This window comes from Melospiza melodia, chromosome 2 (assembly GCF_035770615.1).
Source record: "Melospiza melodia melodia isolate bMelMel2 chromosome 2, bMelMel2.pri, whole genome shotgun sequence".
Classification (NCBI taxonomy): domain Eukaryota; kingdom Metazoa; phylum Chordata; class Aves; order Passeriformes; family Passerellidae; genus Melospiza; species Melospiza melodia.
In genome coordinates this window covers 122945378-122998571 of record NC_086195.1, presented here as the reverse complement: position 1 = coordinate 122998571, position 53194 = coordinate 122945378, and the positions used below count along the sequence as shown (strand labels likewise).

At 37.4% G+C, this 53194-nt stretch overlaps 1 long non-coding RNA gene across 1 annotated transcript; it reads left to right on the top strand.

The window, feature by feature from the left end:
• The first annotated feature begins 12206 nt into the window (after positions 1-12206).
• On the top strand, positions 12207-37485 carry LOC134415235 (uncharacterized). Its single transcript, XR_010026970.1, has 4 exons — positions 12207-12325; positions 33910-34037; positions 36178-36299; positions 37270-37485. It is a non-coding gene; the product is annotated as an uncharacterized LOC134415235 (long non-coding RNA).
• The last annotated feature ends 15709 nt before the right edge of the window (positions 37486-53194 follow it).

Below are 53194 nucleotides of genomic sequence, written 5' to 3'. Positions count from 1 at the left end.
TAATCAGGACAGAATGCCAATTACCTCATTACTTGTCATAGCACATTGTAACTGGAAATTGCTTCTTTCAGGTTCTGTTTGCTCAGGCAATTACAATAAACTCTCTGCTTGACATGTTGTTTGCACAGATGTAGTGCATTAATAAACATGAGGGCTAATCTGAATTATTGAACCAGCCGCAATAATTCCAACAAAGGATTTATAATAAGTCCAAGAAAGCTGAGGTATCACTGGAATTCCCTGTAAGCAACACTGACATACTTTATCACATGTAAAATCCTCAAATTTAATGTACAGTACTGGAATATGTCCCATAGGTATTTTATATTTTCTAGTACTCTAAGCCCTCAGCAACTTCTATTATGAAGGAGACTCAACACTGCTAAAGGAAATGGCAATATCACAGACTCACTGGAAAATTACTTTATTTGCCGTATGTTTTACACACCTTTCAGTCCCTTATTACTGCAATTTGTCTCCCCACCCCCTAATTTTACTAAAGAGAAATATGCTACAGAGGAAAGCATGAAAGAGGCTACATTAAATGTTCCATATTGTCAAACACAAGAGCTCTAATGCTCATGATATGAGTATTTATTTATTTGTTCCTTAAAAGTTTGACCAGTGAAATTGATCTCTATATTATCCTCTATACAGAACAGAAATTAGAGCACAATAGAGAAAACTACAGCTCAATAGGGAATGGTTGTTCCACCCAGACCAATGAAACTAATTTTTTATCTAAGATTTTTTTTTTTTCAATATATCATCCTCATCTTTCCCATGTAACTGAAACACTGTCTTTGCAATTCTGATCTGAGAAGGAGGGTATGGTCCTGGTTACCTAAGCCATACAGTGAAATCCAAACTTGATCTAATTATCACTTGCCTGTCCAATTCACTTGAATCAAATCTGATATAGAAACCATTGAGCAAATAAATTTCTCTGCTTCTATAGCCTGCTGCTGAGTGAGATCCCCACACTCACCATGCCACTCACAGAGTACACTTGCCAGCTTCTTCCCTTTCGTTCTAGAATTCTGAAGCTGCACAAAAGAGTGCACGAAGAGAGGGCAGAAGGGACCAAAGCAGGTAGTATCAATGGCATATAGTTCTGCCCTAAACAACAAGAAATCTGATACATTAAACTGAAAGAAGCAATTTCCAATTCCAATGTGTTTGTCATATGGTGGGCTGAGAGGACCTACTCATGATTTTCTGCTCCCCTTAGGATGTTAATAGACCCACATTGAATACTCCAGGACTGTTAATGTGGTGGAGGTTTACAAGCCTGAAAAGTTCCAAGTGATGCAGCTCAAACCTACCTATGGGTAGAAATGAAAAACATTCTTTTCAGTCTGTAGGAATTTTCAGATCTCATTCAGAACTGAGTGTTAATAAAAAAGCAGCCTTGTGGTTGATTAAATTCATTCATGTTATAAAGTGTACTTTAATGCAAGGCTGATAGAGGGATGTAGATTTATTTTTAGTATTCGTATAATTATTTCATATATATCCTCACTGCTGTCATGTCAAGTACTCTTTTCATGTAGAAGTGAAATTACATCTTCAAGGAACTTCCAAACCCAAATGTCTTCTCTTTAGGCCTTAAATTAGCATCCACATGTTACACAAGGATCCAAAACTTGGGATCAGAATTGACAAAGTAACATATAACAGAGTGGTGATACCTGTGAAAGGCATGAGGCTCAGGCCACAGTTTGATAATTCCAAGTTTGCATTTTCTGGCTTCAAATAAATAAAATAGCACCTAAATGATGGAAGGCAATGCTCTAACATACATTCAATTTCCACGTGGAATTCTAACCCAAATAGAACTGTTGGGCTGTCTTTGAACCCCTAAAGATCCTGCAGTGGCAAGCTGGCTACAAGCCCACAGCTGAACTGTATCAAAGCTGTACTGACAACTGAGAATATCTCACAGGGGCACCACAATGCAGCTCTGGTATTTGCTGCATTGTCTTCACGTTTGAGGCTGTGGTACTAAAATCAAACACTTTATCCAAGCTGTGGGACACAGGAGTGATTCTGAGCTCTCAAGTTCTTCGAATGTGTCTGTCTCCCTGTCACACTGGGACACAAGCATTGTTACCTGTCACTCTTCCTCCCCTCCCCACTTATCTACGCCCTGATGCCTGTGACATCCACAAGCTCAGTGAAACTTGACCATGCAACTGTGAATTTCATAAAGGTACCAGACAGGATCACTGAGTGAAGACACACCACCATGACCGGTACCCACAGAGCTACGTGGACACAGGCTGTAAAGAACAGCATAAGAAATGAAGGAGAAAAAACTCAACATAAAACTTGTGACCTTCCAAGCTTTCTGGTGTAAGACATTTCTCAACTTCTGTAATTCGTACCCTGAGTTTCCATTCCCCACAGACACTCAGCTGCACTATTTTTTTCTTGACTGAAATTTGAATGAATTGGCAAAAATACAGAATTTTAGGTGTCAGTCCATGTTCTTCACCTGTTAAAAATCTGGCATAAGACACTATTTTAATAGAGGCAAATAATACTGAACCAAACAATGTTCTGGCTTCAATAGGCAGAAGAACAGCAACCAAACCAGCTGGTAATTCTCAAGTATAAATTAATGTTTATGTAAAAACAAGTATATCCAAGACGCCATTCAACCCTTAGAAATGGTATTAAAAAAATGTAAAGTTTCTGTGGTTCTTTCATATGTTTGAGAGTTCTTCCAATCTCCACAAGGAAAACAGTCCAATTTATTTTAGTTCTAACATATTTCCTCTTGATTTCATCATCTGATGATTGAGACAGTGGACTAAGATTCAGGAGACAGTGGATAATTCTAGTCAATGCCACAAATATTTTTCACATCTTAAAAGACATTTACAGAGAGTTCAACAAACCATTTCAGGTGCTGTCCATACACTAAATGCGACAAAGTCTTCCATGAAATTACCTTCCTCTCCTTGCCACGGTCATTGAGAGATCTCAATACTCCTCAGTTCATCTTTCTAGTCTCCTGGATGTGCTCTTGACATAAAGGGAATTATCAGTACCCTGATTGCCCTGCAGCTGTTGTATGGGCAGAGGAAGATGGGGAGGAACCATCAGAAGTTGAGCAAGAAGTGGAGCTAGGGAGAAAGGGGGGCAGAACTAAGTGGATTGGTGGCACCTGGTTAAGAAGCACTTGGTGTTTTGCAGCTCCAGAAAGAATTCCTTTGACCTCCTGCTGGGAGTGAATAAATGCAATCATATCCTGGAACGAGTGTTCAAAGCACATCCTTGCCCACTGGACTCCCTAAGCACCGTCCTGATTTTGGTTTTTTCTTCCCCCAAACTTGTCTCATTGCACAGAGACCCAAAACATAGACAGACTTTGGATGCCAGCAGAGGGAATAGGCAATTGAAAGGATATGTCTGAAATATGGTTGCACTGCATCTTGTCAAATGCAAACTTTAGCCTAGGGGAACTAATCATCCCAGGATGAGTCCACAAAGTGAGACAAAGAGAAAGAAACTCCAGGGATTGATTCAAAGCCCATCTTTAGGTACGTAAATCACACTCTGGAAATGTCTGACTACAGCTACCTTTTGTAAATAGTCCTCTGGTACCTTTCTAAGTTTAATCCTTAATCTCTTTCCTTCATCTTTATAAAACAGATCTAATTGTATTTCTTTCCCTCAGAGGAATATTACAAAGATACCCTTATTCATGGCCAGAAGTCAAGTTTTCAAAGTAAGTATCCATATATCAGTAGATAAATATAATATATGGATTTATCCAAACACCATTTTTATTCTTGCTAATGTCTAAATGCATAGTGCTTCTAAGAAGTATTATCACTAAAAAAATCCAAAAAACAAATCATGGCCTCTCAGTATATGAAATCTCTAACTCCTCAGTAGATCAAACAGATAGACAGTGACTCCATGGAGAGAATATTTCTGTCTTATTAGTAATTATTTTATCCTTGAATAACTACTACAAGATTCTTACCATACAGAATTCTTTCTTTCTTTGAACAATAACAATTCTCTGAATTGAACAATAAAAATTATATGATTAAAAAGCAGAGGATAAGCTGTCTATCCACCCAAAAATCTTTTGGATAAGTATCCACTAATATGAAGCCAGGACTAAGAAACCAGGTTGAAATATGAGCTGGTGATATAAGCTTTATCCTATGTACACAGGAACAATCATAAATATCTCGCTGCCTCTAGTCTTTCAGGACTCTGAACACTTTGCACACATTTTCTTCAAGTACCATTAGTACCAATAGTACTAATATTCTCTTTGGTATCTTTATCGTTGATCTGGATGAGGGGATTGAGTGCACCCTGTGGTGGTTTGCTGATGACACCCTATTGGGTGGGAATGTTGATCTGCTGGAGGGTTGGAAGGCTCTGCAGAGGGATCTGGACAGTCTGGATAAATGTGACAAGGTCACATTTATGAGGTTCAACAAGGTGAAGTGCTGGGTCCCGTACTGGGGGCACAACAGCCCCCTGCATTGCTACAATTTGACAGAGTGGCTGGAAAACTGCCCAGTGGAAAAGGGCCTGGGGGTGCTGGTACGCAGAGGCTGAAAGTGTGATCAGGTCACCAAGAAGGCAATGGAAACCTTGTTGCATCAGCAATAGTGTGGCCAGCAGAATCAGGACAATGATTGTCCCCCTGTACTCAGCACTGGTGAGGCCACACCTCAAATCCTGTGCTCAGTTTTGGGCCCCTCACTACAAGAAAAACACTGAGGTGCTGAAGCATGTCCAGAGAAGGTCAATGGTGCTGGTGAAGGGTCTAGAGCATGAGGCACATGAGGAGAGGCTGAGGGAGATGGGATTGCTCAGTCTGAAGAAAGGGACACCTCATCACTCTCTACAAATATGTGAATGGACATGATAGCCAGGTGAGGGCTGGGCTCTTCTCCCACTTAACTGGGGAGAGGACATGAGGAATTGACTTCAAGTTGCAGCAGGAAAGATTTGGATTGAAAAATAGGAAATATTTCTTAACGGAAAAGGTTGTTAAGCACTGTAATAGGCTGCCCAGGGAAATGGCTGAGTCACCATCCCTAAAGGTATTTAACACAGGTAGATGTGGCACTTAGGAAAATGGTTTAGTAGTGAACTTGGCAATGCCAGGGTACCAGCTATATTTATTGATCTAAGAGATCTTTTCCAGTTTAAAATATTCTATGATTATATGAGTCTGTATTAGAAGATGCAGGCTTATGCATTGAGAGGATAGTCTGTGCCCTAGGGAGTTTTTAAGTATCAGAATAAAACTGAGAACTCTTTTCTCCTTCTTTAAAGAGAAAAACTGCAGTCCTTGTTGAAAGCATAGAACAGGGTACAGATATTACTGACAGAGCTGAACCAATAGCCAAGAAATCAAAAACTGCAGCATCTCTAGTGATGTTCCCTGATTATTATTCCATTTTGAAAAACAGCCACAGAAAGAGTAATCCAAGAATTAGAATTTTCTGTACATTCTTTGAAGTCAGTTGCCACTGTTTCACAGCAGTTCTTGTATGTCAAACAGGCTTGCATTATCTTACACTCAAGATGAAAAGCTCTGGTTTTAAAGCAATACACTGCACATATATCTGATATTCTGGACTATTCTAATTTTAACCATTTCAACAGACAAAAATTGCTCAGTTAAGTTGCAAAGGAAAAGAATCTTTTTTTGCCCCTTATTTTATTATTCTTAAAATGCTTAGATATAAGAAATTCCCTATTCTTTCTGGCTTTCTTCCCAACCACTACCTGCACTCATTGTAATTGCATAAAAAACCCAAAACACCAAACCAAACAAAAAAAAAAAAAAAAAAAGAAACAAAACAAAAACCCAACCCAAACCACCACCAACAAACCCTCCCCCCCAAAAAAAAACAAAACAAAAAAAAAACCCAACCCCCCCCCCCCAAAAAACCCTAAAAACCAAAAACACAAAAGTTAAAATCAAAAAAATTGATAAGTCTTGAAATCTAAGCCCTGTCACTTCAGTCAGTCAGTTAAGAGTATGGTCTATAATCTATAATCTCGGATATGATTTCGGATATATGTTTTGGTCATTGTACTGAGATTTACTTAACCATAAAATGGAAACATAACCAAAAAAAGTAAAATGGAGATCACTGAGGCATAGATCAGCTGATAAATTGCTATCTTCAGGTTAGCCTGAAGGTTAGGTAATCCAAGTTCTTTTTACCATTCTATTACATTTTTCTTTTTGTACCATTCTACTATAGGATAATCTTTATTATTTCGCAAATTTTGTTTATTCTTATGGATGGATGACCTTCTTAAATGGTAATGTAAGCAATTCACTTTCAGATCTCTTACTGTACTGCTCAGCTGCAACAGTCAAAAATTGGCAGTCTTTCACAAAGCTAGGCAAGGATAGAGCTGATTTTCTGTTCTGATTTCTTTCATTTTCTCAAAACTTATTTCAGTTTTATTCTGATCTTGTAATTTTCTTTCAGAAGTCTCTGGATGATTAGCATCTTTTTCTGCAGAACTGAGATGCTGAACACATTCAAATCCCCCACTGAACAGCAGCACATGCTGAGAAAGATTAAATAATGCAGCTAATTGCACAGCTAGGATACATACCTCTTAAGTGACTATCACAGCCTTTGGTCATTTAACAGTTAAAGTGTATAATCTGAACTCTTTTCTGTCCCTCTGGGCAATGTTTTCAGAAGTCAATCAATTTCCAGACCTGGGGAAATTTGCATCCCTATAGAGTTTCTTCAGACACTGAAGGCATTCACATAATATAAGCAAATACGCACAAAAATGACTATTGCACTTCCACTTATTACTGTTAGCAATATTAATCATGACTTTACAGCCTCTACATTCCATGTTCCATAAAATGAAATGTCGGTGGTATTATAAAAGGTCTAAGCCTATTTAAAAACATTAATACCATCAATAAATATCACTATTTGCTTATAAGGCTAGACACTGTAAGTGCTAAGTTCAACTCGTCACTTGATTATGATAAGCTTCTTCAGTTTCAGTTTGCAGTTGAGGAAAGAGAAGAACCTGCTTCTCAGTTTGTTTTCTCAGCCTAATCTTCAGTTAAATACTCCTTTCAATATTAAGCCTGATTAGCTTTATTGATGTTTAGAATATTTGGGCCCAAGTGATCCATTTGTCTGAAAGAAAGGTGTTTCTTTTTAGCATGAATGCAATAGCAGGCAAAGGCAGATGTTTTCAAGACTTTATTAAAAAAAAACCCAATCAGATCCTATGATGTTATTTCTAAATATATCAAATATATGTATTAATTTATTATTATTTGTAAAATAAAAAGTGGTTTGTATGATCATAATAAAAGAAGCAGGTTGGCTGCTGAAAACCAACAGCACAGAGTTACATCTGATTTTGAAATCAGGTGTTTCAAATCTTTTAGTGTCATGAGGCAATGTCATGTGTGTAGTTCTTGCAAGACTTCTGTTACCAAAAATCACAATACCTTGTAGCTGCTGGCCACATTCATTAAGGTTATGAAGTTGAATGACCTGGCTGTTAGCAGTTCCTTTACACATTTATAAACAAACAAATATGTAAATCAATATATTGATTTACAGTTAACTAATGAACTTGTCTGAAGGCTCAAGTGATCAAAGCACATTCCTTTATCTCAAGCAAATGCAGATAAGCAGCAGTGTTATACTGAACCATGTTTCTAGAATGTTACAGCAAGCAGAGAGCAACCATGATCTGATGGAAATTGTCCTCTTGGGTACTGCTGTATCCCATGCACCACATGCTCCTTTCCTTTGTGTAACAGAGAATATTGCACGTTTCATGTTAAAAAATAACCATAATATTAGTGAGAAAAAGTTCCATAAATGTTTTGGTGAATTTGGTTCCCTGTGACATGTTAGTCTACCTCTGATGCAATTTAGGCATTTGGATGACTGCCATAGAGTAATGGAAACAGCTGTGGATTCTGGAAGTTTCTCATGCATAGATGTCCACTAGCACTGTCAAAAACAGGCTGTGAACTAAGCATGTCCCACTTGACTGAAATGATTAACAGCAACAGAGGTTACAAGGAAACAACTTACAAGGAAATCACCATACTATCATAATTTAGCAGAATTCAACCATCTAATGTGATTATCTTCATCCAAAGTGGCCTTTTCAGGCTCAGAAAGAAAATGAAAAAAAAAATTAAAATATTTTAGGTGAGGCACATCCAGCTGTACATAGACACATCCCAAATCCCCTAAAACCATGCACTAAATTCATGTAAGTAATGTGAGTTATGTCTCTAGTTATGCTTGCAAACAGAGACTCGTCTGTTTGCTACTCACCAAGTCCCATGCTTGGATTTTAGGTAAGCTGTCACTCCTAAAAGACTCTTGACACAGGGAACACATAGGAGAAAGCAGTGGATATTGTTCACCTTGACTTTAGCAAGGCTTTTGATGCCATCCTCGCTGATAAACTAATGAAATACAGATTAGATAATCAGATGTATTTAAAAGTGACTGAACTGCAAAGCTCCAAGGGTTGTGATCACCTTCATAGTGTCCAGTTGAACATTGTCAGTAGCAAGGCACACAAGAGGTTGATAGTGAGACCAATACTGGGCAACCCCTTCATTACAGATCAGGATTAGGACAGAGTAGACCCTCAGCAAAGCTGCAGATGATATGGAGTTGGGAAGAGTGGTTCCTATACCACATTCCATGTTGCCATTCCGCAGGTTGGATAAATGAGCTGACAAGAACTTTATGAAGTACAGAAAAGACAAATTATAAATGCTGAATCTGACTCTATGGCCAGTACAAGCTTAGGACTGACTGACTGGAAAGAAATCTTATAAAATAATAAAGACCCATGGTGTCATGTAGGACATTAGGTGGAATATGAGCCCACGGTGTCCCTTGCAGCAAAGGTAATTGCTCTCCAGCTCCTTCCTGGGCTGCATACGGAAAGGCATTAAAGGGAAATGACCCTTCCCCTCTGCTCGGTACACTGAGATCAGGGTCCATCTCTGCACTCACAGGTACAACAGAGACACAGACATACTGAAGACAGGCCAGAAAAGTACCACAAAGAAAATTTAGGGAGAGCAGTATCTTTCATATGAGGGGAGGTTGAGAGAGTTGGGATTGTCCAGCCTGAAGAAAAGAAGGCTCAGGGAGATCTTATCCACGTGTATTGGTACCTGATGGGAAAGTAAAGACTACAGTCAGGTTTTTCTTGTCTGTGCTGAGTGACAATACAAGATGTGGCAAGCATAAACTGGAATATGGAAAATTCTACAAAAAAATGTTTTTAAATGTTAGGATAGTTGAACACTGAGATAGGTTGTCCAGAGAGTTTTTGAAGTCTGTAGCCTTGGTGATAATCAAAACCCAACTAGAGACAGCCCTGAACAACCTGCTCTAGTTAATGCTGGTCTGAGCAGGGAAGGTGGATCAGATCATTTCAAGAGCTCCTATTTAACCTCAACCATTTGTTATCTGTGATTCTGTAAACAGATTAAGATGGAAGAGCACCTCACTATTCCTAAATTTAAGTGAACCTGTACTAAACTGAATCACTTTCTTTCAGATGCAACACTTGCTTTACAAATACTGTTTGCTCATTATTTACATTTTATAGCTTGCATAACCTTGACCACATCTAGTTTTAACTGCTCTTTGCACTCCTGAGCTCTATTGATCTTTGAAATAATAATTGAGAGTGTTCATTCTCCAAAAGGTGAGTACATCCTCTAGCAAATTAGACTGGAGTCTCATATTCATAATCTTCAAACCTTCTGGCTGTATCTTTTTCTTATCACTCATTTTCCTTTTATATTATCCATTGTTGCAATTGCCTCATGGTCTCTCTATCTTTCCACAAATAAATTTCAGTAATAATTAATTGTAACTCTTTATTACATTTAGGTCTGTCTTTGTAAGATTTGTTTTTCCTCTTTTTTACCAAATAGACTGCTGAAAAATGATGGTTGTTGTGTCTGCTTGTATTTTTAATTCCCGCTGCTTTGCCTAGAGGTTTGTGCTAGCTTTTGTTAAATTATTAGGTTGGTTCCATTCTTGTGGACTTGAAAAAGTTACTTCAATTTAAACTCTTCCAGAAAGAAATATCCACTCAGGCAAGCATGTCATAAAAATAGATTTAGGAACAGTGCACTATTTTCAGTTCCTTTTGATATTTTGATTAGAATATTGTGATGCCTCACCTCCACAAAATAAAAGGAAAAAACACAATAACCCACCAATGGCAGCATGAACAACCAAACACTAAACAATTTAACAAGTTATTTGAGTGAAAGATTTACTCGCTACAGATAGAATTTTCATTATTGTAGTCTTAGTAAAGTCACTGAAGTAAAAACATTCAGAATGTTACTAACTCCTTTCTCTGCTGTATATTCTGCTTATTTATCTTCCCCAACCCAGGACTTGAACTCTTGACCATTAGACAACAGTAAAAATGTTTTTATTTTTCCTCAGTGGGCTTTGTTTCAGCCGTTTGGTTGGGCATCAGAGATATCAATATGTAACTTTCCATTAGCATTATGGTCTGTGACTCAAAATAATTTACAGTGTTCAAGGCTGGATGGAGCTTGTCCAAGGAATATCTTGATGCTGAGGATTGTCCTTACGTTCTATCTGTAAGGAAAGGTTTTTCTTGATATTCCTTAAAAAACAAAAAATGCTCCAGCCTACAGAAAACAGACTGTCTTCACTAAGAAAATTAATTTCCATAGGCAGAGAACATCCTACCTGCAGCTGAAGCCTTGTGCAAGTGTAAAATCTGGTCTCACTAATGATGGTGATAATGGACTGGATCAAGATCTAGACATATTAGGACTAAAATGTTGCAAGCAGAAGTTTCAGTTTTTACTTTCAAGAGCCACAAGAGAACAAACCAAAGAGAGCCATCTTTCTGTTGTCATCTACTGGATGCAAGTAAATATTTTATGAGGTTCTGAAGTACTTTTATGAAGTATTAATTTTCTTAATAAAAGGGAGCAAAGGAGAAATGACTATTAGTGTACATGTAACAGAACAACTGTTAGCAAAACCAGAACTCTGTTCACAAGTACAGAGAGAGAAAAGAGGGAGAGATAGATAGTTCTATGTGTTCATAAAGATTCTCACAATATGTTTTTGTGTAGCATACACATAGTCTCTTCTTCGGTCTCAGAAATGTTGGTTGTAACTTGAGTGTCCTCTGTAACTAATATTTGTGATTCAGCTCTTCATCTCTGAAATAGGGATACCACAAGTCACTTGGGGATAAGATAAGCTACTTTGTAAGGCATTCTGAGATCACTGTTGGGAAGTGCTACAGAAGAGCAATTCACTGCTCATTAATAAAGTCTTTCTAGCATAATTTTTTTAAGGGGTTCCCCTTTTTCTTGCCAATTTTTGTAGCATGAGCATGTATGTAATTATTAAATATACATAAATGGAGTGAATTTCAAGTGCCGGGAGTGGGCACACACTCTCCTTACTCAGAATTTCATAAAGGGTGTTAATATGCAGAGTTGGTGTGTGCACTTGGCAGCTGCACTGACATGATAGAGTGTCAGCTCCTTTGTTAATGATCCGCATAGGAAAGTATCCCACACAGGCCTTGACAATTGACATACCATTACAGTGTATTGCGCCAATAATCCATGCATTCAAGTGCTCCCCACTCTTCCAGGCAAGCCTGACACAATAGTGCTTAATAGCTCAGTGCAGCATGTGAACACGAGGCCTTGATATGAGACTGTGATGACTGAAAGAGAAGATATGGCCTAGTGTATAAATGATCCATGTTTTATTATAAGCACACTGATCCTCAAGGATCTCTGGATCTGATACAGTTTCAAGGAGAGCCTTCCTTCTAAAAAGAAAAATACACAGAATATTTGGAATTTAAAACAAAAGCTTTTCTTCTTGAAAAATTACAGCAGAAATGTAGGCTGACATCTCTAACATCTGTGCAGGGAACTGGAGCTGGAAAATGGTACAAAGTCCTGTTCCATCTTGATGACATTAAAATAGCACCTTCTTCCTCAGTGACAGCTCTCTGTGGATTGAATCACACATGCTGGCTGCTGTGCAAAAATAACCTGTGACTCTTTTAGCGCTCCACAGTCAACAAGCCAAATCTGTCTCTACACCACCATCACTGCTGTGACCACAGCAGAGGAGGCGCAACGGCATTAGCTATTATTGCTACCAAGAGCAGTTTAGCAACTCCACACAGCATGGAGCCCTGCCTGCCAGAGTGGTGGGTGAATATTCACTCAGGAAGTTCCTACTGAGCTCCCTGTTGCTCCAGCTAGGTATGTGGCATCTGAATTAGCTAATTTTTAAGCTAACTTTCATATGTTGACAGCACATTTCTGTGCTTGCAGTGTGGTCATACACTAAGCATCAGTGATGTGAGAAGGCTTTATTATCTGTGCCACCTCTAAATCAACAGGTCCCTACATTCTGGATGTTACTTTCCTAGCAACAAAAAAAACCCAAAAACTCAAAGGAGTGAATAAAAGAGCTCATATGCTGATACTGTCTTTGTTAGGGTGTCCACAGAGAAATATACAAACTAATACCTGGTGGTAGCTGTAGGTGAAACTAAAAGTTCCTCATTTGCTTTCTATCATTATAACAAGATGCCAGTTTACTGTTTTTGCTGGATTTTTTACATAATTGTCAGTCTAGTTTAACTACAGTGCTTTTTAAGCATCTATTAGAGGCACATGGCACCTTAAGAACTTTAGTGGGGCATCAGTCCTTGATTTTGTTTAGACTTTATGTGTATGTTCATGTATGTTTTGCAGTGATGTGATCCTTTAACACAAAAAACCCAGTATCTAAACATGGTTCACTGAACAAATATCAGAATTCATACCAAGTAAGAGCAAGCCTTTAGAACTTTGTGCAGTGTGCATCCTTTAGTGCACTACCTTTCTGTCATTCAGTCCAATTGGATTGCAGTCATTTTACTTGCTTACCTACTGGTTTCATAAAGTTGAAGCTTCCTGACAGGCTGGATTTTTGTGAAGCTTTTTAGTTACATTTTCAGAAGAAATATGTTGGATGATCATTCAGGCATACCCTCTGTGATCTGAATGTCTAGGAAGTGGAGAAAAGCCAATTTTAAAAAGCATTTTGTTTTTTCCCTTTCCTTGTTATATTTGTGATAGGTTGTTTGCCTCCATGCTCTCTGAAAAAGGACATTTCTGTGACCCAGACTATAGAGGAAGGGGGTCAGGAAGTTTCCTTCTCCATTAATCATTCAAAAATTTCCTTTGGTCCTTTATTTGTCAGTTACTGTCGGCAGCTTTCCTGCAATGGAAAGAAACGGTACTACAGGATCTACACCTTACCTTGGATGTTCAGCATGTATGTCTCTCTGCTCTTAAAAAGAAAGCTGAGAGAAACTGGTTTTGGTGTCATTTAAATATATGCAAAGTGGATGTTATATGGTACAACTCTGACTTTTTTAAGAAAATGGCAATACCTATTGTCTACTCAAACTGACATTGCAACATTCATTATTGCAACATTCATCATTGTTCAGCAGTCCTTATTGAACATTGATCATTGTTCAGCAGTCCTTGGAAACAAAGGCTATTTTTAGTTAGTGACGCTTGACATTACTTTTATATGCATCAGGGCCAGTCAGTATATTCTTCTGGTGTTTGTTGTAAAAAAACTGTGATCCTAATCACGACGGGCAGGATTTAACTCACCAGACTACAACCTCCTGAAAGTTGGATATCTACTCCAAGCCAATCTTCTAATCCCCACTTAGAGTCAGCAGAGAAGTAGGCACTTCCAAAGGATATTTGATACTATTTTAAAATATATATATAAGACAGAAATAACTGGAAATGCTGATCTTTTGTGTAGTTATATTTAGAGGAAAGGGATTCTCTGCATTTTATTATGATCCATACACATCATGCTAGAACCTCAAGGTCCCAGCTGGGACTGAGTTGTACTGAGCACTGCACAGACTTAAATAGATGTATGAGTCATGCCAATATGGATATCAATAGACTGGGAGGGAGGGGGGGCTCACACTGTCTAAATTTAGGCACATAACTGGAGCACTTAAGTGCTTTAGGTCACTGCCTAAGAGAAGATCAGACTCATTGGAGACACTTATCCCCTTCTGTTTATGGTGGAGGGAGTCTCTTGTTCTCTTGAAAACTCTATGTGTCCATGATTAAGCACTGTGAATGCACTTTTACCCCACCTATAGTAGCTACTAGGTAGGACAGGTCTTGAAGATTTTTTGCTGGATCAGGGTTACTAAATATCCCAAGTTCACATCCCAATACCATCCCAAGGAGGATCAGCAGGCCCACAGCCACTGTTTGAAGGAGAGAGCTCATTTAGAGCTCAGAAAATTGACATATAAAAGATGAAAAAATGGGTGAGAAATAAATACTCTCTGTCTTGGTTTGATTTTTCCCTCTTTACATATATTATTTCATGCAAATAATGACATTAATGCTACGCATAAGGTTGAGTTTATAATTGCAGAAAGTCAAAAATTTCAAATTTGATCTTCCTATCATAATACAATGGAATATTGAACACAAAGTGACAAAACTCCCTATGATTGCTGATCCTGCAATAAGGCATTATGAGCTAATTTTTTTTTCTATAAGAACCACTAAGCTGAGTATTCAATACTAGTAGACTTGCTTGTTATCTGTACAAAATTGTTTAGGGTGCTTCTGAGTTCTTCTTTTTCTTACAAGACCCTGCAGTTGGACCAGAATCCAACCAGTAAAATTTAAACAGAATTTTAAGGGGATCAGTGGGGTGAAGAAAGGAGGAGAAGAAATGGCCATTGTGAAAGTTCAGTGAAATGGAAGGGAACTGAAGATTTTTGGTGCATTTTTACTCATTTATTCTTCAATTAGGGTGAAAACATTAGTGACGTGATATTATTCTAAGCTTATTGAATTAAGCATTACCATGAACTGACACTTTTGGAATGCATAACTCCTTGGCATGGACCTTGAGAAATTAAAATATAATACAACACATATTGATGCCACAATGAGCTTTACCCAGCTTTGAGCACAACACATTTTGTTTATTTTTCATTTGAATTACATGGTGGCAGATTGGTAAGAATGGAGGATATATCAAAATTCAATTGCATTTAATATAATGGAGTTCCTGTACTTAAATGCATAATAGTAAAAGGTAACCACCACAGATAAATATATAGTAACCTGTTCAGCCTGTTTCTAGTTTTTCTATATTGTTCTGTAACAAAGCTTCTACCATCTATGGACTGCACTATTTTGCTGAAAGCTTTACAGTGTCATGATAGCTTCAAGGCACAGTATGAGTCAAAATAAAGTTCAGGGAAGTTATGTGATAGTGCTGTTCATGACTGTCCCCATAACTTCTCACTAGGTGTGCATGATATTAGGTATGACTATTTCTAAACAAGTAAGCCCTAGAAAATGGTGGGAGCTGTAATTATTTACAATTAGGCCTTAGCTGTGTTACAAGTTCTTGAGGTGATGTTAAGGTGAACTTCTCTAGATAAAAAAAAAAAAAAAAAAAAAAAAAAAAAAAAAAAAAAAAAAAAAACCAAAAAATTATGTGATAGCTGATAAGCAAGTATACTTTATTGTCATGAGTTACAGTTGAAGCCTACTTTTATACACAGAGCAGTATTCCAATTAATAGTCCTCCTCAGAAAGAGGTGTTGCCTTCATGAACTGTGGTCTGGATTCTACAGGAATAAAATAAAGAAATAAACAAAGCTCTCCCTGTTTTCTCTCTCTGGTCTTTCCAGAGTAATCCAGAAAGTATGAAAGATATGAATGATTCTAATTCCATGGGTATCTTTCACAATGAGCTTTCATACTCATATGGGCACTAAAGCTGAGTAGTTAGAATGCAGAACTGAAGCTTATACTGGTTCTATGCATCTGCATACAAGGATTTTGTTGTGTTCTGATCTCTAGAGATAGTCTTAAGAACCTGTTATTTTTCTGAAGCTGCTGCCATATGTTCAGTGGTATCATATAAAGCAAGCTGAAAATTATTAAAACTAATCTGGAATAGCAGATGACTATATGGAACACGCACACTGATTTTCATCACCCTGCTGGTTTTTGAAATGCTATCAGGCTAAAAGGCTCCTAGGTAGTCATTCAAAAAGGTAAGACATAACAGGATTTCAGTATTCAGTAAGAATATTCCAACAGCATACATGGGAATTACAGCTGAGATTTGCTTTGAAGCCATAGTACAAAATGCTTGTATTTGTACTTAAAATGTACTTATTTGCTTATATTATATTGTGGACTTTGACAGAGTCCATGCCAGAAGACAATTACCTGTAAAAGATGTATTTAATCCTCTAACATATAGGAAATGTCAGGTAAATACTGATAAAAGAGCAGCCCTTCCTCACCACTACTACACACCAATCTTAACTCATCCAATATAATTTGAAATGACAATGGTGTTTTTTACAGCATTAATCCTAGATTTCTCACCCTTGTACAGCAACCTGTATTGAGATATAATGCACTAAGGATGCTGCTTTGTATAAAACATAGCATTCACTTGTTCATTTTATTCTAAAAATGTCATCATTTTTCATGCTATTTACTTGATGTTTATTTACTAACTGCACAGTAATCAGTTGTAATAGCAAAATATGTAGGTACACCTGCACAAATATGCATACATGCACGTATCCCTTATAAATATTAAGTAAGACTACATATACATTATCTTTTTTCTTTAAAAAAACCCCAAACACCACAAAAAAACCCCACCAAACAATAGAATTAAATGGACCACATATCCAAAATAAATTGGCCTAACTGCAAATGTGCTAAGGATCATATAGCATTAACTTTGAGGAAAGTTAAGTGTAGTGTAACACAAGCTGTGGAATGAATCTGGGCTAGAACATAAAGACATCCAAATGGTGGCTCACTCAGAACACACTTTCCTTAGGCGTACGCGAGGTTGGTTCCTTGACAATTGTTTACTAGCAGCTTTTAAGACACAAACAGCTGTGAGTGACAACAGTCTGTCACAAAATTTGTCTAAGTTCATGGCAGAGAGCTGCAAACTCTGACACCTACTGAAAGAGGTATCGTATTTGCAAGCAGTCAAAAGTGATTGAAAACCAGATGAATCTGTTAGGATACCTCATGCCATTGAACACTGTTGCCTATGCCAAATATGCATTCGTAATCTACAATCTGTTATCTACTAGCACTGATGCTATAAGGTAGCATTGTTAAGTTTTTAATACATAGCCATCTACTCTGAAATAAAAACTCATATTTAATCAAAAAGAAATAAACATGATTCATAAGATTCAACCAACATATACCACAGATGGAATATTTAGACTGCTTTCTCCTCTGAGTTGCAACACTTTTATGTGATTTCTAACCGAATATAGAAAAAAATCAACAGGAGGATTATATATCAGGGGAATATGCTGGAAAATCTATTGCCTTTAATTGTACGGAATTATGCTTGGGATAACCACAGTTGTAATTACTTTACATGCATAGGCACTCTGATTGCATACCATGATGGGCAACAGATTTGGTGGTACTGTTTCTGTTATTTAATTATTAGAGTTGGCCTGGAAATGTTCCTCCTTGATTGTAGTTAGCTTAATCAAATATGACTTGAGCATCAGAGTTGGCACAAACCCTGCAGGAACCCACTGAAATGACAAGGAACTTAAAAGCTATTCTTTTATTCCTTTACATCTTAATTTGGCAATTTCTGGAAGGACCAAGGAACCAGGAGAAGTGCCAGGAAGAGGCGAGTTCTGTGAGCTCCTTTAATGGGAGTGTAAGTGATACAGCAGCGCCTGCTCGAGGGCTTCTCTTTGTGATGGAAGGCAGTGTCAGTGCAAGAAGCCATGCAGATCCCAAGGCTTGCTGCTGCTTTTGCAGTCAAGGACCTTTGCAATTAAGGCCGTGGATGCCCCCACTGTGGACCATGGAAACACTGTAGAGCAGGACCCATGCCACAGGGCTGCTCCTGGTCACTCTGTGGATACTGTGCCCCTGTCAAGCTTTCTTTGCAGGGTACTTTGCATGATATACTGTGGCAACTTTGTTCCCTCTGCTTGCCAAATCAGCAGTATTTTCTTTACAGTCTTATGTTCATTGTGCCAAACACAACGATTACTTCTGGATTTGGGTGTTTATGGCAAGATACAAAAATTACACATAGATTTAACTAAAAATTAAAACATTTTCTTTTTCAATGTTTAATACCAGGAAACCAAACAAAAACCTTTATTATTACCTCTCTCTTTTTTTCCCCTTCATTTTTTAGTTCATTGTCAAAAGCAATTTAGTATTTTCCCACTCTTACCTATCCATTAATACTACCTTGTGCAGTATTGCAATCAAGATCATTGTTATGGTCATGGACCCACTCTGGCAGATGCAAAGGATGTTATTAAATAGAGAAAATCAGATATAGCAAGAGAAAACATGTTTGGTCAGACAAAGAAAGTGATCTGAATAATAAATTCTTCACAGATTAGTTTCACATTTTCATTTAAAGTATGATATTTTACTTTACACAATAAGGAAACAACAGAAGAGGGTAAAAAAGGGCATCACCTCTAAAAATTGTTCATTTACTGAATGCATTTGTATTCTGTATGTTACTTGAAAAATGTTTACTACTGTTTATTATTGCTGGTGACTGGATCAGCTGAACTAATTTTGTTTGTGGCTTTTTTTTTTTTTTCCCATTATGTTTCCTGAAGCTTTTTAAATGGAAAATCATGAATAATCTATAGTAATAGTGTGAAGCTTCCAGGACTATTGATATGTTTTTAAAAAGATGAAATATAAATATTTTTACAATAAGTCATCAGAGAGTTGCCAAGAAATGTCTTTTGGGGCACTTGAAATACCCTGATTTTTCATGTCACATTTTGTTTATTAATAGCTCTCAACTGTTCGCTCAAGAGACATTTCAAGACTGTATACAATTTGCTCCATGTTTAGCAGGAATAAAAATTTTGTGAGAATAAATGCTCAGTCAGGAACAATTTTTGTGATGATGAGAAAAGTCTGATGAGTGTAGTCAGCAATGTTTTGGGGATGAGTGTTGATCTAATTGTAGTTTTCTTAGCATTTAATAATAGTGATATAAATTAGTTTAAGGTACTAAAAATTCAAGCTTTTATTTTTGATGAGTCACAATTGGGAATATCATATATATTTTTAGCAAAATTTTAATTAATATGAGTTTTATTAAAACATAGAGAGTTAAAATATGACCATATTTTAGTGGCTTTTTGACTCAGGTTAACTCAGCCAACTTCTGGCATAAATTTCCTCTATCTACAGTCACAGGACAAAGATAAATCAGGTGTTACAAAAATTGGTCTCCGTGTTTCATGTGTCTCCTTGACTTTCTTGTGCTTTCTAGATCACTACAAATATGAAATTGTCTCAGTGCTCGGAAGGAACTTTATTTACCTAAGCCAATATTTGCAGCTTTGTTTCTGCCTGTGACTCCAGAATATTTAATAAACAGCTCGGAACTCTTTGATAAAATTGTTGTCAAGACAGAAATGAGTATTCAAAAGAGATTAATATTTTGTTGGGAAAAAAATCATATAAAAATTTGGTGTCCATCTTCTCACTGTTAGATGTTTGTTAGAGCAAGGTTTCCAGGTCATTAATTTTTAGGAGTACTGACTGGGCTTCTTCACTGCCTTTATGCAGTTACCGGTTTCTGTCTTGCTGGTAAAAATACCCACTTGCACCTCCTGCAGATCAAACTCCATTTCACTGTAGCATAAATGTCTCAAAGCTAAATTATTATTTTTGTAGTCCAGCCTCCCATTAATTTCTCCCTCCATCTTCCACAAAACCATTTTTACTCAAAAGTATTTTACTTGCACAAGAGTTCCTACCATGACCAGTGAGGGCTTTGCACTGCTGGGCAAATGTTACCAATATCAATACAGGACCTGTATCAATACACGGTGCACTCAATGCTCTTGGGCAGTATTGCCATTGTGGAAACTCTGACAGAAGATAATCTCATCAGACTTCTTCAATAAAACACTGAGATAAAATACTTTTAGACTAAAAGAAAATATGCACATTACTAAGCACCACAGAAATCAGGGAGTTTAATTATTTTATGGCTAGCTACAAATATGGGATCTTGAAGGTTTATCTAGTTAGAAAAAGAAATACGTAATAAACATTCTCAAACATAGTTTTAAAATGTCTTTGCAAATTCAGTTGTGTTTCTGTTTCTGTCACTGACATATGCTGAGAGACACCAATTATTTCCAGATCCTTCACAGAGTTTAATGTATTTTTTACAACTATCTTAAATGCAAAACTGCACTTTCAACCCTCAGTTTCAATGAACTATTTTAGATAATACACTAAGGCAGCAAGATTAGGAATAAGGAATAGGCCTGTCAGGTAAAAAATTTAATTCAGAGTAGTGATTTCTGCTACTTGTTTTTGAATCACTGCATTTTATTTTAAACATATGGGGAAAATTAATTTGCTTGTATTTCTCTGTGTTCTCATTAGAGGATTTACTGCTCCCATTACTATCAGTTATTATATGCTAAGGTAGTTTCCATACCACCATACTACCCAATCTAAATGATCTTATGGCTCTATTGCACTCGGAATATACCTACATGAAAGTGACTGCAGTGTAATTTGTGGTGAAAAGCCTCATACAGATAAGTTTAAAATATATCATACACTTTGTTAGATGTCTTTGAACAACTTGAACATCCCTTTTAATATCCCTGATGTTAGTATGCAGGCTCTCTGCATGAGGAGGGTATGTCTTGTGTGTTAAAAGATATTCCAGTTTAAATTATCAAAGCTAATATTCAAACAGATCAGAACATTAACCTTAATTGACTAGTTCTGTGACTGGAGGTGGAGACAGAGTATAGCCTTCCCTTCTTCCTTAGTACAAGCCTAGAAAGGTCTGGACACAATGAATTTCTAAGCATAGGATTGTGGGTCAAGGCTGAATATAAATCTCATGTTGTATCATCTGTATTTGGATGGTTTAAAGTGTCTTTTTGAATTGTTTACATTTGTGGCTTTAGCAATGGAAAAGTACAGTCCTTTCTTGTCACATGACAAATAGGGTAAATACAATAGAGTTCTGTGAAATTTGTGGTGTAGCACTATTTCTGTAGAACGATTATCTTTCCTGGTTTAATAAACTTGTCACCTGCACAGCAGTTTATAAAATGTTTAAGCTAATGTTACAGAATAAAAAACTCAAACAATGGTACTGCAGATACATAATGGTAAGTGTACTTCAGTATGAATAAATTACAGGAGTCTCAGGGAGCACCAAATTAAGCCATTGTTAGTAGAAAAGGGTCTAAATATTTCCAAGCAAGAATATTTTCATCTAGGATCTCCAGGGTGAACTGACCAGGTAAGGATGCTCTGTTACATCCATAACACTACAGGCCTTTACAGACTCATATTTGTCAACTCTTCCTTTGGTTGAAAATTGCAAGCAGAAAGAAAAAAGGTGCCAAGCAGGATTCAGGGTTCAGAGCTGTGCCTTGATTCAAGTATTTCCCTACCCCAAGGACATGATACACAGCACCCCTGCTTTAGAGACAGAGCTGTAGAGACAGACTGTAGGGCTTGGAGCATCTGGGTGATGGATTTTGGACTACCTTAAAACACACATTTTAAACTGATAAAGTGATTTTCCTTCATTCCACTTAACCCAGATTCTGGCCAAGGGAAATCTCACTGTCAGTTTCTTGCCAGGATGAACACCTTGGAAATATAAATAACTTGCTGTGGCTTAAACTTCTGAGCTTACTTTGCTTTTTTCCCTTTGTTCTCTTGCCCGCTTGAGTACTGTGCATTATACCTTGAACTGCCATGTGTTTGATATATGTCTAACATTATATCAAATTTATTGTCAAGCCTTTACTAAAAAGGGCAACCCAGGGCTGCTCTGACCCAGGAGCAGAAGTAGTTCTGTGTCCTGACTCTTTCCCTTAATTCATTGTAGCTCTTGAAGCAAAATAAGGTAATGATTTCAATTCGCCCAATGGGGAGCACAATTAAGGTGCTGAAGAAAAAAACTCTTTTGGTGTTTTTTTTTTTTCATTTCTTATGACTGTTTGTTCTCTCATCTCTTGGGAAATATTAAGTCAAAGTACCCTAACAGGGTATTTCTTTGCTCCTGAATTATTTGAATAAACAGATCAAACAGATAATGCTGGCATGAAAATGAATTTATCAATTGGCAGACACTGAGACAGCATAATCAGTCTACACTTGCCATATTATTTTTTGAAGGATCAGCGTCAGACTTTACCTGAGATAGGACAAAAAATTTACATAGACCCTTGGTTTTACCTACTATGGCCATTCAAAATTGTAGCAAGGTTGTTTCAGTCTCTTCTCCCAAGTAACAAGTGACAGAACAAGAAGAAATGGCCTTAAGTTGTGCCAGGGTAGGATTAGATTGGATATTAGGAAAGAATTTTCAGCAAAGAGGTTGTTAAACATTAGAACAGACTGCCCAGGGAAGTAGCTAAGTCACCATCCCTGGAAGTATTTACAAGACATGTAGATGTGGCATTGGGGACAAGGGTTAATGGTGGACTTGGCAGTGCTGGGAGTTTGGTTGGACTTGATAATCTTAGAGGAGTTTTGCAAAATAAATTATTCTACAATTCTACGCTGGCAGTGTTACACTGTAACAAGCCATAGAAATAATTACAGACAAGCACAGTATCTCAAGGGTTCTTTGTGCCAGGACATCACTGTTTCTTTATCACTTTTCCTTTCTTTTGTTTTGTTTCATTTTCAGTTGTACCACTTTCAATACCTCCTTGAAAACTTATTTTATATTTTGCTTGGCATATTGATATTCCAGTCCAAGTGCCTGCTCCTCCCCAAAATGAATTTCAAGTGTGTAAACAAACTCTGTAAACTCTTTCATGGCTAAACACCCCTGAACTGAGAAGTAGTAAATGAAAAAGACGTGAGGAAAATTGCTCAACTCCTTGGGATGAAAAGGGTCCAGCACTAATCATTGTCCAGTTAGTTTACACACGTTCCTTGCTACGTTGTTATTACTTCTGTCCTTTTTTTAATGAAGCAAACATTAAAGTAATATTATTTCAGTTGAGGGTTGGTATCTATAGCTTATACCTTGTGATGTTAATTAAAAACATAATTTTTATGTACTTATCACAAAGGAAATATCATTTCATTAAAATCCAATTAGATTCAGACAATATCTGTAAAGACTACTGAATAACTGCTGTTTGAACATAGTCTGCTTTGTTCTATTTTCATCATCTGAATAAAAGCAACCACAACAAACAAACCAAAGGATTTCTTTTATTAATCTCTGAGGTTACAGATCCACTTGCATTTAGAACAGTGTTTTATGTGAAAAACATACCAAAGATTTTGTTTCACAGGCTGCAGAATGAATGACATTATTTTAGAAAATTCTTATTTTCTTTCCGATATTTATATAATAAAATATATTTATTTTGTAGAATTCATGTCTTCATATAAACAATTTGTCCACGATAAAGTAAATCAACAATTTCAATGTTACCAGAATGCTGCATAGATTAATGAATTACTGCCTGCAAGGTAGTGGGGATTCAGGATAACACAAGGGGAGTGAAAAAACAGAAGAACTGTTCCTCCATTTTGTCTCACTATAATTAGCCTCTTGCTGCATAGGCCATTACCTTGTCATTGAGTTACTCACTGAATTTCCCTGAATATCCTACTCTAGGAACTGAATGAGCAAAATGTTTTAATGCAGGACGCTTTTTCTGCATGAGTAAAATTTTGTGGGTTATTTTTGGCTTTTGATCATGTAAGAGTTAACAATCAGTGGAGTCAGATTGCAACACCTCTTTCCAATGGATGAAGAAAACAGAAGGAAAGAGCAGAATGACCCAATGAAACTGGGATTTGACTAAATGGAGTTTTGTGTGTTGACTCTAGGCTAAATACATTTTGATCCGAGCTGTAGCTTCTGTACTGGATTTTGTTTCTCTGCTTGCTTGCTTGTTTGTTTGTTCAGAAGTTTCTTTTCTTTCTGCTACCAAAACAAAAAAAAAACAAACAAAAAAACCCAAAAAAACAAAAAACAAAACAAAAAAAAAAAAAAACCAAAAAAAACCCAAAACATCCTAAGGGGAGGAAGGCAGCAAGAGAAGAAGTCCGAAGTGTCTGTGTCAGAAATGTAAAGTGTCTGTGTCAGAAAGCTGTTTCTTCTGATTCAGCAGTTCAGAATGAGGGTCACAAAAACTAAGGTGCCCACAGAGGAACAGCAGTTGCAGCATTTTCTCTCTGGAGTATCTGTAATCACTGACACAGGAATGCTGATTCAAGAAGTTTGCAAAGAAAGACACTGATGTTGATAAGAGCTGGAACAAAATGGTTTTGTTCGTGCTAAATAACTGAAATTACAACCAAATAAAGATTTGAAGACAACCTACAGAAAGATCAATGTTTGTATCTTAGTATTTTGCACACAACAAATACAGTATTTGTTGAAGCTTGCCTTATCTTACTAAAAAAACCCAGTAATTTTATTTGTGAGTAGATTGCACTTAGATGATCTAGATCATTGGGGAACAAGGGAAAAACTGCTTTTTATCTGTTACAGCCGGACTATGTAACAAAATGGGATTTTCTAGTTTTGGAGGCACTAGTCATCTGGTGGCAATGAGGTAACAATATCAAGACAAGAAAAGATTAAAATGGAAGTTTGTGTATGCTGAGATTGAAAAGAGGTGCAAGACTAAATTAAATAGGCTTTTAGTTAAATAAAGTGTTTATGAAACCAAATGAGAAGTTATGAGACCAAACTTCCTCATGGCTAATATAGAAAATAAGGTGATAAACAAAAAATATGTTTTAACGGAAAAGCAAAACAACATAAAATTCTATCAGAAGATATTTTAATTTTGCATGTATTTATTTTGGTCTTGACTGAGCAAGGGCATTTGATGGCAAGAAAAGAACCCTCCTCTTCTCTCCAGTACTGTGCCTTACAATTTCTGAAGTTAGAATCCTTATTTTCTTTCTTATAGTATTCCCCACATTTTATAAAGCAGCAGATATTTTGATTTTGGCCTCAGTTCCTAACTCTTAATAAAACTTTGAAATAACTCAGCTCTAGATCTCAGTTTGAAATCTGATGTTTAATTCAGACTCAGCAAGGAAGTTTGTAATAGCTAAAGGTTTGAGGACAATTTCAAGAACATTATGGGATGAAGCTCTGGCAGAGTCTGCTTGGCTTTTCTTTGACATCATCTGCAGAGAAACCTTCAGTGAATGAGCATGACATGTTTTGTTGAAAAGAAGAGTAACAGGGAAATATCTTCAAGGGTCAGCCCAATGCCTGATCCTGCCATCATGAAAAATGGCTATTTTGAGAAAAAAAACCCACACTGTACTGCATATTATTATTGTAACTCTTCATTTTTGGAAGTCAGCATGGAATTGGAAAGCTACTGCACCATTACTATATAAATAAAATCTAATAGATGGGCTTCACCAATCATTTCTGGCAAAAAAAGCTACATGAAGCCTAATGTGTCTTCTGCCTTCATTTAGAGAATTGTAGCTTTTGTTTCCCTTGTAAAACTACATATTTTGCCAAAAGTCAAGTTGCAATGGATATTTAATAGGAGCCTGACCTGCTAGAAATGGTTATTATGTATTGTCAAGGCAGAAATAAACCCTGGCAATACCAGCATAGAGCCTGATTCAGTTCTCCTGATAGTTCAACTCGTCTTTTTCATTTTTACATCAGTGGGTATTTTTGCTGCACAAAACCCCTCATAATATAATCAAATATTATAATGCGGACCCCATTACACAACAGTAGCATTCACACTGACTTCTCTGAGCTGTAGGCAATTTTTCCATTAGCAAATTAAACTTGGAGCTGTGTGAAACTTGCATTGTTCACGTATTTGTGTGAGAGAAGTGATAATTTCATTACTACTGTATTCAAAATTCGATTCAAGGTGGAATGACATTTTCCTTTCTTCAGAACTGTCATATTTTATAGGGTATGACTCAAAGCAGAAATGATTGTGTTCTTTCTGTCATCTTGTTAAATCTTAGGGTTTCCAGAGTATTTGAAGATTTTGTAAAAAGAAGGTATTTTTCTCATAGGTCATACTGTGAATATAAAAACTTAATGAGAGAAAATAACATATTTTAGAAAGATCCCTTTGAATAGTACAGGTGATTGTGTTAGTTCAGTGGAGCTACAAACATAACCTTTTTAAGAAGGACAAATTTTCTGTTGCTGTGTTTTTCTTCCACCAGCCCAAAACAATTTGTCCATTAAGTTTACTTTCTCTGTTTGTAAAAGGAAGAGGACATGGCTTGAAGGTCACAGCCACAAGAACCCAAAATCATGAGAATGGTACACTTCAGAAATCAGCTACCCAGAGATGAGTCACCAGATCTAGCCAGTTTATCTTTACCTCCTCTCTTCAACACTGACAGCTGATCTGCATTTTACTGTTGAGTTGAAATATAATCTGACCAGAATATTTAAGAGAAACTGAAATAAATTCAGTTCAGGTCCTCTTGAGAAAGGAAAGTTTAATAAGCTATTCTAGTAAATTCATTTCTGCTTTTTAAACTTTTGATTACATGGTCAGCTGGCTGGTTTTACCTCACTCTACCTAATGACATCTTTGATACTGAAGCAGAACATGCTGTAGAAAAATCTCTCAGCAGATGTAGAAATTACTGGAAATACTTCTTGAACCCTATTCCTGTGAGTTTTTATCAATTATAAGTGGCCACTGATATAAAACCTCCATAATTTTGATAATTATCTTGATCTTTTGAGGTGTATTCCTCACTAGAGGGAAGCTTAGAAATCATACTTCATGAAGAAAAACATGAAAGAAAGTTTAAATAATATCTTAACAATAACAACAACAACAACAAGAACAATTTTTTTTTTCTTGCATTCCAAAGCAGTTGCATAACCATGTTTTGGGATGTATTTTTTGTGGTACTGGTGGTGTTGGTGATGGGGGTGATGGTTGATGGGTGTTGTTTTTTTTTCAGGTGCCTTATATAGGAAACATTCTTCAGTTAAAATTATCATGGCAAAAATATCAACACAGATATGTCAGAACATATAGGTTAGTCTAATACTGTGCAGCAATAAAGCCTGTTATTTAAAATTTTTATTAATTTTCTTTCTTTTGTTTTCTTTCTTTCTCTTTCTCTTTCTTTCTTTCTTTCTTTCTTTCTTTCTTTCTTTCTTTCTTTCTTTCTTTCTTTCTTTCTCGCTCTCTTTCTCTCTTTCTCTCTCTTTCTCTCTTTCCTTCTTTCTTTCTTTCTCTCTTTCTTCACCTCTCTTTTCCTCTCTTTTATTCTCTTTTTTCTTCTCTTTTTTCTTTTTTCTCTTTTCTTTTTTCTCTTTCCTTTTTTCTTTTTTCTTTTCTTTTCTCTGAAATAAAAAATAGGCAGCCTAGAAAGAAAGAAGAGCCAATTTGAAAAGTTGACAGATGGTAAAACATTGTGTCAGCAAATTTGAAGAATTGCTGATGTGGAGAAAGTTGTAAATGCTCTAACTAAACTTGGGGCATTGCATCATAGACAATCAAACAGTTTAACAATATTGATGGCGAAGAAAGCTGAAAACAGAGTTATATCTGAGGAAAAATTATATTCCAGACAGTAGTAGACAGATTTTGGAAATATGTTCTCCTTTAAGGTATGTTTGTCAGGATGTATTCCCTGTAGTTGTATTAAAGATCTCACAAATGCAAGAAATTGTAATTTCTCGAGGTTAGAAGTGAATTCAAGTGTCTATTTGGAGTATTCCTCCAGCTCTTCTGTGGCCATGAGTTGAAAGATGAACCACATTTCACAGTGCATTTTTATAATTTTCTCAACAGTCTCCTGGGACTCCAAACACAGCCACACCCTGTACTTTGATCTGTCTTTCTCTTGCCCCAGTGACCAAGGAACAGCAAAGTCCTACAGACCTCTAAGGGCCTCCTGCACCCTTGTCTGTACTTATGCTCAGAAGCCAGGAACTATGTAAGCAGCATGATTAGGACTATGAAATTATTTTTAGGTCAAACTCTTCCCTTCACATGATTCTGGTGGCACTTCCTTACAATGACCAGGGATTGCAGCATTTCCAGCCTCAGCTGTTTCAGAATCATGAGAACCCTTACATCCTGTAAATTATACTACAAACTGTAAGATTTTTCTGTTAGTAGGGATTTTTGTTGTTGTTTATGTTGATTTTTATGGGGTTTTTTTGTTTTTATTTATTTTTTTTTTAGAACTTGAATAAAAGACCTTATAGATTGCACAATATTTCTATTTAGTAGGATTCTGTTTTCATTTCCCATCTGGGTTTCTTTGAGCCTTATATAGTCTGTGGGGTTTTGTTTTGCTGTTGCAAGGGGCTTTTTTTGTTCTTTTGTCACACTTCTCAAGACTTAAAGCTTTGATTTTATGTATTTATTTATTTTTAATGAAAACAGAGATTCTAAAGTTACTAAATGAGCACTGGAGCTAGGGTTTTAAATATCCTGAGACTCATGATAAAATCACCATAGTTGGCAACACTGCTTGAATTTGGCACAAGATCCTAAAGCTTTAAAGGAAAAAGTGTGACTCATCAAACTGGCCTGGAGAGTTAAGGGAGCTGGGGGCAAGGGCTAATGGGGGTATCTTTCCATTTCAGTACTTCAGAAAAAAATCTACAAGATACAGTCCAGTAATTGCACCAAGGAAAAAATCTGCTTGCTATACAAAGAATAACAATTTCTAATTATGTAACAAAATGAGGGGGAATGTAGAATGGCAGAGTGTTTTAAAAAAGTACAGGGATAAACATTTCCAATTTTACAGAAATATTTTAGCCAAGAGTTAGTAGTTCATAGGCTGGAAAAGTACCTCACCTTTATGTGATAGAAAACATAAAATTCTAAATACTCTTTACACATTTGAAATGTTCTTCTTTAATGAACTTTCCTTTCCAGATGAAGTGAAATACAGAATTTCATCTTATGTTTTCTCATGGGAATTGTATATATATTTGTCATAGTTTTGATCTGCCACCAGAATCTAGCCTTAATTTACTGAATTATACATAACAAAGCATTAGATTAAATACATTTACATGTGTTAAGTCATAAAAATGACATCAGTCACTTGCTGCTTTACCTCTGTGTTGGTGCTGTGGTCTTTTGTTAATATGCAAGGCTACCTTCCTAAGCCAAATAAGCAAAACCACATAAGATAAAAATGGACCTTTCATTAAAGTGGTTTTCTTCATTCTCAGTTCTTGAATTCTTGTGATGAAGATTTTTTCTCCAGAGGATTCAGTTTTTTGTCAAAATTTCCACTGAGAAATCTTTTTCCATGCCCAGAATACACCTTTCAGTGATAAAAAGATCATCAGAGTCAGGTCTTTGTAAGAGCCTTCTGGCTAAGCCATGCAAAAAGAAATTATCTCATGTTCTTCTACTCTGTCTAAGATAGATCAAGTTATCCCATTTCTGATTTTCTGTCATCATTAGACATAGATGGAGACTCTAAGACAAAGTCATAGTGGTCTGAAGGTTGGTTGGCTGTTAGTTTGCTGTTTTTGTTCGGTTAGCTGGTGGTTTTGGGAGTTTTGGTGTTTGTGTTTTTGGGGTTTTTTTTTCCTACTGGACTTTTCATTTCTTTTGCAAAATTTTTCAAAATATTTAAATTTGATGCCATATTGAGTGTAAAATCAGCGCTCCAAAAGGAACCGTGACTTGTGGTTCCCTAACTTTTGCAGTTTTCAGAGTTCTCTGTATTTAAAATGTCTCCCCTTTTTCAAAGCACTTGAAGCACACACAGGAGCTTGTATATATATTCAATTTACTTTTTTAAGTATGTGTTTTAAAACAAGTATGTATTGGGGTTTGTAGGACCTTGTGCAGTTTAGTTTGCTAATGAGCACCAAGTGTTACTGTTACAGAAGTGCTACTGTGGATCTGAAAGGGAAGATGTTGATCCTGTTCCTTGCTCAGAGCACTCACCAAAGAGTTTTAAGGATGCCCCTCTCCAGGACAGGTACCTGGCACAGGTCAGTGGTCTGGGGGTTGTAATTTACTGCCTGTCTAGCTGTAGGCAGCCTCTTTGCTGGGTTTTTACCATCCCACCCTCGGTAGGAGCATAGCATAGCTCCTGCACGGACAGCAAGCAGTTTTTATTACAGTACAGGGGAAGAGAAGCTCTTTTTCTGGAAGGGTAAGTACTGAGAGTTCTTGGTAAAGAACTTGCCCCTAACATCCTGGGTTTTTCGTGTGCCATGTGTTTACTCCATGCTGTGGGCTAATGACCTGCAAAATGTCAAGCTAAATAACTGCATTTTTTAGTTGGCATTGCACAGAGCAACATTTGAACATGGAGGAAATAAACTGGGTTTTTTTAGTTAATTAAAAAATGCTCAATCAATTTAATATGCATAAAGTTTATGGGGCATTTTCTTACAGGCTGGGAAGTTGTATGTACCCAAATTTCAGTCCATTGTGAATTTTATGACTTCAGTTTTCAAGCCTAGAAAAGTCTCAGCCAGTGGAAGTGCTGATAGTCCTCTTATCTCAGACACTGTAGAAGGTGCCACTGTAATAATCCCTGCTTCTATAGTCATAGTCAACTTTTTTATACCCTATAGAAGTGGTAAATAATATTGGGACAAAATGAGTTAGGATACTTAGGATTCACTGTAGCAAAGAGAATCAGAACAACAAAAGCACTCTCACTGATGAAATTGGAAATGTTTTTTTTTAATTAACACTTCTAATTAGAATTTAACATCTCACTAGCTTCGTATGGGATTTTTCGCTTCCTTAACCTCACGGAAACCTATCTATTGGCTCTAAATAGGCAGTCACTTACCATGCACCACTTGAGGATTTCAATTAATCCCAAATCCTCTAACTTTGGTATGTGAACTTGCATTTTTCTCTGCATGCTATTCCCTCCTGTTTCAATTTTCTTGCTAAGAACCTTCTCAACAGTATTTTTCTTCTCCAATTCTTTGCCTCTCTGTTTACCTGTCTATTTAAAAACTGTAGTATTTTGATTTGAAAATTATGGGAAAATGCCATATATATGTAGACAATGGTCAGGACTGCTTAATATAGCTCTGGAAACACAAGTAGCTAGAGAAACTTCGCAGAAGCAGAAGAAACTAGCCTTCATCAACTTTAAAGTAAAAAAAATTTAGATGCCTTGAAGTTGTTTGGCCAAATTAATAAAAAGAAACATTTTAAAATAGACAAATGTATATTTTTAATTGCATTTCTCCTAATCTGAGTATTTTTCTACAGCCATCTTCGGTTCTGATGAAACTTACTCTTCAACCACTAGCTGGGTTTTGGATTTGCCATGTATAATCTCAGTTTACTTGAAGTCTTACTGTGAAAGAATCTAATTTCTGTCATTTGAAATCGAATTTATTTTACAAAAGGAAACAACAAAATTAATAAACCAATAGAAAATAAAGGAAATGTAAAATATTTTTTGTTAGAATGGAACTAATTGATTTCCTGTTGTCCAACCATGATCATTTTAAAGAAATTATAAATTTCTCATTCTGGAGATGAGATAAATTATAAATTTCCCTGAAGCAGTGGGGAAGGAAAAAAACACCAAAAAACAACCAAAACTCATGGTTTCCTTGTATTACTGATTTACCTTCCTAAAATGTTGTGTACTCAAGTGCCTCACAGACTGATCACTAGTCAGTCCTCTTTCTGTATTAGCTCCTTTTGAAGTGAGTTTACTTTGATGGCAAACAAAGAAAAACGCTTGTGTACCAAGGGTTCTCTATCTCTCATTATTCACAAATATCCTGGAGTTTGTCTTAGAATTTGCTCTTTTGTAAAAAATGCGACCACAGTGGCACTTAACAGCACCATTGTAGACTAACACCTAATGTCCTTTTTGAAGTAACATATTTTAGAAAATATACTCTGTGCTATGGATTTTCTGTTTTGTTGTCAGTTGAAAAACTCAATCACCCCTCCAAGTAAACCAAAAGTCCTCTAATATAAGCATATGAACTGCCAGCTTCAAAATTCTCCATAAAGACAGTTACAGGATGTCATAGAAATCTTTTTGCTAGGTATCTTATAATTCATCCTGAAAATTCAAGAGGGAAAATTAACTACAGGTAACTGTCCATAAAACACTGATGTAAATAGATCATGAGAATGTGATTACAAGTGAAATTTCATCCTATTATAAATAGTAACCTCAGTCTGCTTGCATCTATTACAGCAAGAAAAAAACACACAGAAACAGATCTCAAATGCTTATTCTTAGATAATGAAGAAAATCAAAAGGTGAGGTTTTATTCTTCTCCTGTTAAATTCCTTATAAGTGTCACATTAGCGTGGAGATTGTGGGCATCCCAGTCTATATCCATACAAAAAGATCTTCATCTAGAGTTATTTATCCACTTAAATATATCTAGAAATACATAATCTTTCCACTGAAAGTGAAAAGCCACTTCCCTGAGTCTAGATCACCATTGGCCACTACATCTCAAGATATACAAGAGATACACAAGTTTTCCCCAAAATGCCATATTAGCCTTCCATTTTCTTGTGTTTCTTATGTTTTTTCATGTACAAAATACTCCCCAAGTAGGGCAACATCCATGTTCTTGTCACGAGAAAGGAAAGTCATAGGATGATCTAACTTACTTGTAGCTTCCCATGCATTTTTTTGCCTTGCACTGGAGGTTGAGTTTAAAAAGTGAATTATTTTTCTATGTAGGCACATTTAGGCAGGCTGATCACAAGAAATGTTGCACTAAATTGTCTTCCATGTTCAAAAGGACCACACAGAAGTACGTGGAAAGGTGCAAACACAGTGATGTGACAGATGTTACACAGCCCTTACCCTCTGAGAGAGATGGATGACAGCTAGAGTATCATTTATTTGAATCTCCATGCAGTGCTAATTAGGCAACAAGGACAAACAACTGAGACACAAAGTTGCTAGAATGCTAGAAGACACTCATCAACAGCGCCACAAAGACTTCTCATTTGTCTTTGCTATGCAATGGTATCCATTGCACTGTGGAGTGTGGGCACTCCATGTTTGCACAGAATCATACCAAGGCCAAAACCAAAGAATCCAGTGGTCCAGATTAGCACAATGTGGTGAAGGGAGAGAGAACACTGTGTCTAGAACAACATGACTGATCTCTCATTGTACCTTCTTAATGCATATGAAGAATGTCTCATTCTATCTTTAACTTAAAGGACGTTTCCCACAGGCTGGCAGAAAGCAGCGATGGATCCAGCCATTTTCAAAAGGGGTCATAGAAAGGCACAAGTTACAGCTAGACTGGTCTTTACTGAATATTGACAAACTAGTGTAACTATGAACAGAATACGATGTATTGATAAAGGATTAAGTCTGTTTCTTGTTTTCCATCCAGAGGAAGTAACAAGATCATAGTGAGGATGATATAGACCTCAATAAACTCTGGTTATGGGGTGAGACAACTTTGTCAGGATTGTATGGGGTTTTCAACCAACCTTCCATCATTATAAGCTTGGCATCTTCAAGACTGGATAGATCTGTAAATATACAGAAAAGGTGAGACATGAGCATGTTGTACAGTTCTAGTACTATGTAGAAGACATTTTTCTATCTAGAGTGTGTGAATATCTGGGTCATGGGTACAGATGCTGCCTATTCTAAATAGATGGTCGGAATGCTGCCTTCTGAATTTTCAAAAAGTGGTGTTCAAATTACATCAGCAAGGACACACTGATGCAGTTTGATCTGATGTAATATGACTGTCTCTATTCCAGTTTTTTCTATAGCACTTACAGTTCCTGAGGCCAGAGAAGAACTCTTCAGTGAGCTTGGTTTCAACAGCATGCCTGTTCCCCTTGCTGTCTTCTAATAAAATTATTTTGGTGGGAGATAATCCAAAGAGGTAGGTGCACCACATTTAACACTTTTTCTGCTCACTTTGGATTCTCACAACTGAAATGAAATATTAAAAGTCTCTTTCTGACAAGTCATAGGCATCCTAACACAAGCTCTTCTCTCATCAGAAGAGATGACACTGGAAGTGCTGGCTTTGATTCCCCCCCAAAAAGCGTGTGTTTCACACAATGAAACTCCTGTTTAATGCATGTTAATTGTATTTTCACAATCCTAGGAATTTCCCAGCTAGCTATCACCAGGGTGGGTGTACCCCTTAGAGATAAATAGTTCGAGATTAATAGGTAGAGTCTATTAAAGAAAGAAAGCCTTTAGCAAAGGCATGCTGGAGTCACTCTTAGAATGAACATATAAGCTTGGGAAAGCCAACCTGCAAGGACATCAGAAAGCACCTCCTTCTTTTCTCACCTTTTTCCATCTCCACTCAAAAATCATTAATCTATTTCCTAAAATGCTAAAAAAGCAAAGGGTAAAGAAAATAGGTCCAGTAATACTTTCCTATTGATCAATTCTACACAACACATTCTCTCATTCTTCCTCTTTCTTATTAGTTCTAGTCAGTATCCCTGTTTGCTTCCGGCTCTTCTCATGGATACACAGGCCCTCTTATTGTCCCATTCTTTCATTCCATTTTGCTTACTTGCAAGGAAGAATAATTTGCAGCTTCTTGTTGAGAATCTGTTCTAACTTATACTCAAGCTCTTCTAGATGTTGCAAGTGTCCCTGAGAAAGCCATCAGCAAAGTAATAAATTCATTTGGCTTATAAAAATCATCTTCATGTAAGCCTGTGTTGTCTACAGCTCTTTTGGCAGAACATATTTGTGCTCCATGGGAAGACTGGGCCGGACTCTGTGCACCTGAAGAGCAATATTTGCACATTCATAAAAATAGCTATATGAGGAATGAGAGGTGAGGGATGGGCATTGCAAGCCTAACTTGTCTCACATGCGGAGACTAGCCATACCACCACCTTTCCTGATTCATAGGAGGATGCCTGTGCTGTTTACTAGGGCAGCATTTCAGGCCAAATTCAGCCCTGCTGTGAATGGGCACAACTCCACTGGCTTTGTACAAAGGCTGCCTTCCTGAGAGCAGAACAGGGAAAGCTCTTTGAACAGCGCCAATAATTGCTCCTCTTTTTTTTTTTTTTTTTTTGTATTCATTTTTAAAAGACAGTGGAAGATCAGAGGCAGCAGCTACAATCCACTGTCTACAAATAGCATTAGTAAGAACACAAATGAAAGGCTGTGTGCCACAGTTATATAGCACATCTAACACAAATAGCTAGGCAGTGAGTGGTTGTTGATTAGCTATGAAAGAGTGTAAAGAGCACAAGCAAAAGCTCTTCTATGTAAGTCTCCAGTGCTGGGGAAGTAGATGCCATTCCTGATGAGGGGCCACTGGAGGGATGGGATGCAACTATAAACAATGTTTCGAAAGAAACAGCAGAGGTTTTAAGTAAAAAATTTTCCATTGCTATTTTTGGAAGGGCTTCAGGCTGTGTCTTGTTCAGGACCTGGGTGTGAAAGGCATGCTCTAGTTTAGTGAGAAGAAAGCTAGGGAAACTACTAGTGGGAAGGAGGTGGAAATTCTTATCATGTGACATCCATATTCAGCTACTTTAACCCAACATATAAATTGTGTAATGCATGCAGGGCAAATCCAACCACACTGCTAGTGTAGCCCACCAATCTATTGAGGGCAGCTGCACTGAACTTTTCAAAAATGCTTTAATATTTGACCTTAAAATAGCCAATCATTCTTCTTTTGCAAAAAAAGGCAATAAACCTAAAATGTTTCCCCTTAAACAACATTGCAAATGTGATTGTTTTGAGAAATAAACAAAGGCTTCACAAAGTTCTTTCATGTATAGATTTGGATCTCAAAAGAAAATTGGCATTATCCTGAAAAATTAACCCTGGTTTTATACTTTTTTAATGTCAGCCAGTATGTTATTTTGTGTAGACTTTACTCCTTAAAGCCAACCTTACAATGAACTCTATATGGGAGTGTGCTTTTATCAAATATTATAACCTCTAAAGGTTTAATTAAGTCAGTGACTACATGCAACACCTTTTCATCTTTATCTGTTCATCTTTATTTTCATCTTTATCTCTTCTGCATGCAGCTATTCCTCAATCTGTCCCAGAAAAGTGGACCTAGGATCTGGAATCTCTCATTATCTTTGATACTCTATTTTGCTGGAGTTCAGAACTCTGGAGGAAACTTTGCTACAGCCCTTTTTAGCAGGTGATTTACTGTCCTGCAGTTTTCTCAAAGCCTTTGCTAAAACATACAAGGTAAAGCATTGTTTGTCACAAACAGTGATGCATAATAGCAGGAGCTGACCAAGTTGTAATTATGTCACCAAAAAATCTGTCAAATTTATCAGACCATTAGTGAGGGGACACATTTGTCTGCTGTGTGTATTCATCTGCCACTGAAGTCATATTTATAGGATTGCTTTTTAAAGGGAACATAAAGAACGTCCGGGAAACCTGCACTCAGATGAAAAACTGCATGATTGCTTTCATTATTGCCAGCTTCCAAACAGTGGACATCACAGATTTTCATTCAAAAGCAGCCAGGAGCTCTTTACAACTTCACTCACAGCTAAGTCAGGGTTTAAAGGAAGATTTGATGGTGGGATAAGTCATGGCAAAGTCTTCCTTTTGGGAATGAATGACCCAGTCTCTTAGGTAGTACAGCTCTGCAACCACACTTTTTATGTATGAACCTGATCACTTACAAAAATTTCTTTGCTCCAGTCTGTCCCAAAGGATTATTTCTTTGTGTACTTGAAAAGCAGTAAGTGCATGTTTAGGTTGCATATAAGGTGTAAGAAGCCTCAACCCCAGATCTAGCTTAAGTTAATGGGGCAAAATAAACAATTAGCTGGAATAGCATTAAGCAGTACCTGATACATGAGAAAAGACCCATCAAATGCTGCTTCTGCAGGAAAAAAGATAAGCACCATCTTAAAAAGCTTTAAATTCTTCCAATTTAGTTATGCTGAGCCACGGAGAACACAGAGACATCAGAACTTAAGTTTTTCTGTCTTGGAACATTTTTTATAATAATTATATATAATGCAATGCATTGGAGATATAATTATACATTTTGATGCCAGACCATGCTGAGCCTCTCTCTTCCTTGCTCTTTTTGTCTGCTGCTACTTCCTGACTTGTTCATCACATGCTCACAGTCCTTTTTCTTGCAGGTTTCGACATCCAGCAGTAACTGGGCATATTGACTCTGCTCTGTGCCTCCTGCTTGCCTTGAAACTCCTCATGCTAGCTTGACCTTGCCACAGGTCAGCTCCACAGCTGTAGCAAGGCATCCTGTGGTCATGTAACACTTGCATTTTTTTTATCTCCTTACCACTGCAGATAGTTGTATTATAAATACACAAATACCAATAAAGTTAGGGTTTTTTTTCATCAGGGCAGAAGATTGGTTGGCTTGTGCTTCTTTTGTTATATATTATGCCATGCTGAACTGCATGGTCCTGTGGGAAAATTAAATTATGTATATACTATTGGTAGGTGTGCTAAACTTCTTCAAAATGCTTTGGATGTGCTCTCCTTCATTCTCTCTCTCCCTGGATGTTATTATTTTGCATTCAACAAGGGTCTGTGCAGGTTGCCTTTACATCTCAAATTCTCTCCAGCTGAAGGTGCTGGAATGTCAGACACTCACTTCCAGCAGGACTTTCCATTTCTCACTATTTTTAGGCTACTGAAAAATATAACAACTTTTTACAGCAGTGAGCTTGTAGATAATCAGAAAATATATTACAGAATATTCTTGTTCTCAGGAAAGAAATAAATAAACAGGGACAAAAGTGACCTTGGGTTCCTATGAGGAACTGAGCATACTATAAGTAAGAAAAATATGTATAAAGGAATTTGACTGGATTAGGAGATGCTACACTTAAGAGCTTGAATGAACACATGCATGAATCTCTTCAGTGCTGTTTGAAAGCGCTGTAAGTGATAATAGCAATATTTTATTTCTTCCTTAATATAAATGATGTAGGACTTTTGTGAACACTATTAAGAAAAGTTCTATAGCAAACCCTTAGCAGCTCAGAGTTGGAAGCAACAGATCTAAATTCCTGTGAAACAAGCAAGTCTAGGAAACACATGAAAGTATTAAGAAAAAATAATGTGTATTCTTGAACACTTCCAAATTTAGATGAGTAAACTCAAGTTCCATAGTACATGCCATGCTCATTGTTACAGAAGATTTGCTGATTGTGTGGGTGAGACCAATTTAGTCTAACTGCCAGACAAAGCTGATGTTGAATTTTGACCTTCTGACTCTACAGCCAGTGAGGTATCAATTGCATTATTTTCTGTTTCATTAGCAGTACCTGTTGTGCAATTTTTTTTCTCCTCTTTGTAAAGATTTTTTCCCTCCTCCTTGTGAAACTTCAAGAAAAAACAGAAGTAAATTCTTTTGCCTCATATTTGGAATCTGTCCAGCATGTTCAGAGAAGGGATTATCACTAAGTTGTGTTACTCTAACTGAAATCAACAGGACAAATTTGTCAAGGTATCATGCTTGTTCAAGAATGAAAAATTTTCTGGATGCATCAAATCCATTTCAGCTTGAGACAGAACAGGGAAAAACTTCAGAAAGATTTACAGAATTACAGAATCACAGAATAGTCTGAGTTGGAAGAGAGGTACAAAGATCATTGAGTCTCAATCATGGCCATGAATAGGACATCCCCAAGAGTCACATCATTTGTCTGGAAGCATTGTTCAAACACTTCTTGAACTCTTTCAGGCTTGGTGCCATGACCATTTCCCTGGGAAGCCTGTTCCAATGCCTGACCCCACTCTGGTGAAGAACCTTTTGATATTCAGCATAAACCTTTACTGACATGGCTTCAGGCCATTTCCTTGAGTCCTGTCACTGGTCACCACAGAAGAAGAGATCAGTCCCCTCACAAGGAAGTTGTGACTGCAGTGAGGTCTCCCCTCAGTTTTCTCCAGGCTGAACAGACCAGGTGATCTCATTCACTCCTCACATGGCTTTAGAGAGAGTAAAGCCTCTGACAGGCACTCTAAAAGAGGGTTGGTTTTTTTTATTTAGAGAGCCTAAAGCATCCTATTTTAGGATGTTCTCCAGGCTTTCAAAAAATGTACTAAGGATTTTAAGATAAGTGATAGTGTTATAAATTGCAGCAAAAATTTCTAGACATTAAATCCCCCCTTAGAGTGAACCAATATGAAGCAGTTCAAAACTGCTACTTTTGAAAACATAGTTTAATGACCTCACACTTATAAGAATTCAAAGGAACTTCTGGGCTCTGACAGAATATCCCAGACATCACACTCTGACTGTAAGCCGCAGTTACATTAGCAATTTGGCTGTAGTTGCACAGTGAATGCCCACAGGAATTCCATAAATACACTGTCCATCTTCAGTTGGACACAGTGATTCACTGAGTTCTTGGCCAGATTGTTGGAAGCAGAGGCCCCTGTCATCAGTTCTGGACAGTTTATATGGAATTACAGCTCCTCCTTGGACCATTTCTCCCATTTGAAAAATTGCCATAGTGAGTTCTCCAGCCTGCCAAGTTGGCAGACTCCATCCTTGGAGCTGGAGAAGAGCCAGAAATCTCTGCACAATTGTGAACCTCCAGTCTCAGCCAGTCATAGCTTCTATCAGCACACTTGCTTATGCTCATGGAGGAACTTCCTGATCCTAATTTGGGCTCAGCCAAAATCCATCTTCATTTTAGGAAAACGCTGAATGGGATCCTATTAAAATATTTGGATAGTCTTATACAGTAGACCCAGTCTCTTGATAGATTTCCTGGAGAGTAAAAGAGACTTACTAATAAAATGTGCTGCGGATTTCTTTCTCGTATCTTTTCAGCATGAAGGGACGTAGTTTAAATAGCAATAAAGGACTGAGAAATTAACTGCCTGCCACTATGACTCTAGTCTGTTTATTTATAATAAAGTCAATCGGTAATTTTGCTAATTTCAGCAGCTAAAAACTTTTCTGGAACTTTTGCATGCCAGCTTTTTCTAATTGTTTGGATACTACAGGGGCATGAAGAGCTATTGGAATGCTAAGTGATATACAGCCACATGTAAAAGCTCATAATAACATTTTTTTCTTATCCTGAAATGCATAGGTAATTGAAAAGGTAAGGCTTGTAGAAGATTAAGAAAATGGGAGGAATGGTAGAGATTACTAATAAAAAATAGTGGGTCTAGTTGAGAAACTGTTAAGTTGGAATGGCAGGTTTTCCTCCTTCTGATTTAAAAAATGCAGGGAAAGGAATTTTCTGTGGGAATTATTTTCTCCTTTAATCCTGTGCATCTGCTTTCTCAGAGGACGTGAGGTGTGGGCCAGTGGATACTCTGGGAGGAAACTGGCGCACAATTACTCAAAATAATTGACTCTCCTCTCAATTCAGTAGCCAAAGTTCTATGTATTCCAGTGAAATCCGGGCTGGATTACAGAGTTAGGAGCAGCAGCAACTGCAAATCAGTCAGCAGCCAGAATGCTGCAGCCTGCAAGTTATTTAACAAAACCAGACAAACAAAAAGATGAAGATTACTAGTGTTAGGTTATGTAATTAGAGGCTCATTTCAACAAAGACAGAGGGTCCGATGAGATACAGCATTCCCAAGAGCCCCAAATATCCTGGCCAAAGGAGGAAACATAAGTCCCTACCTTGATCCATGACAGGGGTGATTAGAAAGACAGGCAGGGTGAGATCCACCATGGTGAGCTAATGGACACTGTCTCCCCAGGTGTTAACCCCACACAGCTGCTCCCTCACTCCGCCACCAACAGGATCAAGGGGAGAATCAGAAGGGTAAAAGCTGGAACACTTGTGGGTTGAGATAAAGACAGCTTAATGAGGAAAGCAAAGGCTCTGTGCACAAGCAAAGCAAAACCCAAAATCCTCTGCTTCCCATGGCAGGCAGGTGTTCAGCCATCTCCAGGAGAGCAGGGTCCCATCACATGTAAAGGTTCCTTGGGAGTGCAAATGCCACAACTCTAAACATCCTCCCTTTCCTCCTTCTTTCCCCCACTTTATATACTGAGCATGATGTCATACGGAATATCCCTTTGGTCAGTTTGGATCAGCTGTCCTGGCTGTGGCTCCTCCCAAACTCCCATGTACCCCCAACTTCCTTGCTAGCATGGCAGTACACAAAGCAGAAAAGGCCTTGGCCTTGTGTAAGCATTGCTTGGCAGCAACAAAAGACATCTTTATATTATCAACCCTGTGTTCAGCCCAAACCCCGAACTTAGCCCCATACCAGCCACTGTGAAGAAAATTAATTCTACCTTAGCCAAAAGCAGTGCAGCACAGTACCTCATGGACTGGGAGGGGACTGTCACTGAGCATGGACCTCCTTGTGGGATGCCAGGGGACACCATTTGGATCAAAGGTAGGGAAAGGAAAGGATAAGGGAATGGGAAATGTGGGAATATAGAGGTAAAAAGGGGTTGAAAGAGACTGGCCTCCAGTAAATGGGGGCTGGTTCAGTAAGTGTGTCTGGTAATGCCCTGTACCTGAGCAGCATGCTTTCTCCAGTTTCCTCGTTAAACTCCGCTTCTATTTTCCTGGGTGAAGGGACTCTGTTCTGTGTCCATGTGAGGGTGTATGGGTGTCTGAGCATCAGTAATGGCTGTAAAAACACAGGTCACAGGGAGTTGTGTGCCAGAGGAAACAAGGGTGTGTGTCTGTGTGTCTGTGTGTGTGTGCGCGCAGAGTGGGTGTGTCAGTGAGAAATCACCAGCAAACATCAAGTTGGCCTAGATGCTGAGTAGTATAAGAGGATTAGGAACCAAGTACTGCAGTGCCCACGAGTCTGGGACAGAGACTGGGGAAATCAGAGTGTCTTCATGGTCCAAAAGGTCCAGAGCTGAAGGGACTTTGGAATCAGGCATAGGTTACAGGTACAACTACAGTCTGGACCAGGTACCATAGACACTGTTTTATATGCCTGCTCATGAGGTAACTTGAGGAGACCAAAATATCAATGGGCCAGCTGCCAGCAATCTGGATGTCTATGTCTGCTACCATGGGGTCCCTTAGAGTGTGTGCTCACATAATTCTGAGTTCCAGCAGGTTCTCTCAAGTCTGTGCCTGTGGGTTCACATGCTTGAGTACCACCAAGTAGGAAAAACAAGGTCCAAGGCCAGCTTGTGGATAAAGCTTGAGTCTCAGGCTAAATATTGGCTTGATCTACACCCCATAAATGTGTGTGCTTTCCACTAAGAGTGTATTGTTCTGATCAGCCAGAGAGAGGACCAGGATAAGACCATCAGTGCTGTTTGCTTCTGTGTGAGCACTGTACCCTCTCTGTGCTGCTCTCTGTGCCTGGCTATGTGCACATGTGCACTGAATTATGGTGTGAGGCTGCCTGCCCATTGGGAGAACCTGCTCAGCCGCCTTGCTGGACAGACTTGGATGCATGGAGCTGTGGCAGCCTAACCTGGTCTGCACTTTGAGCAAATCCTTACTAATGCTTGTGTTTAAGAAGACATTGCACTGTTTGCCTTTGGACACGTGATAAGAGAAAACACAATGAACACCAACAAAATTGTTTAAGAGAAATATTTTTAAAAGCCCCTTAAAAATTAATTTATATTCTTACAAAAGTAGTAATATGCTACAAATATAAAACATTGTCAGACACGATCTACCTCTTAAAGAAGCAGAGGAAGTGCTCTGTTTGCTGCTAAAAGTGGCCTGTAGAGCAGAACCCAGATACAGCTTATTTATCCACTGATTTATTCATGCATGTCCTATCCTTACATTATTCATCCACATGACTTTTGGCATTCCAATAGACCCATGGTGCTGCCAAACATGGAGGATGTTTTTCCAGGGCTAATGTCTGAAGGGATAGCACAGGGTGTTCTGGCTAAAGACTGCCAAACTGGCACACTGGTAACTGATTAAAACTGTTACAAATACAAATGAGTATCATTGTTATCTTGGCTGATCCCTCTTCACTCTCAAAAAGAAGGTAGAAAACATAAAACTCTCATTTTCTTTCCAAAGCCTTCTGCTGGAAGTCAAAAACAAGAGCTGGCCCTTATGAACTATTTTCTGTGTCATTCCATTGTTGTTTAAATTCTGCCCATAACAAATTCTCATGCCTTAATAAGCTGTTCAGAGAAATATGCTTGTAACACAGTTATTACAAAACTCTCCTGACAACTTCTGCTGGAGTGAAAGAACATCAGTCTGCTGAAAGGCTGGAATTTTCTGCGCAGAATAAAGACCTAAATTTGGTGTCTACATGGTGGGTGACATGAGTTAGAGTACCTGCTTTGTTATAGGCAATAGAGAGGTTTTCTGAAGCTGAGTTACACCTCATGCACCTTTACTTACACCTTACACCCATCCAGCTATCTGCATTGTGTGTCATTGCCTGTACTTCTAAGTGGAGCTATATACATGCAGCAGTCTATTTTTAGTCCTGTTTATTTTTTACCTGATAGCACACATGCCCTAAAAATAAAAGAAACCATATTTGTTTGGTACCAGATTCTCCCACATACATTTGTCATTCAGACCATTCAAATACTCACTAATTTTTCTGTTTCAATATCTCCTGACCAGATATACAAGCTGCTGTTATTTATCTCTGCACCTAATTGCTTTGAACCTCTTTTTTGCTTTTTCTTTATTTTTTTTTCCTGCCCTGGCTTTACATTTACATACAAGTTCTTAAAAAAGTAAAATCAGAAATTAAGAGCTATGACAGGTCTGAGACTGTAGTGCTCACTGGCACATCTCTCTTAGCTGGCTGCAGGGACAGCAGAACTGATTTCACATTAGAGTTATGGGATTTATAGGAGCATGTTTTTGACTCACGTGCTATAATCTTCTACAATTTTCTTAATCAGGCACAGAACATATTTTTTCATCAAAGAGTCTGCAAATTTTCATAATGATATCTTATTTTGTAGGAACAAAAAATGAAAAATCTTTCCATATCTTTCAGTCTTATTCTTCTGCTCTGTGCTCACGTTCAGACATAAGTTTTAAAATTTGTCACTTCCCAATTGCTGCTGCTTATGCCAAAGTTCATAATTCTATACCATGTATCTTCTGTTACATCCAGCATATGATTCCATGACCATGACCTCCAGATTCAAGTAAGTCTGTATGTTTATTTTTCATGTTTACCATCATCTTCACCTGTCAGGTACAGTAACAATAAGAAATCTGTTTGTGCTGTTTGGTAGCGTTAACGCCAAATAAATAACTGATTTATCAGGTTAATATTCATCCTTACAGAAAACCCTTTAATGGTTAATTTTCAAAGCAGGATTTTTTTCTGTATTTGCTTGCCATTTATTATGTTCTTCCAGGCTGAGATGGCCTTGTTTGGGCCAAAAGTCCCAAGTCTCCGCAGTCAAGAATAAAACAATCATCCTTGACTCCTTTTCCTGTGCTTTACAAGTATTCTGATATTTGTGGCACCTGGCTTTCAAGTTACTTCCCTGCTCTATCCATACATTTTAGTGGATGCTTTTATCATTTCTCAGCTTGCTTGCCGACTTCTTGTTGTTGTTGTTTTAAAACCTCTTTACATGAGCTGACTTTGAGTACTTGTCAGGGTCATGATCTACCTATGTCATGTTTTATTTTATAACTAAGAGAGACTATTTTTTTCCCTTCTTCTGGGGCATATATTCGTTATGGAATAATTCAGTTCATGACAATATTACCTTCATCATTTCTTTGACATTTCCATCTGCATTTGGGAGGCATCCAAGTGTTCATGCCAGTTGTGTTCATTGCACAAGAATTTTGGCATCAAAACCACTGATGACACTTTTTTTTTTAAGAAAAAAAGCTAAAAAAACAAAACCTAGCCAGTTTGTCAGTAGGCTTCCTTCTTCTTATTTTCAGTTCTGGCTGTCAACCCATAATATCATCAAAGTAGCTAGGTCTGTTGAGGATCGAATAGAGAGAGAAGGAAGTCAAGAAGCTTCAGAGGAATAAAAACAAAACTAGTGGGCAAAGCTACCCAGTCCAAAAGACTGGGCTGAAAGTTTAGAGACGTGGGAGCTAATTATATTCCTAAAAAGAAGAAAGGAGATATAGGTCACAGTCTGGGAGATGGGGTGCTTCCCTTCCCTTGCCTTTGTAATCTGAAGTCTGTGGGGACAGCACAAGAGCAGAGTTGTATTCCAAGTAACTGCATTTTTTAAATATTTGTAAATGCCCTTTGCTGAGATTTCTGACTCTAGGCACTTCTGTTTGGCTGCCAGCAGAGATAGCTGACTACAAGGATTATACAATATTTAAAGCTGTATTGCCAAATTCCCTTTCTCTTTTCCTTCTGAAATGAAGTGTACGAAAATTACAGCTGTGTTGCCAAACTATGCTGCAGTGATTCACAGGAAATAATACATATTTTCCATTCAAATACCATCCTACATCTTGTAAGAGTATCTGGAACAATGTCTCCATTTTCTTCTGCAGATGCATTGACAGTCTTTCTTGCTGAGTAGTCGCTCAGCATCTTCATTCTTAAGATGGGCATTTTCTTCATGGTGCTTTGTGGTGTCTCTGATGCTCATTTGCTTTGTCCTCTGTTAGGTCACTGACACAGGAATGAGCTGTTTTGAATAAAAAAACGCATTGTGCAGAAACTCAGTTATGGTAAAATTTTATTTGCACATTCTCATAATGCAGTAAATGTCAGTTAATCAAAGTAAAGGTAGAATTTAATGAAAAATCACCAGATTCATGCATTGTGATGGAAGTAATAAAATATTTTAGGATTCTGAAATTCCTGAAAGGCTGTTCATCTAAAAAAATGTAGAATATAGTGACCTGTATGTTAGATAGGCTGTTTTATTGGTCTGCCACTGATGGAGATTCTGATCCAGCACAGTTAATCTGATTTTGCAATTGATTTATGTATTCAGTCAGCTTTATGTTGTCCTGCAAGTGTTTATTTCTTTGTTTTCAACAGAAAAACATCTGTGGAAATTACTTCTTAGATGGCCTTTCACACTGTAGAAGACTGGGTTTAGGTGGCTTAGTGCTCTTCTAATTAGTCTGAATCTTTGTTAAGAAATGTAAGGTTATATTTCTTAAAATTGGCAAACTTTTCTGGAAAGGATGTGTTGTTTTTTTTTCTCAGTACCTCAGTATTATCCAGGATTTATCAAGAATCTCCACATTACATTTTCTTAGAACAGCTGAATTTTTCCAACTTTTAATTCTGAAGTAATTTTTCCTATTTGTTCTGAGGTTCTAAATCAGTTCTCCATTTTAAGGCTCATCCCTTTCACTTGTAAAAACATGCAAATGACACTTCTCAATTGTTTTCTGAACTGAACAGTTTTAAAGATGTTACAGCATACTCCTTGGGCATTTCTGTAAACTCATGAATCTGAAATTCTCTTGAATCATCTTTCTAATGTGGATGTTGTTTAAATTAAAAAAAAAAAAAAAAAGAAAAAAGGAGAAAGGGACATCTGCATGTGCTGAATTTCTTGAAGAATAAACAATCATTTGCCTTGTAGGACAGTAAAAGCAGAACTTTCAGATGCCTTCTGCATTTTTCTGTCTACCTGAACCTGCAGACTGTTGCATCATGTTCTTATTTCAGCTCCTGAATGGCTTTGGGATCTCTTTTGAAGAAGTATTTGTATTGTATGTTTTGATGTTTGAACTTGGCCTCAAACAATGTTTATTTCTGGGTCCTCTCACTTTGCATACAACATGCTCACGAGTCCTGCTCTTAATCACTTACTCTTTCTTCAAAATGACAAAAGATTGCTTCACGAGTCCTGCTCTTAATCACTTACTCTTTCTTCAAAATGACAAAAGATTGCTAACTTTCTTAGGTTTTTCATTTACTTTTCTATATTCTATTGTCACTTCAGAGCCATCAGCAGAAACAGTATAGAATGTCCAGTGGTTTAAGAATACAAAATTTCATAGAAATATCAACTATCACATCAAAAGGTTCGTCTTCTGGAGAAAAAAGGTTTGTTTTGACCAGCAAAAAGTTACAGGTTTCAGTTCCCATTACACAAAACACTTTTTGAAGCTTTTCTGATCCACATTAGTTATTGTATACTGTGCTAGCCTTTTGACACAGGCAATCCACTACTCAACTGAGCTATCAAACAAATCTTCATTCTTCAAAAAACAGAGAATTTTAATTTTTTTTCCCCCAAAACTATATGGTATGTTGAAGTCCCAGTGCTGCATCCTTCCATTTTCATAGCATTATACTTTTGGTTTGGGACCTGTACTGAACATGAGTAATGCTATTCATTCTGGACTCCAAGTATTCACATTTATTAAGCATATTTGAGTACACTGACTATATTTAGTTGGGACTTTACTAGACAGCAGATTTTTATGTATGGCTATCAGTTAAAAAGTCTGAAGTTAAGTTATTAATGTCCTAATTACTTCTTGTAGAATTTTTAGTTGCTGATGTCAGGCTAAAAAGAAATTCCTTATCTCTTCACATTTGGATTAATTTAAATAAAACATCCTGGTGCAAAGTTGTCACTTAACATGACCAAATATCATTCAAATAAACTGCATCTGACCAGATCTTGGTCTAAGCCTTGGAAAAATAGATATCAACTATATTGATATCTTTGGGCTTTCACTTTTTTTTGCATGTGTGTGCATTTTTGTTTGTGCTTATGTTTCATTCCCCTGCAGCTTTGGTTCAGTGGTTCTTCTACTGCAAGCTGATTCCTGAGGACCTCACTGCAGCTGGAGGGAAAATTATCTTTGGGAGGAATTGCTAATGGATTAGGCAAAAGGGAAAGGCAAGCACATGCCCATACTAACAAGTTGTCATCAAAGAAAAGCAGCATTGTTCTTCTGTTTAGCGCAGGAGGACAGCAATTCAATCTAGTGTTTCTGCAAGGCACAGAATAGGGGATATACATATCTGGGAGCATTGGTAGGAGCTGCAATAGAGAAGAGTGCAATGGAAGCAGAGGACATCTGTGGAATGGGAGGTGGTATCAAAGACAGACAACTTACTGAGCGTTCCTGGTGTCATTTCACCATTTTTTGTTCCTGGGCAACTCACATTTTATTCAGGTATTTGGTTGAGAGTGTTATGTGTAAGGCAGTATGCTTTCAAGCTGCCTGTGAATTAGTGCAACGCAGTAGAGAGGAACATATCTAAGGGAAACAAAATAATGCAGAATTCATCTTGTAATCTATACGCTGAAGGCAAAGGGAGCCACAAAGGCAACATTGTGTCACTGCTGCCTGTTTCAGTAGAAGGTGAGGCGTTAGAAACGAATAAATATGCTGATGTAAAATGAAGTGAGTATACAGGAAAAACCTATCTTCTAATGACAGAAGTGTGATAGGGATTTCTAGAACCCATTAGAAAGAGGCATCATCCCTATATCTGAGAGCAATAGCATTTACCAGTTTTTACCATTATAATGAACACACATTTGATGGCATTAGGAGGCTGCAGAACACAGAATAGTGTTTGTCTAATGTAAAAGATGCTTCTGATCTCCATTTGATGCAACTGTATAGACCCAGAGAAGTCATAGACACTTGAGAAGCATAGGCTGGCAAAAAAAAATTGCAGTTTTGTTCATATAAGAAAAGCTTAGAGATCTCTAGCCAGCAACCCTTTCTTCCCAGGAAAAATTTAACAGACTGACTCATTGTCAGGGTACCACATATTACAAAGCCTATAGAGCTGTTTTGTGTCTCCTGGCATGAATTCCAGAAAAAAAGTCCATATCCATTTGAGCAAAAAGTGGCCTGCTGATGTGTTGAAAATACAAAGGTTTGGTCCTATTGCTCTTGTGCATATCAGTAGTAGCACATTAAAAGCAGTTCAGCACTATTTGAAATTGATGAACTTCATCATGCACTGCAAACAGATGCATTTACACACGTGAGATTTCTAGCTGTCTGCACCTTGTATAGATATATCTCACCTAGAGCACAGTGATAAATGTGCTCACCTGAAACTGAAGGACGAGGCACACACAGGGATTTTAACCACAATGCTGAAGTCAAAAAACAATTATTTTTGCAGTCCTGAGCTCATGAAATAGTCTGAAAAATCAAGAGAAATGTTAAATATTAACACTAAAGCAATTCATATTCCCCAGAAAGTCAACTTAAGCATATACAAGAGCCTGACTAGAAGTGATGAAATATGGAGCAGAAAATGGAATCAGAAGCTCTTCCTCATCTACTGGTCACTGCAATAACACATTCTATGCAGGGTGGGTTCTGAGTGAAGGAACAGAACACTTATCATTTCAACTGAGAGGACATTGTGTTAGGAGTTTTACAAAAAAAACCTAACAGGTGGTCTCTACCAATTCAACTCAATTTTATACATGTGTGTGCATGGAGATATAAGTTAACTTATGTGTGTCTGTAGTCATATGGGAACGATAACATAGTACAGCTGAAGCCCACAAAGAAAAGGGAACCACAAGGCAATGATACAGATATGGCAAAAGAGATAAGCATTTTAAGATGTCTCACACCAGTTCTCTGGCTGTTGATGGTTTTCTTGATGATCACCTAAGCCTAAAGATCATAATTATGGTGATCTCATATAGAGTGTGCTGTAGTAATGCACATCTAAAAGAGGACTGAATGTTTTTTGCCCAGCAAGAAAATAACCTCATCCCTAGTACAAAAAGATGAGGGGACTTGTCCATATAGATTGTACAAAAATATAGCTGATATTAACATAGAGGCTTGTCTACTGCATTTCTTCAAACATCTTTGCACTTCAATCCTGTTTAAAAAATGCCAGCCACTTACCTATCTATTGCTTTGCTTGCTGTCAAGCATCACTCTGCTTACAGAGATTTGAAAATGGATGCATAAGAGAAGCTGTGTCATAATTTGACTCTGTCACATAATAGGGCAAAAGAGGTATGTGCTTCCAAGGATGGGGAATTTTTCTGTGTGCTGTGTTGCACACTGCATTAATTCAAGTAATGGAATTTTTAGAGTTTTTTTGTGCTAAGAGAGAAATGTGAAAACACACTGCCTAATGAAGAGAAAGATTGCATGCATTTTAGCAATTCAGGTTATTAAAATTCATATCAAATTTACTTCAAATTTTAAAGTTGAAACATTTTAAGCAATTGAAAATATTTAAGGCATTTTCAAAATAAGACCCCAACTTCAATAATATGAGCAAAGTTAATAGGAGTTCCTAGGATTCAATGTTTTTGTCATACCACAGCAAACAATTCAAGGTAAATGAATGACCTAGATAACTAAATCAGTGCTAGTCATCATTAAAAAGGAAAGAACAAAGAACTGCAAGCTAAAAGGGAAAGTGAGAGTGAGACAAAGGAAAGAAAGAGAAAATTACTTTTGAAAAGAAAAAAATAAATGCCAATAAAATGTGGTATTGTGTGGATTAGATGCATTCTATTTTTTTCTCTGTGTTTTATCTTTTTTTATCTGGTTTATCAGTGCATGAGTCACTTTCCTCAAACCTTTGTTTTCAAATGTCCTTAACTTTATCTTGCTTTTGTCTTGAAATTGGACTGCTACTATTTCACATGACAAAGTTTCTGTTTATGTGATAGTCTATTACTTGGCTGTGGGCAATTTTTGTCCTTCTAATTTAAAAATACGATTTTCCTTCTACCCTTGCCATCCTGAGGCATTTGGTCTAGCTGTGTGGTTAAAGTTGTCATTCACCCCTGAATCAAAAGATCAGTGAGAAGACAAAGTACTTCCTGAAATGACTTTATGGGCCAAACAGAAAAGATGACAGTAAGGAAAGCATCAGTCAAATATAACATTTGTGTCTATGGCTGTCATAAGAAAATATCTTTATATAACTAGAAAAAAAAATAGGTCCTTTGCTAGAGTTGGCTGAATAATTCATTGTGAATAAATTATCCAGCAGATGTACTCCCCACACACTGCTTTTTGTTTGTTTGTGAATGGTTTGTGAACAGACCTTTTCTTCTGCTAATGTATTCCTTATTTGGAAATGTTCACCAGAGTCTGTGCAAATCAAAGATGCTTCCTGAAAGGTATTTTGTATAATGTTACCCTTCTGGGTCAGTCACATGGTTCATCTGAGTCTGTGTTGTATCAGTTTTGTCCATAAGAATGTTTGAGGATAAGGAAATAACATGAACTTCTCATTGCCATTCTACTCTTCGTAAACCAGTGATTTTCAAACTTCCATGAGGGAGATTGCATCAAGGTTTCTTAGCATAAGTGTTTGTATATTCATTTGCCATGAATGTGCCAAGTTACTTTTTGGCTTACTGTGGCTAGGATTTTTCCTGTTTAATTCCACCACCAGTAATCAGACATGCTTTTCCTGTTAAATTTGCTGCTTGGTCCATTTTTCTGCTATGGACAGTCATACATGTTCATAACTTTCATGATGGTCACTGTCATGTAATCATAGAAAATCAGTTTCTTACTGCTGAGGCCACTCATCCCATCTTTTTTTTCTCTTTCTGCAATTTTTCATATACCTCAGCCATCATCCTTTCAGTTTTCCTTAATTTAAACAGCTTGAATCTTTCATTTATTTTTCAGTGGTCCTCTTTGTAGATTTCTTATCTTTCTTTCTTTATTCCCTGTTCTCTCTCTGATGTGGTTCAGCAAGAATGTTGACCAGAGCTGGACAGAGTCCTCCAGCTGAGGCTCTACAAAGTTGTGCAAAGCTGAAAGATTTGCTCATTTTTTTTTTCAAGCTATATTCCACTTGCACATCTCAGCATGATGTTTGCCATCTTCAGAACAGCATGATATCTTTTTTCATGGTCAGACTATAGTCTAGTTAGTTCTTTGGATCTCTTTCCAAAAACTGCTATCTAGCCAGCTGTTTCCCGTCCTCTGTTTGTAAAGTTGATTATTCTTACCTGTTTTTAATACCTCACACTTGCCCCTGTTGGATTGAGGCCAGTTTTCCAAGACTTTTTCTCTAATTTAAAATGACCATGCCTTCTACTCCTCTCTGGTGAGACCCCACCTGGAGCAGTGCATCCAGCCCTGGAACTCCCAGCATAAGAAGGACGGGGATCTGTTGGAGTGGATCCAAAGGAGGGCCACAGGTGATCAGAGGGCTGAGCACCTCTCCTAGGAAGACAAGCTGAGAGAGCTGGGGCTGTTCAGCCTGGGGAAGACAAAGCTTCAGGGAGACCATATAACACCTCCCAGTAGCTAAAGAGGTCCTACAGGAAAGCTGGAGGCTTTTTGGAGAGGCATGTGGTGACAGGACAAAGGAGAATGGCTTTAAACTGAAAAGGGTAAGTGTAGATTAGACATTAGGAATAAATTCTTCCCAGATCAGCTGTGGAAGATGCATCCCTGGAAGTGTGCAAGGCTGGTTTGGGTGGCGTTTTGAACAACCTGATGGAGGGGAAGTGGCCCTGCCCATGGCAGGAGGGCTGGAACTAAATTGTCTTTAAGCTCCCTTCCAACACAAACTGCTCTGTGAGTCCATGATTCTAGATTCTAGGTCTGACTCCAATCTACTTCAAACATTCTCACCTTCATTTCCCATGCAGATTTAAGAATCTGTTGTGGCTTATTTTTTCCATTGTTTTCATTGGAGGAATTTAATTATTTTACTGGCTTTCTGTTCTGTCACACATTGCATATTATAGATATATATAACATATACACACTATCATTAGTAATAGATATTGAAAGGGTTCATAATCTGGACAGACCCTTTATAGAAATCTTTAAATTTTCTACTTGTGCCTCCTTTCCAAAAAAAAAATTATATTTATTCTCTTAAATCCACGCTCAAGTGAAAACACTGAAAGAAAAAATGGATTTAGTATATTTTCAGATGGAAGCAGTGATCTTTGTTCAACTTCTTTGATGCATTTCCAGCTCTACAGAATCACTTTTCTGAGGGGTGCATTGTAAAGAACACTATAGCTGTGCTAGTGTAATCCATCATCCTGTTTAATTCTGAATCCTTTTTTTCCTAAAAACTCCTAACATATATTAATATTTGAGTATCGTACCATGCAATACTGAGGTTCTCAGAGAACTACCACAATGACTCTTGGTCAATAATAATGTATTTGGATCATTTACATTTAGCAGCTAAGTCACTGGATGCTGTTTGCTGTGCTGCCTGCTGTTGTCCTTGAAT